At 36.7% G+C, this 63,525-nt stretch overlaps 4 protein-coding genes and 1 long non-coding RNA gene across 7 annotated transcripts; 1 reads left to right on the forward strand and 4 right to left on the reverse strand.

Annotated features, from left to right (window-relative positions):
* LOC109719930 lies at positions 4,123-6,986 on the reverse strand. The gene is made up of 3 exons (XR_002218830.1): positions 6,190-6,986; positions 6,029-6,076; positions 4,123-4,263 (listed from the first exon to the last, which is right to left on the reverse strand). It is a non-coding gene; the product is annotated as an uncharacterized LOC109719930 (long non-coding RNA).
* Positions 4,188-10,736, forward strand: LOC109719929 (BTB/POZ domain-containing protein At5g47800). Of its 2 annotated transcripts, none has more exons than XM_020246776.1 (5): positions 4,188-4,330; positions 4,539-4,608; positions 7,443-7,844; positions 9,014-9,748; positions 10,044-10,736. In XM_020246776.1, exons 1-5 carry the CDS (start codon positions 4,272-4,274, stop codon positions 10,452-10,454), a joined length of 1,677 nt encoding a protein of 558 aa, XP_020102365.1. In that variant the 5' UTR covers positions 4,188-4,271; the 3' UTR covers positions 10,455-10,736. The 2 variants fall into 2 exon arrangements, with proteins under 2 accessions (XP_020102365.1, XP_020102366.1); XM_020246777.1 differs by having other exon boundaries at positions 7,461-7,844.
* LOC109719928 (pentatricopeptide repeat-containing protein At5g15980, mitochondrial-like) lies at positions 11,489-13,855 on the reverse strand. Its single transcript, XM_020246775.1, has one exon. The coding sequence runs from the start codon at positions 13,705-13,707 to the stop codon at positions 11,779-11,781; it is 1,929 nt and encodes a 642-aa protein (XP_020102364.1). The 5' UTR covers positions 13,708-13,855; the 3' UTR covers positions 11,489-11,778.
* Positions 18,185-30,976, reverse strand: LOC109720311. 2 transcript variants are annotated; one of them, XM_020247336.1, is made up of 18 exons: positions 29,847-30,976; positions 28,703-28,933; positions 28,131-28,321; positions 27,857-28,016; positions 26,605-26,742; positions 26,322-26,511; positions 25,849-25,994; positions 25,563-25,745; positions 25,102-25,212; positions 24,690-24,809; positions 24,440-24,578; positions 23,317-23,480; positions 23,078-23,164; positions 22,172-22,500; positions 20,490-20,571; positions 20,271-20,410; positions 19,452-19,698; positions 18,185-18,971 (listed from the first exon to the last, which is right to left on the reverse strand). In XM_020247336.1, exons 1-18 carry the CDS (start codon positions 30,132-30,134, stop codon positions 18,636-18,638), a joined length of 3,282 nt encoding a protein of 1,093 aa, XP_020102925.1. In that variant the 5' UTR covers positions 30,135-30,976; the 3' UTR covers positions 18,185-18,635. The 2 variants fall into 2 exon arrangements, with proteins under 2 accessions (XP_020102925.1, XP_020102923.1); XM_020247334.1 differs by having other exon boundaries at positions 19,452-19,722.
* On the reverse strand, positions 33,597-60,004 carry LOC109720712 (probable disease resistance protein At1g61300). Its single transcript, XM_020247989.1, is given in 3 exon segments — positions 33,597-34,320; positions 57,007-57,534; positions 57,536-60,004. Coding segments are annotated over 3 exon segments (2,931 nt in total). The 5' UTR covers positions 59,378-60,004; the 3' UTR covers positions 33,597-33,759.

A 63,525-nucleotide genomic window follows, 5' to 3' on the forward strand; every position in this document is an offset into this window, starting at 1 on the left:
ACTAAGCAACGAAAGTAAAAATTAGTTTTAAAATTTAGTTTCGAAACAGTTCCAATACTATAGATTGTACCTAACTGAGACGATCGCTGAATCGGATGTTCCATCATAAAAAATAATTTAAAAATACAAAAACTTTTGTACTTTCTAATTAAAGTATAGTAGGCTAGCTCTCTCTCTCTCTCTCTCTCTCTCTCTCTATATATATATATATATGTGTGTGTGTGTGTGTGATTATTAAGGTGGTGTATCCTTATCTATTTATACACACAACAGGAACATGAGGGAATTAGAGTGGTAACAACTCTTTCAAGGTAAGTGCTGCTTTTGTAGTTCAAATTAACAAAGGCCACAAGTTTTTGCCCCCTCCTTTTTCCAACTACTCCTCAATTCAAAGAAAATTATCATGCTGCTTTCTACTTGGTAAAAGATGCTGGCTGCTATGAGTTGCCATTTGACTGAGGCAACAGAAGATCCCCACCCCTACAAACTTTAGCTCAACCCTTTTTTATTTATTTGCCCATACATGCATCCATTTCACTACCATAGCACTAGTCCACTACTCATCTCTCTCTCTCTCTCTCTCTCTCGCTCTCTCTCTCTCTCTCTCGCTCAGACTCCGCACTGCCTCTCTCTCTCTCTCTCTCTCTCTCTCTCTCTCTCTCTCTCTCTCTCTCTCTCTCTCTGGGGTTTGCATAGAGTAATAAAGAATCATATCAAAAGGGAATCCTTAGAAACATATGTGGGATTGAGGGATATCTTCTACTTTGTCTGCATGCCTCCATATATATATATATATATATACATAGTTTCTTTTGCTTGAGGTTGGTTATTTGTTCAAGTATACAATAAAAAGAATACACACCTTCACCTTATACCTCTCATTCTTCTTGTTCTCTTAAGGTGGCCAAAGGACTCTCTCTCTTCCTCTCTCTCTCTCTCTCTCTCTCCTCTCTCTCTCTCTCTCTCTCTCTCTCGAAGAAACGATCGTATCAGAACGAAAGAATTCCTTTCGACGACAACACGATCTATATATCCTCCAACTTCAATCTCTTAATTTGAGGTAAGAATTCTCCTCCTCTCTCTTTTGCTTTGAAGATCAATCTCTCTCTCTCTCTCTCTCTCTCTCTCTCTCTCTCTCTCTCTCTCTCTTGCTTTGAGGTGAGAATTCTCTTTCCATCTCATATTCATTGATCAATAAATCGACATACGATACGTAAAATCCATGCAAAATGTTTAGATAAGTTTCAAAAACCTTCACTAGATATCCAAGGGTAACTAAGAAGGGACATTTAAGGTTTGTAACTGATTCTTTTGCATTTGATCAAGGATAGTGGTGGTGTTGGAGCCGAATACTTCTGTGTTCATGATCTCTTTCTTAGCCATCTTCTCAGCTCTTGCACTTTGCGAATAATCTCGACGGTACACTCTCGATCGATCATGTCCCTATTTTCGATCCATCTTGTCGAAACCTTCGTTTCGTTCATCGACTTTTCGTTTTCTCGTCGTCGAGGAAAATTCGATGCAATTAACCCACCACAATAAATTTGGCATTGTGTCAATCCCTGACCTCAACCACACTCAACATCTTGGGGGACCATTTGATCAAGTTGCTAGGACCATTAATTTTGGTATTCACAAAATAATAGAAAAAGTTTTTTGTGACCTTCTATAGACGGAAAACGGATTGAAAAATATTTGTTATTTGTGGATTAAATATTTTGTAGATAAGGATTTTTTAGATTTCCTCTTTCTAAATTTGGTGTGGTCTCTAAATTATTTCAAGTCATAAACATACTAAAAGTAGAGTATGTTTCTTCTACATTTTCTCTACATATTTATCACATTCTTCTTGTGAATTCTTATGCTTAGTGTTTATCCTAAGCGTCAACAATGAAATTGTTGATTATTTTTTTGTACAAAGTTATATTTCTAACTAACCAAATATGCTTGTTACATGATCAAAAAGCGGTTCTTTATGTAAACACTTCTCCATTACACAACAACTTTAGTCTCTATAATTCCTTTTCCCTCTACTATATTTGGTTGTAATCATGATTAAAATACATCACACCGCAAATCTCCCAACTACAAAAGCATGTCGAAAAGCTAACAACTCTCAATTCTCCACTTATTCGAACCGAGTCGGCGCGTGCGCACATTAGCATGTGCATTGAGCTCAAAATATAGTATATAGTGTGTAGCATATAGTATATAGTAATGTGATATAATGAAACATATATATATATATATATATATGATGGATGGTGCCCTTTTTTGTGTAATTAAAGTGTAGAGTAAACTAATCTAACCTAATGATTTGTATAATGGATGATACCCCTTTTTGTGTAGTTAAGGGAGATGGTGGGGACCCACGAGGGGGAGGAGATGATGATGGATACATGTTGTTGCTTTTGGTGTTGGATGTGAGAGGGTGAGGTATGCACCATTCCATTTGAAAATTTGTACATTGTTGTAGTAGTAAGAGTGGTTGTAGGATTGACCAATGTTTTCCTCCTTTGGGACCCTACAATTATTTATTTGCCCCTAGACTTTCTATGTGCTCTCTCTCTCTCTCTCTCTCTCTCTCTCTCTCTCTATATATATATATATATATAGCATGAGATCATAAGATGGTAGAGTGATTCAAGGGCCGTTTGGTTGCATACAATTACAAGTACATCAGAATTCTAACGGTATACGAATGTAATACAGCGGTTGGATTGATGCACTTGAATTCACTATTGCAATTGAAATTGCACGAGCATTGCAGTTCGAACTACACCCAAAATGCTTGCAATTTCAACTACACAATTAGCAAATATCATTTAGTAGAAGAAATATAGCTACAATGCACAAAACCGAATGAAATGGGTGTAGCTATAAATACAGTATTTCAAACAAACTGCATATATCTCAAACTACACTGTATTTATAATTACATCTAATCAGATAACCACCCTTTGCTCTACTCTTCTACTTCTTCTTTTTTTAAATGATTATAGCTGGGGTTTGGTAAATGATGGGCTTTCCCAGGACATTTGTAGTTGCATGGGGACCCATGTGTTTTCCATTATTGCCCTACCTTTTTTGGCTCCTCCTTTTTAAGAGGGGATAAGTAGTGCACTAACCACAACAAGATCTTTGGGGAAATCCTGAAAAAACCCCTCCCCCTACAAATCCATATTTGTGGATTGTGTTTCCTTAAAAAGTTGCAAATTCTAGGGTTAATCTAGGTTGCCTCTGCCACTTATGTGGCAAACATAATGTGGTTTGTAGTGGAGGGTGTCTAGTTGGCTAAGGCACAAGTCAAATCACACCCCTCACCAAAGCTTTTGGGTGGGGAGTCCAATTAGGGTTTGAGGGGCATCTAAAATGGAGGTGGACACTCAAATGTATTTTAGCAAAAATAAAAAAAAAAGGGTAAAACAACAGTGTGGAGAACCCCTCAAATATGGACCTTTCTGAAATAGACCCCTCAACCATTTTTTTTCCCGATTTGCGGTCCCCTCGACGCCTAATTTTTCATGATTATCAAATTTACTGCCTTCCTATCAAATAAAATTAGATCAGATAATGGTTAATAAGTAATAGAATTATTAAAGTTGAGGGGTCATTCTCACAAATGGTCTATAGTTAAGGGAGATTCCACACATTTTTACCACAAAACAAAATTAAAAAAAAAAAAGAAAAAGAAAAGAAAAGTACTAATACTTTTATTGGTTTTTTGAAACTGTTAAAAAAGGTGGAGGTAGTGCCTTTCAATGGCAAACCTATAACATCACTTAAGCATTAAGAAAAAGAAAAGATATGGAAAGATCACTGTAGAAAGATAGTGGTCCTAGAAAGCAAAGCACCTCCATGTTAACTACAGTGTGAAAGGCTCCATCATGCTTTTCTCTATTATTAAAGAAACAACTGGAGAGTAATTAATCAGAGAGGTTATATCATAAAGGAATGATATATATAATGCTCAGAGCAGAGTATCATGGCTTTGTACTGCTATTAATGGGCGAAAACTGTATCATTACTTCGACATTTGAATTTCTCCAAACATGTGAGAGGATTTTGAGTTTCCAACATTTTGCTTGTGTAAGGAGCAAGTAATATATATGCCTAAGAGAATGATAGTTACTGTTTACCTTTTTCTTTTTCCTTTCCTTTTTTCTTTTCTGGTATGAAGGCTTTGCGGCATCGGAGCAGGCGAAGGCGAAGGCGTCCGTCGAACATTGGGGGTCTCATGACATTCGTGCGACGCGACAAAAGCTGCGAGAATGAAGTACATGAAACTGGGAACAAAGCCAGACATATTCTACACAGAAGAAGCAGTGAGGTGCTTTTATTGATTCAGATAAATCAGCAAGCAAAACAGTAATTAAGTTTTGGTTACTAGGAGCTAACTAGATATCTGGATGACAAGTTGCACACTTTTAGTGTGGGAAAGGAGTAAAAAGTTGAGCTGGAAAAAGGGAATTCTAGGTTGAAGTAATTGTGGTTGTGATGTCACTTACAAACTCTTAACTGAATGCCATGCCATGCAGGTCAGTTTTGTCAGATGTACCTACTGATCTCATCATACATATCAACAACACCAAGTATTTATTGCATAAGGTACTCCTCCCCCCTTCTCTATCTCTCTCTCAATCTCTTAACTACTCTGATTGCTGATATGTTGTGCATAAGGACATTCTATTAAATAGTAAATTAGAAATAATGCACCTTGTTAGGTATTCGGTGGTTACCGATCTGTTATGTCAAAGGACAGTCTATTAAAGATAGATTAGAAATAATACGCCTGGTTAGGGACCGACTCAAAGTACATATAGAACAATAACTCTAGCGTGGTATGTCAAGTTTATCGTTAATATAGACTTTACGACAGAAGGAAAAGATAGCCACTAAAATTAACTAACAAAATCACAAGCCCAAATACGCTGATAAATGACGAGGAACTTGAAGTTCCTTAAATAATTTGCCTTTCTCCTTTAAATTAAGAGTTTAGAGAATACAGAGAAAAATAGTTGTGGAGGTCTCAATACATTTTTCACTTTCTGATTTCAGTGAGACTCGATTGATTTAAATCAAAAAATTTATTGATGATTCCATTAAATTTAATAACTGTAACTAGTGTTAGTAAAAAGAGAACAGCCAACAGCTAATAAGCCAGCAAATTCATTTATTTTCATGTTTTTTAAAAGAGATACTTACAATTTCACTTACTAGGTGAACTCAAATAATAATAATAATAATAATAATAATAATCCAAGAATGTAGTAAGTAAAAAAATTGATGAGCACAAGCTTGAAACGGTCAATTCGGCACAAAGTCCGTTTCGAGCTTGTAGAAGTTGGGCCAAACAGGTACCATAGCTTAACTGTTCTTTAGGCATTCTTTAGTTAAGACCCAATTATTACCCCAAAAGAGGAATGAAATTGCTATTACTATGTACAATTTACCATTTCATTTTATAATTGTCTGATATGACCAACTTAACATGGCAAAGGATCAGCCCTAAATAGAGTGGGTGACAACTAAAAACCTCAACAAATATATAAAAGGCACAAGGAGCTTCAGTTCCTATCACAGGGAAGTTAAAGCTCTGTATAAGGGTTAAGGCATGCTCACAATCTCTGAAATCTGATGATGAAGCTTGCGTGATTAGAGCATTTGGGAAGTGTTGATTAAAAATTAGTGGAACCCACAACCCTAACTTCTGATAGCCTATAAGCTCAGAGAGTTCAGCTTTACTACTAGTTTAATCAAGGTCACAAGCCTAATGATGACACCAACCTAACAAAGCTTTATTAACTCATCCACCTGCAATGATGAGCACTAGATAGGGTTCTTACATTTGCAGTATTATATTTCCAGCTATGAAGACATTATATAATAGCAGACCACAAAAGGCAAATAAAGAAGACATTATACATATAACAATCAATAGGACATGTAATTAAGATTAACTAAAGCACACACTATTCTTTATAAGCTTTAGATATTCAAAGATGAAGAAAAGTGGATGAAAAAGTACCATCATAATATTTTTGAGCTTTTAACTGTCTTAGCCCACTCGGAGAATCTGCAGAAGGTTTGATGAAAAGAAAAGTTTAAATATGGAAAAGCTTCTACCTCAGAGAAAAATGGAAAGGTTTCTGAAGCATAGATATAGATAGAAGCACTGTTTCTTCTTACCATTTTCACTTCCCCTAGGATGTGTTTGCTTCACCAAAAGTGGAGAGCGATTAAGTGGTTTTCAGCCGTAAATGCTCACTTTCGTTGTTTGGTCTACCAAAACTTCACTTTCAGTCAAAACTCAAACACCCCAAAGTAGCGTAATTGACTTCAACTCACCCCAGGCCGAAGTCAATTATGGGGAAAAAAAAATAAGTGAGAAAAAAATAATAAAATATTAAATCATCTCTCACCATTCACTTGCTCCTAAACGAATAGCACAGGGAACTTCAGTTCCATAGCTATATGGAAAATAGCTGAAGGAAAGTAATATTCACCTAAACTCTACTTCATTTGAAAGTCTACTTCAATCTAATCTTCACATTCGGTAAAATAAATAGCCCCTCGAGCTGCACCTCTTCTAGGGAAAGGTCGAAATCTCCAAGTCTGGTCAGAATATACGAGAATTGTTAGGATTAGATCATATTGCAAATCACTAAGATTAGCCTACACTTCCCAGAAATTAGTCCAAATCGGCTCAAGTCAAAAGCACTACAAAAACCTTTAATTTACAACTCATAATGAATGATTTAGATTAATTGTAATTACTACAAGTAATAATTCGTGTTTCTTAAAAGATTCTTACGTCTGCGTCAAATAGCACCAAAATTAACAGTTTTAATGGATGATATGAGATGTTTTTCATTCAAGAATTAAAGGTGATTCAAACTAATTAAACAATTTGTTAGCAACTATTGTAAGATGTCTAGATCAAGAACAATGACTCTGATTCTCAATTGAGAAATCCTACACCTTAACATATTTGTCTCTTCTTGATTCACATATAAAAACAACACAGCACTACCATAGATCAGATTCAATAGCATGTATCTTCAAAAAAGATGCCGCTGCATTGATTTCAGCTCAAATATTTAAAAGGATTTGGGCCTGAAACCTATTGAGTACAGCAAATCATTACTTTCAGATATTTACGATCACCAAAATAAGATTCAAAACCATGATCTAATGCTTGTAAAATCTTCACATGGCCTACTAATCTAGAAAACAAGTGTTGGTTCCCATGTACTGCTTGTGGGTGTCATCTAGGGAAATTTCAAATATTCATCCAAATTAATTGAAAGTTTCAATTTGCAGGGGTTCTACAACATAAGTGCAGTGCCAAGACTAGATCACTGGGTTCTCTTTCTTTTATTATTTATTTTTCAGTTAAAGTTAGCACAAAATTTTAATTTTCAGCTCCTTTTTAACTGTAGTTTCCACTTCTTCTGAAGTGCGGCCTCCTGCAACGGTTATGCTCTGACACTGATGATGAGGGGAGTCATCCTATACCGATCGCACTTCACGAAATCCCGGGAGGGGAAGAGGCCTTTGAGCTCTGTGCCAAGTTCTGCTACGGGATTGCTATCAATGTCAGCGCGCACAACTTCGTGCAAGCCATCTCATCTGCAAGGTTTTTACGGATGACAGAGTCGGTTGCCAAGGGTAACTTGGTAATGAAGCTTGAGTCATTCTTTGATTCGTGCATTCTTCAAGGTTGGAAGGACACGATCACGACATTGGAGGCAGCATGGAAGCTATCGGGGTGGTCGGAGAATAGGATTGTGCAGCCCTGCATGGATTCAATTGTCGAGAAAATCCTAATTCACCCCTCGAAGGTACATATAGAACAAAAAAATCATCATCATTCATTTGCTTGCACAATTTTATAAGTTTTGAGAGCGAAAGAAATAAGTGAATAACAGATAAGTGAATGGAAAAAACAAGTCTGCATTTTCTTAATCTTGTAATGATCCTCTTAAATATAACTAGAGCTAGTTATACAAGACAAGGTAACGAAATTATCTGGTAATAGCAGAAAAGGCCCTCAATTATGCATAATGACAAAAGGAACTGTACTCATCTAATCCAAGGAACACCTAACGGCTAAACATTAATTAGCCTCATGACTACAAGGATGAATGAAGTATTTTAGGAAATTTAAACCATATGAGAGAGTTGGAAAGAGGGGGGAAAAAACAAAGGGTTACCTCAGAAGGTGGAGGAATAAAGGTTATCTTTTTAATAGCATTGTAGTCTCAACCTTTTGTTGGGAAAGATTTCCTGGAATGATTCCTAAATGCAAGGTCAACTATAAAGAAAACTGTTCAGGATAACAAGTACATGCAAGGGTTATTCACAATTACTGCTATTTGACATATGCTTTCTTTTTTCTGTTGAAAAACCTAATAATGTGTGTTCAAAAACAAGGCAAGGATTTAAGAGTCGTAGCACCTGATCGTGTTGAAAACTTACTGGCACAATACGGCAAAGAGTGTGTCATGCCGTGCTAATGTATGCCAGTGCCGACACGCAATAGCATATATATATATTTGGGACCAATATATTCTAATTGCTTATTATATATTTTTATCAAATCTTTTGTACTTTATTGAGGTAACTGCTTGCTAATTTCAAATAAAAGATGGTTGTGAGCCATGCCATCAGCACGGAGGCTATATAATGCCGATATCTTGTCGGGACGGTACAGCACAGCCCATGCCAATGGACACTTAAATCCTTGATACAAGGTTTACCTAACTAGAGAAAACAACAAAAAAGAAAAGAATCTTTGCATTTCATAAAATACTAAATACTCAGGCTAGAAAGCCAGTACTGTAGATTCTTCTTGCTATTTTCTTCTCTATTTTCATATAAATAATTAAAAAAACTGAAAACATGTAGTTGTTAGGCATATATGATAACGTTAACAGCTTTTTTGAACTTCCAAAAGAAAAAAAAAAAAAAAAAAAAAAGCAACTGGTTTAATTACCTATTCCTGTCCCAGGTCACATGGTCCTACACATATACCAGGCCAGGCTATAATAAAAAGCAGCATCCATCCGTACCTAAGGATTGGTGGACTGAGGACGTTGCAGAGCTCGACCTAGACCTCTTCCGATCGATAATCTCCACTGTACGATCAACAAAAACAATCCCACCACCACTCATTGGGGAAGCGCTCCATGTCTACACCTGCAAGCACCTACCAGATCCATTGGAAGCTCACAGTTCAACCCAATCCTCTGCATCTCGAGCCGAAGAAACCCTAGCCAAGCAGCGCCGCATTCTTGAATCAATTGTTGGTATGATCCCGGGCGAACCCGGCTCAGTTTCATGCAGATTCCTGCTAAGGCTACTCAAGGTGGCTAATTATGCTGGTGCTTCTGCCTCCACAAAAGCCGAGCTCATCAGGCGAGCAGGACGCCAACTAGACGAAGCAGAACCAACCGATCTGCTCATTCCATTACCTTCAGATCCTCAATCTTATGATGTTGGGGCAGCAGAGGCAGTGCTGGAAAATTTCTTGGCGCAGTTCCGGCGGCCAATGGCCCCTGAAGAGAACCGGAGATTGAATGAGGCGATGGAGAAGGTGGCAAAGACCTTCGACTCGTACTTGCAAGTCGTTGCGGGTGTTCCTGATCTACCGTTGGCAAAGTTCATCGATCTTGTGGAATCATTGCCTGAAATAGCACGGAAGGATCATGATGGGATCTATCAGGCCATTGATACTTACCTCAAGGTGATACATCCAACTTCTTAAAATGTAGCACTTTACATCCAAGCTAATCTAAAGTTTTCAACTAAGTTCTTCATCAGGATCACACTGATATAAATAAAGTAAAACCTAAAACCTAAACAACTGTAAGTTTTATTGAAGAAATATGATTAGCTAACTACCAAGCAGAAGAGAGTAGCACATACATAATGTTGCCAACAAATTACCTTGGAAGTGAAAAGTTAAAAAATAAGAGTATGTAATAGCTTACCTGATCATAGCCTCCTTATGAACCTAGCTGTTGCACTGATACTGTCAGGAGCACTCAGAGCTGGGCAAGGAAGAGAAAAAGAGCCTCTGCCGGATGATTGACTGTCGAAAACTGTCGCCAGAGATACGCGCACAAGCTGTAACCAATGATCGGATGCCCTTACGCACAATAGTGCAGCTCCTCTTCCTTGAGCATGAGAGGAGTGGCAGAGCCAGCGGCAGCCAAGGATCTCCTCTCGATCGAACTTCAGTTGATATTTTGAGCACCAGGATAGCAAAGCAAGAATCAAGAAAAGCGGAACGAGGATCGGAAGGGCATCGACCGAGAGGAGAGCCAACAGAGCATGAAAGGACAGCAAGTGTCGGAATGACAAGATCTTTATCAGTATCTAAACAGGTAAACGAGGAGATCGCAGATGACAAAAGTGGTGGAATGGGTAGAAAATCAAAAACCAAGTGAAGTATAGCTAAACAAGAGAAAAAGTGCCTATGAGAACGCCTAAATAATCTCTCTACACTAAAAATTCCAAATACTCTTTCTATCTTTCAACACTAGAAATTTTAATTTGATAATACTTGAAAAGGATTCTTTTCCTTTTTCCTTTTCTTCGATTGTTGGATAGAAATTGAAGATATGAAGAGCTTGTTTGGAATGTACATTTGTAATTAATTGAGTGGTTAATAAATGTACATCAGTATAACTCAAAAGTTGATTTCAGAGTAACTTTTCATTTTTCATTTTCTTCCAGTTGTTTCCTCCGAAAAAGAGCCTTAGCTTTGAGAATTCAACGTAAGGAATCAGTAAACTTCATGCTAGACCTGAAACTTTGCATGCAACAGTGGCAAATCCTCTAGTTGGTTGAGTCTGACTAAACTGAAGTAATGTGGAAAAAGTAAACAAACAGATAGGTAGTTGATGCCAAATGCAAACCGTAGGTACAACCACACTTTGATTCTATTAGATCATCACTGTTTCTTATGATGTTTGCATTAAAAACCTAAAATACGTTAAAAAGTGTACATAAAAGAACCTGAAAACATTTCTTTCTTAACATAAAGGTCAAAAATCAAAGGAAAATGTACCCAAATAAAATTATCTGACTAATTAAAAAACCGAACAGAGAAAGTAATAATCACAGAAGATTAAAGAAAAAGACCAGAACGAGAGAGCCAAGACCCTTAGTTTTCACTTCTTCACAGAAATTAAAAAAAATGCAGTCAGTAAAAGATATTTCTTCCTCCTTTTTTAGGAAGCAAATATATGGGCTACTGCTTAGTGCAGGGATAATAGTTTTACTGCTAGTTTGGCCTGACGAACAGTGGCATCAGCACACGAAGCAGCAGGGGGACACTTGGGAGACAAAAAATTAGGAGCATTTCCTGTGACAGGAAGCTATTGGAGGAGTTTCTGGGAAAAAGTGTTTAGGATTGTTAAATACTTTACTTTTCATGATGAAGAAATTAAGCAATATAGCCAAGCAAACACTCGTACAATAACAGAAGAGCAATGGCAGAGCATAAAATGCTCCTTATCAATCAATTTAATGATGAAAACAGTGATCGGAAGTTTTATTAAGAAAACATGAAACAACTAGAGGCAAGTGTTTAGCCAATCAATCCATAGATTAGCGATAATGAACTCTTGATGTCTGCAAGAGGGTCAATCACACACTCAAATGTGCCTCAGAATCAAATGATTATCAGGGAAGTACTTTATCAGCTTTTCATTCCAAAGGTGGACAGCTTTTTCAACAAACACAACAACATAGCGTATTGCCGATAGTCTATAGAGCTGCTGCGGTAGCTCCATCTGACTTCATTGCATAAAAGAGATCTAAGATGTCAGCATGGTTACGGATGGAACCCGGACATTTATGGAGTAAACCATGTGCCACATCATGCCTCCCCTCTTTAAAGAGACCTTCAAACAAACGCAAGAAAACTGTTCTCGATGGGAACTCTTTCACAGTCATTGCCTGAATAAAGCCCATCGCATCTTCCACCGACCCAGATTTGCAAATATAGTCAATAAATGGGTCGATAAAAGGTGGAAAACCATGGCTCTTCATCAAACCCAGAAGAGTGAAAGCTTCTTTAATACCACCTTGACGGATCAGTCGCTCAATTAAAAACTTATATGTGCTATGCCAAGGCTTTACATTTTTTTTTGTCACCATCTTCTCTAGAATCTTGCACGCTTCCTTTGCTTTGTTTTTCTGGCAAAACCCATTCACTAAAACTTCAAAGGCACAACCAACATCACCACTGCCTTTTCTTTCTAACATCTTGTTGAAACACGACAATGCTTTGTCGAGATCACCAGCCAAAGAATGCTTTTGAACTAAGATTTCCCATGTCTTTGAATCCAATTTGTACCCTGCTTGTTCAACATTATCTAAATATTGAAGGGCTTCTTCCAATCTCCCAGCATTGCAAAGTCCAATAACAACCTTTTCATGTACATAACTATCGGGCGCAAAACCGCCTTCTTCCATTGCCTTTAGAACTTTATCACACTCTCCCAGTTTGCCAACACTCTTCAACGATTTAAGGACGGTATCAAAAACCGAACCTTTTATGGAATGCCCGCCGTTTATGAAGGTCCGAACAACCGTAGAAATCAAATTCAGATCCAGATCATCACTCACAACAATTTTCTTCAACAGGAATACAAAATCGTGAACAGAAGGCTTATCCGAACCAGCCATTGCAAACTTAAACAAATCCACAGCTGCAGCCAGCATCTTCCACTTGTGAAACCTATCCGAGACTTTAATGTATGTCTCCTTCTCCAACTCATAACCCAAGTTTCTTAGCTTACGGAGAATACCCCAAAACTCGTCGATGCAATCTTCTCGTCCCAGAACCCTAGCCATTGCATTGTAGACCCTACCATCAGGTGCAAACGACGGGTTTCCCTCTACCCACCGGAAGAAGGTCGAAGCTTTCTTCGGATATTGGCCGATCCTTTCTAGCACGGCAACAACCAAACTGGATGACAAACTAACATCCAATTCATCGAGCTTCTTCCGAATGGATTCTTCCGACTCATTCTCCGATCTCAGAATCTTGCAAATTGCAGGGCACATCCTACCCACCACATTCTCATGAGAATTAAGAAAGTACATTTCCTTCAACCTCTCACAATCTTTCGCTAAACCCATCTTCTCGAAACTCTCCGATACCTTCAAGAAGGCGCCTTTCGACACCCCGAACCCTTTTCTCTTCATGATCTCAACCAAACCCCAGAACTCCTCCACCCGGCCTTCCGTCCCAACGATTTCCAGCATAAGGTTATACGACTTCGAATTCAACCTTACGGCTTCGCTCTCCGAAACCCAATCGAAGAACCTCTGAGCGGCTTTCGGGGTCCCCTCGAGGGATTTAAGCACCGAATTCACCATGTTAACATCCAGCAACAGATTGCGAGACTCCAACTCGGCCTTAATCTCATCAGAAGTGAGAGGTTTCGCGAAGATCTCCGCCACCAGGACGCGATCGCGATCGTTGCCATCGGGGGCGGGGAGCGAGGAGAACCAGCGCCGATTTGTGAAGCATAGAGAGTGAATCGGGGCGAGGAATGGAGACGATGAATGGATTAGGGTTTGGGGTTTCGGAACACTCACGTGGAGATCGGGGTGTCGGATGCACGGGGTGCGGGACGAGATCCGGGAGAGGTTGCGGAGGAGAAGCGACCTCCACGCGTTGCTCATCGTGGACGAGAGATCGGATTCAGCTTAGGGTTAGGGTTTAGGGTTTTAGGGGAGGTGACGGGTTAGGGTTTTGGAGGGGAGTGAAGCGCCATGAACGAGTTCGGCGGCTGGGTCCATGAGCTCAAGGACCCACCGAAAAAAAAAAAGAAAAAAGAAAAAAAACAGAGAGATAAAGACTTAAAGAGGGAGAGGAAAAGGGCATTTTTGGTATTTTACTATTCACGGAGTAAGTTTTTTATTTTCCACTCTTTTATTAAGAGTTTCAGTTTTCAAATAAAAAATTTAAAAAATAAAAATATTATTTTTTTATAAAATCTGAAAAAAAATGGTTTTAAAGATAAACTATTTTTTCTAAAAACAAAATAAACGAAAAATATGTTTTCAGTGAAAAAATATTTCTTTTGAATATTTTTGGTGAAACCAAACACTCCTTATGAGATGGGCTCCTAATTGTCCACTCTGTTGTGAATCTTCCTTTATAAAATATGGAGAAAACTTTAAATACCACCCATATGATTTCACACTTCTAACTTTAGTACCCTATAGTTTAAAGTGTATCAATTTAGTATCATGTAGTTTTATTTTTATCTTTTTTATAATCAAATTTATTAATTTTTTTTGTTAAATCAGTGACAAAGTTAAAACTAAAAAATACTAACGTGAATATTGTTGGCCTAGTGGCCCTAATCGTCTATTAGATTTTGATGATAACAAATAATCACGATTATTGGACTAATCTTTTTATCTTGAGTCTTGTGTTTTAGATCTCTCTATCTTCAAAAAGGATTCAAGATGGGCAATATTCTGGCACCAAGCTTCACCTCTTGAAGCTGTGTTTGCTTCTTTTGTCAAATAGACAAACTCACTCTCTCCATTCTTAATTGATTAATATTATGCTTATGATTAGAGTGAGAAACTTTGAGTTAAGTTTAAACTATTCATCTTATCACCTTATAGATCACTTAAACAAAATTCTAAATTTATGATTAGGTGAAAAGGACTTTTAAATATTCAAAAATTGCTCAAATTCTGTGTTCTGTAAAGTTGCAATTTCTGGACCCTGTTCTGGGCGCCCGAAAGTGGATCCGAATCTTTTGAGACCTTTTGGATCCTGCCTGTTTGCTGTTCGGGTGATCCAGAAACACCAAGACTATTTGACTTGACAGGTTGCGACAACAGGCGGCGCAAAATCTGGGCGCCCAGATTTTATGGAAGCAGCGGCGCACGCAATCTGGGCTGTCTGGCAAGAAAGTCAGCACGACTTTCTGAGCGCCCACAACTTTTGAAAGTTGTCCCTCGAGATCTGGGCGCCCACAACTTTCTGACGGCCCAAATCCAGAGGAAGCGGCGCGTGTCAGAAAAGCGGCTCCTCGTGTTCTGTGCGCCCACAACTTTTGACGGCCCAGAACTTACGAAGTCAAGAAAAGCTGCGCGTGTCAGAAAAGCTGTTCCTCGAGATCTGGGCGCCCACAAATTTTTGACGGCCCAAACATACAAAGTCAAGAAAAGCGGCGCACGTGGTCCGACAAGCAGCTGGCGTGCACAAACTTCTGGGCGCCCGGAAACAGTTTGTGGGCGCCCGAAAGTACAACTGACAGATCTGCCCGAGGCTATAAATAGATGGTATTGAGGCCTCACTTGGCAGCAGCTTGATAGTTCATTTTGAGCATAAAAACTTCAGTGATTTTAATACTCCTAGCTCTCAATCTTCTCTCTAAACTTGAGTGAAACTTGTAGTGAGATTTAATCTTGTAAAAAGAGAGAAAAGCAAAATCTTGAAGCTTGAAAGAAGGAGTTGATGTGAAGGCTTGGTGCTTGCCCGCAAAAGCATCATCTAGTGGAGATCCAACATTCTCGAGTGTTGAGAAGTTGGCGGGGACGTAGGCAAAGTGCCGAACCTCGAAACAAATTGATCGTGTGCTTTTCGAGTTTGCATTTCTTTTATCTGCATCGGTTTTTTAATTTGCTTGATTATTTGGATTTTTATTTTAGAAACCTAATTCACCCCCCCTCTTAGGTTGCCATTTTGATCCTCAAATATTCGATAAATCTAAATAGAGTATCTGAAGTTTTTGTATATAATTTAACAAAATATTAATAGAGAAACGGACGAAAAGATAAAAATGAAAACACAGGATACTAACTTGATACACTTTAAACCATAAGGTACTAAAGTGAAAAATTGCGAAACCACGGTGGTATATGAAGTTTAGCCTAAAATATGGCTTTGAACAAATTTAAGATAAAATTCATTTCAAGGAAATGGATTTATGGCTTGCCCAGGGCATCCCCACCATCTAGTTGTGATTGATGATTAAACTAATCTTTCTACTATGGCTAACTTGCAATTACATAGATCCAAACACTCATGCTTACAAAAAAGTCTACCGCGTCGTACTTACACCACATCATAAATAACCAGTCAATCACATTTTTTTTTAAAAAATACAATATAAATATTCTTTCTAATAGTCATGATGGTATGGATGAATCTACCAACAATAATCTAAATGGCTAAGGGGGCGTTTGGATTGACGTATTTGTAGATTCAACGTAAGTCAAGTATAGTGGTGTTTGAGTTTTCCTAAAGTGTGATTATTTTTTTGTTGTTTGTTTTGACTAACTCGTACCACCTGAAAGTTAAATTCAATCACTTCTGTTGTTTGTTTTGATGTAACTTGGTGCTGGTAAAATTAGTTTTTTGAGTTCCGTTGTTTATTTTGATGTAAGTAAGTGGATCTCATTATCTCCTAAATATAGTAGTAAATTTATCACTATAAAATTTAATCTATTATATAATTAATTTTTTTATTATTATTTAAAGATAATCCTAATTTATTATAAATAAAATAATTCTAACCCATTATAAAGGAAGTAGAGTTTAGATTTTACTGTTTAATAAATTTTTTAGAAGAGGTTGAGTGTAGTAAAAGTCGAATTCGGTGCTTTAGAGGAGCAAGTCGAAAGTAGGTGAAGTAGAGCTCTAATGTAACTTGAGTTACATTATATTTTTCACTTACATCAAAACAAATAACGAAAGTGATGGAACTTGAGTTCCATTACTCCACTTACACCAAAACAAACGGGCCCTAAATGATTGAAGACGACACATAAGCAACATAACCGGTACATTGTAGACTTTATTGCCCATCACCCTCCATCGAATCTTATGATTTTGACCCACCGATCAAAACTTCAATTGAGAACAAGGTAGGAAAATAGTATTTTACATTTTTAACCAAATTTATTGTTTAAAAAAAAAAAAATGAAACTGTAACATGCTATCATTCTGTCAAATAGAGAGATTTCAAGAGGAGATGAGACGAAAAGAGATTTAAAATGCGAAGACATTTTAGGGTTTAAGAAAGCCCACTTGCTAAATCCCTCCCAAAAGACAAAAAATTCAACATATCAACAATTCATAGGACTAATATTTTGAGCAACACTTAGCAGTACACATTACTAAAAGTACTAAATATAAGCTTCTATTTTTGTGATTCAGATTCTACTTTTGTGACTCAGAATCTCATTTATGCTCCTAATTGTTCTATGCCTTTTTTTTTTCCTTTACCATGTACATGCACTAATCTCGTGTCTTATAACTTGCATGTTTGATGAATTTACATTACATGGAGATGTTTGCTTTAAAATTCACAAATTACAAACACACACACACACAATTAAATCAATTAAATTGTTACCATCTAGTAAATCAATTAAATCCCAAAATGTACAGTAAAACTGACACAAAACAATTAAATTTAAATCTTAAGGGGGAAGTCAATCAGAAAGAAGATTTTTAGAGGGGCATTTTCAAAACGGTCTATAGGTGAGGGTTCACCATGCTTTTTTTTACCTGCTAATCTCTAACTAAGCTTATTGCTGTAAGAAATTAGTAAATACCTACCGAAACCTCCACAATTATAGGTCATTCTCAACTTCTAGTTTTTTTCTTCTTTTTTTTTTTTTTGAATTCTTATGCTTAAATACACTAAAGATTTTATCAAATTTGATAATCAACCACTAATTCGTCGAGTTTTATTTGTTAAAAATGATTGAAGTTTATATTTTTGCTAACATCTGTCGAATCATCAGCACTAACCATTAATCCTAAAAGCTCGAACTACTAAAAATATACAACCAATTCACTTAAAACATACAGACACGACACCTATGGATCTCAATTATGACCAGATCTAAGCAACCTCACGCCACTTTGAATATGACTCGGCCCAACCTTTAACCTCCCGCCATTTTAAACGTAACTTGATCCAACCTGACCTCCCACCATATGACAGGATACTGACCCTTTTAAGCAAACAAAATCATCAATGAATTTGAGAAAAACTCCAATTTTTTGTTTGAATAAAATTACTTGTTTTCAAACAATTTTAAGTTGAGGAGGCCTTAATTTTTTTTAAAAAAAAAAAGTTGAGGGACCTATCTCAGAATAGCCTGCAATTGAGGGGTTCTCTCATCAAAAGATAAAGTGATAAATGAAGAAAAGAAGCGTTCATGCACTATATCAGACCAGCAAAATACAAAAGTCTTACCGTCTGAGGGACAAGGAAAGAATCTCATTTGGCACCCACTGTTTCAATCCAATTTAGTTCATCTTTCGCGATCGCAGGGTGAGTCCCATGATCAGATGCATATAATGCAAACACTAAAACTCGCTTGCGAATCGCCGCATATCTACTTCTACACCACTCTATGAATTGTAGAAAGGATGCAAACATCTATGAAACAAACACTCCATACCTGAGCATTTCTCGCGCGGCAAAAGATGATCTCAGGAACTCACCTCTCCTGCCGTAACTCTCGTACTCTGCTCTGTTCCCATAAGAAAAGGGCGCAGAGCTGTGTACCCGGCAGCGGCGATGAAAGAATGGCATGTGCAAGAAGGCAGCTTTTCTGAGAAGCCCGATTCAGTGCTTATGAGAGTGTTTCCGGGCTTTACTAGAACCAACATCACCTCTCTCCCGGTTTCTCCTCTCGATGGTTCTGGACACGCAACAAATGGTGCCGATGGCCGCCATTGCGTAGAATGCTTTGTAGGGAGCCAAAGCCATCGAAACAAGGAAGGTGTAGTAACCTGCGAGGAGGTAGAGAAGGCTCAGACTGACTTCGCGCCCACCGCTGCCTGGTAATGCGAATGATGCATGACTGATGTTCGGCCTCGATCCGAAAAGGCTGTGGAGAATAACCCCGACACAGAGAACAGAGTCCACGAACCAGGGAAAGCTCTGTCCCATACCGATTCTCTGGGGAATAAATTGAATTGGTAAATCACATATCAAACCAACAACAAATTTTGAACTAAAAATCACAAAAAACTAAAATGTTTTGCCCAATTGCACGGCAACCTGATAAATTCAATTTTGGTCCAAGTTTTTTTTCTTTTTTTCTCCTTGTAATTTGAACTGCAGAGGTCGATTTGGCACAAAAAGATATCAACAATCCAATATTCTCAACATCCCTTCGGTGTAGAAAGTTAAATATAGCCTATAATTTTTTACTAGTTAAAATAAATCAACATAAGATAAGATGGTTGTTGAGTTTTCTGCGCTAAATTGAACTTGACGCCAAATTGCGATAAGTGGGTTCTCTCGTACCAGATTAAAATTAGTGGGTCAGATTGTAATTAGGAAAAAGTCGGGGGATTTTAATTGAATCCTAAATTTTCTACATACTGCAACGAAGAGGGAAGCAACAAGATTGGATATGTTAAAAAAAGAACATACCTGTAACCATGCCACAAGAGATGGAACAAACATGAGAGTCGCGAGAAGATGCAAGATTGCAATGCCGTGCCGGTAATTGAACATCTCTAACTGGCTATCGCTAAAGCTTTTAGAGGACGTCGGGCTACTCGTAGAGTTCTCATCCATAGGCAGGAGCGGCTGTAATCCATTGTTTGTTTTTGCTTTGGAATTCAAGGTGGAATTCTCCTCCATTTTAGGCTTGTAGAAGTCCTTTTTCTGAGCATAGCTGCGAAATGAAGCCGCCAAAGAACTGTTACAAGACCAGCATATACATTTAGACACTTCTAGTAATATATTGATAGTGACTGTAAGCAAGCGGTATTAAGAGAATGATGTTCATTCTGTACTACAACTAAAAGTGATTTATCACGCGACTCTAAAATTATGAGAAAGACATAATCAAGCATAAAACTTGGACCTATATGTCGTGAAAGTAATAATGGTTTTCTCATACCTGAGAAGGGTGTGATGAACAGTGTTTAAGTAAATACAAAATAACACGTTAGGATGAACATGAGGAAACAAATGCTAGCAGAGTTGTGGTGTAGAATACATCATGATGCCTAAGAAAGCTATCTAAATAAACTAACAAGTGCGATACCACAAAGAGCAATACTAATAATTCATTCCAAAATGGGTGTAAATCTTACACCTTCACCGTCCAATGGCCAATTTTTCCCACACTACTAGTCTTATCATTCCATTTTTTTTTTCTAATCCTTGGATGGTGAGGTGTTAAGACTTCCAGTGAATTTTTGGGTCTACAAGTAGCATTTCTCTATCACAAATAAAGAGTACCTGCACAGAGCCGAATGAGCATGGAAAGCATGAGATAAAAGCAATACACTCAGACCGAGCGCTGGATGGACAAAGAAGACAAGTGGTATCGTAACAAATGCTACAATGACGTCCGACTTGTCCCGAATTATCTGCACAATCTGTTTTAAGCAGTTCATCAATTAATATACACATCTTGTAGGATATTTGGGAGATATGTTATTGGAGCAAGAGGCTCACCTTCAATGAGTTTAATATTGATGAAACATTAAGGATCTGAAGAAGAAATGCAGAGTGAAGACTTTCTTTGCATGCTTGCCAGCTACAAAACCATTTTATGAAAAATACAAGAGTTAAGGATAAGAATTTATATATATATATATATATATATATAACTTTCTAACTAAAGATTATGAAAAGAAAGTGTTTTAGCAAAAGACAAAGCATGGAAAACCAAAGATAAGGTGACATATATTTATCAAGTAATAGAAAATGTTACATATAAATGTCTCACAGCCACAATGCAGAAAATGATGAATTAACTACTGAGAAGACTAAAAGTAAAGCATGTCATAGATTAAAGAAAGCAGGATATTGGAGAATTGAAATAGATTGCGCCTCTTATGCTTAATATTGACAATTCTAATATCCAATGCGATCAATAACCTATTAAGCATAAGAAGAGGCATGTGTGATCCTGACAGGCAGAACAATAGCCTCTCATAGAAGACTGCATGTATTTCACAAAAATTTCCTAGTTTTTCCCCTGACAGTTGTTAAACTTACTCTTGAATCATACAAATGGGATAACTACTTGATCCACTAATGCATAGCTTTAATAGTTCTCGCAATACTAATCAGTGAAGTTTCCCTGAGACCGAGATGATTAGTGGATACTAGCCAGCTTCCTAGAAGAAAACAACTTATATTCACATGTATAGATATGAAGATATGTGTGTACAACATTGAAACTTAAGTTTCCATAAACGCCTTGATGTTCTCTAAGATATTGTACATACTACTGAAATCCTAATATTTTGTGTGTACAGTGCAATGATGCATATTAATTATGCATAAAATCTTTCTGAGTACCCAAATTGACTTCATCTTAAATCTTTTATTTTCCCATTTTCTCTCCCTTCCATCTCTTGAAAATCTACAGTAACCATAAAAAAGATCATTTCATTCACCATCTTCTCCTCTATGTATTACTATCTAGTCATCTTTCCTCTAGCTTTTAACCTAATGTGCATGCGCCATGTCTTCCTTCCATCATCATTAATCTTCACACACAGCTGTTAATCATTCTCCCCACACAGCAGTCACCTCGCAATAGAAACAAGAGACTAAGATTGCAAGATGGGATAGAGTTATAGAGATACAGGATTGACGGGAGAACAGAGTATGTGAGGTTGGAGATAAGGGCATTTTGACACATTGGAACACTTAGGCGTATTACTGGATATGTTCTTATTTATTTACTACATTTTTAGGGGGAACCAATATTTTGTTCTAGGTTGCCTTACAAATCTGAGTTACACTTTTAATGCAAAATCTTCCACCTTAAATCAAATTCTTGCCATCAGGGGTGGTGATCTACGTGAATGATTAAAAATCACTATCCCCAGTCTACAGAAAAGATGGAAAATAATAGAGACAATGTGCATTCAGGTATATAAACCACCATTTAATAGCATTGAACATAGATAACTTGCATTATACAACTAAATGAAAAAGTGATTAGAGTGACATATAGAGCTTCCATATTATTGCCATACTTCCAAGAGATTACGTATATATATGAAGTATAATTTAACAAGACAAACCTTACAACAACAATACTAAAATATTTAAGAGTTCCAAGAATTGGAATAACAATTAAATTGGGAAAAGGAAACATCTATTATATATGCAGTACTCACCGCCTTTTGATGAAAACATGCACAATGGCAACTGTGTAAAAAATCAGCTTTGAACTTAATATCAATAGGATCAGACATCCATTTGCAATCAGGTAGCAGGCCAAGGAGACAGAGAGAAAGCTTGCGAAAGAAGGAAACTGCTGTGCTGTGATGATGGAAAAAGCAAGGGACAGAAGTATCGGCAAGAAATAAAGCAGCAGGAATGGCTGTGGAATTCTTAAATTGAACTCTAATGCTGACAAAATGGACGGCACAGAGGAATCAAGCTCCCATGCATAAGCTTGCCGCATTAGAGCAAAGAACATTGCAGCTATCATGAAACCGATTATCTGCAATTGAAAAAAAATAACATTCAATTCCTGGAAATTAAGATAATTCAATGCCATGCAACAATCACATCAAAGTCGAAATACATATGCAGAATTTCTAGAGACAATGTGGACAGCAAATGATTTAAGACAGGAAGCCAACATAGTCAATATGAATTATTCATATGACATGTGTAACAAGTATCGAACAAAAAAAAAAAATTATCACGCACCACATATAATGAAAAGCTAAATCTATCACTATCTAGGTTTCCAATATAGAATCATGCCATTAAAAACATACTGCAATGTAAGAAAATCAGATGTTTAAATATGGTACTTGAATTTTGAAGAAATAGCAGATGAAAAAGTTATATGATAACACAAATAGGAAAACCCAATTATGAAGCAAGTGAACAAACTTTGTTATTTCTTCAAATTCGATCGCCAAGTGATCATGTTAGAGATCTAAATGTTGGACTAATGGCAATTAAAATATCTCTGTTTCTACAGTATAAGGTATTTTTCCCATAGAGCACTAAAAGTATTAGTATAGTATTGCTACACTGAGGGAGGCTCTCTGTCCTAGTAAAATCACCTGAGGAGAATACAAAAGAAAGAATCTGCTTGCTGCAGCCGTAGAAGAAACAGAAATGCCAAGTCTGTAAGAGCAATGGGGATCTGCCTGTAGAAAAGGCACAAAGTAACCAAGTATTGCTCAGAAAATTCTGGATTAATTCATGATGTAAACTAGTGCTCCAATAAGAAAAAGCTTTCGAGTAATAAATTTATGGAAGCATGTGTATCTAATTGGACAAAATGTATAGAGATCGTTACCAACAGCAGCACAATGGTTTTCTCAGGCCCGTTATTAAAGTCCCATATTGCAGGCAAAGAATCAACAGTTATAGTCTCAGAGTAAATATTTGGTATAACATGTAGACCAGACACAGAATCCCATGCCAACGCGACAGGTGGGAAACACCTTAGTTTGCAAAGGCCTGTACGAACAAAAAATGAAAAAAATCTAACCAATCTGTATGCGTAGGAAGGTACCATATGTCAGAAAACAAAACAACAGTTTTTACAATAAGAGAACAAAAGCAAAATGGCCGAAAATAGTTTGACTTCAAATTGTCTAACACACGTGAGTCACTAGGTGATGTCCTTTCAAAATATAAGTATAGAAGATTTTATTTCCTTAATTTCGCAAACTGTTATTAGTTCACAAAAAAAGCCTGCAGCCAACAAAAAAAAAGAAAAAAAAAATCTTACCAATCTGTATGCGTAGGAAGGTACCATATGTCAGAAAACAGAATAACAGTTTTTCCAATAAGGGAACAAAAGCAAAATGGCCAAAAATAGTTTGACTTCAAATTGTACACAAGTGAGTCACTAGGTGGTGTCCTTTCAAAATATAAGTATAGAAGATTTTATTTCCTTAATTTTGTAAACTGTCATTAGTTCACAAAAAAAAACCTGCAGCCGCAGCACAAAGTTGCTTGTCCCTATGCCAAGTAGATTTCCCATTAGAACAACTAGGAAACAGCACATGAGGAGGAGAAAGACAGGAGTTTTGTGATATTTTACCCTCTTCCTTAATGTAGTCCCTCTCGAGAATTTTCTCACCGAGTGGAAGGGAATTTTTATACTATTTTATTACTGAAGGAGTACTGCACAATTCCTAATATGTAAAGGGATTTTGTTTTTTAACATTTTAGCCAACAAAATTTAAGTCATGTATTACACTTCATGATATATTATCATGAAATATGTGATGAACAGAAATTGTATTCTTCATATCCATGCGGAAACTGCTAAAATTATAAGCCCATAAAAGATATAAAGTGAAGAGAGAGAGAGAGAGAGAGAGAGAGAGAGAGTGAGAGAGAGAGTGAGAATGAGATGAACATGCAGTGACAGTCAGCAAGCAAAAGAAAATATTGCATAGAAAGCTTACGATTATGTTCTGCGTCGTCGCCAGAGGTCTTTATTCCACAGCCTGCTGTTTTTAGTGATAAAGCAACAGGCAAAAGGCCCAGGCTAATCGGGAATGACAAATTCAAAGCAAGTGGGTGATCCTCCTTTAAAAAGATTTCCTGTAAATGCATATTCTTAATAACCCTACAGCGACGTGAAAAAAATAGTATATTATCTTATCACAACGAAAGAAATGTTCAACTCATTTCCATTTAGCACTACTTACTAACCTCTGGAACATAGCTGGAGCGCAGAAGAACAGCAAAAGAAAATTCTCTCTCCCCTTCCTTTGGATTGAAGAATTGTCCAACTGCCATAGAAGCTGCTGGGGGAGGCCGACCTGAGACAGTCTGGATACCAAAAGTTCAGAAAATGCATCTACTCCTAAAGCGCTTATATCAAATTCACTAAAGCATGCAATTAATATATATTCTCTTCCATCATAAATAATCCCAGCTATATACTTAAAAAAAGAACTTCATCAGTTATAACAACATAGTTCCCTGGTTACTAGTCACAATATCCACGGCATAAAATATGATACATCTAAAAGAAGTCAAACAAAATGTTTTGAATATAGCAGGTAAAAGCGAAAGATCAAAGAACATTGTGAAGCAAAGAAAGCTGAAAAGAAGACTATACCGGGCGAGGGGCAACAGCTATCGTCAAGAACCGAAAACCACTCATTTCTTCTGGACCCAATAGAAGAAAGGCAGATGGTGGTGGTTGTTCAGTTTGACTTCCTGGTTCGACCTGTTCAATAAGATTAAGAAAATAAAAAAATAAAAAAATAAGCATTACACTCAAAATTCTGCTTACTTTTAAAAAAAAAAAAAATTCAAATTCTACGTGATCGGATGCACTAGCAGATAGTGGATTACTAGCGGTCATTACTTTTATTGTGGCAACAGAAAAAAAAAAAAAAAAAAAAAATGGTAGCTTTTTTGTTTCTTCTTTGTTGAACATTCAGTTTATAACCTAACAACAATAACGGAATGAAGTCAGTCCTTTTTTTCCCCTAGAAAAGAAGAGAAATGCAAGCGATACCAAACAACGCCTCACATATTGATTATCTCAAGGGAAACAAAGAAACAAAAACTTACCTGCCTTGGGGCAGGTCCTGCAGGAATCTGGACCATTTTTGATGTCACCTCAATAATTCTTTTACTGGCTGGTGCTTCATTTACGAGTGATGAATTACTCTTCTCAGGCCAAAGGTGAATTCTTACTCCAGAACATGGAGCAAGATTTGTTACAAATACAAAGTGTCCTCTGCCATTTGAGCCCTGATTTTTAAGAGCAAGATTGTTACATTCTACCAAGTTATAATGCCATAACTAAGCTATTTACTACATAAAGCAAGACACTGTAACAGCAAATGTTACTTACCAGTTTCTTTATATCCAACCACCGCCTTCTACCATCCATAGCTAGAACAGTAACAGAGTTTGACTGAATGTAAAGATCTTTCTCGGGGCCATTATCAGCCCAGTGCACAGATGATGGACAAGAAAAAGAGCCCTGCTTTTGAGATTCTGCGAGCAAAACGCATTTCATTGATATTTTTTTCATACACAACATAATCATCCTTGGCAGGTGCAATAAAAACGAAAGAATGGAAAATATATATATATATAGAAAATCCAATAACAACAAAATAAAGACAATCAATTTTTATAATAATTTACAACATTCCATAGCAAAAAAAAAAAGAAAATTATAACTTTTCCAGACTAGCCTGAGGATACTTAGTTTTCAAGCAATATGCTAGCATTGGTTTTTAATTTGTGAGAAGAAAAGGTTATTATGACATACTTGATAGTATGATTACAGAAATGTAAAGAAGACAACATAAACTGTACCAGCGGTATCCTTCCTATCCTCTATGGGAACATTTGATGAAGGCGAAGATGGTCCCGCATGCCCCGTCCAACTAAGAGCCTGAGGTATTGCACTTTGAAGCATTCTTGTAAACACAAAAAGCCTTTTCTGTGTGCTTGAAAATGGTTGCCCGGTTGTAGGATCTATCATGCTAAGTATACTGTGTGACATCTACAAAAGGTATTGATATGAGTATGAAGTGAACAAAAGTAGAGGCAATAGTATGCAAAAGAGACCTCCACTGAGATTCTTATTATATTTTACCTGTACAACAAGTTGGTTACACCAGAGAATAGTTTGGTGTTCCATTGATAGCCAAACATTCTTCATGCCAGAGCTGCCTATCGTAAAACCATGACTGGAGGGCACAATGCCATCTAAAGAAGCCAACTTTGACCGAACCTGAAACATAAGGCATTGAAGGCCGTCAAATTACCTAAAACATCACTACTGATGAAATTAAACTGACATAAACTCATCTTTTATTATCTAAGAATCAAAAAAAAGCACCCAATAACATATGCACCAGTTAGCAGTCAAAAAATATTTAAATAAGAGAAAGCATCCGAATGACATAGTTTTTAATATGTAAGCAATATAATGCCAGAAAGCCTAACACATCCATTGCTTCCAACGTGGATCAAATGTTGATACATCTAACCATGTTTCCAAATAAAAATTATCTCTTAAACCAATTCCTGAAATTAATTAGTCACATACAGCAGCAAGCAGTTCAGAGAGAGTTACCGACATACCATACAAATTATTCCTTTCTCACTTATTAGTAGAGTTTGAGATATCAATCCAAAATGCATTTGGTCACCCGTAAAAGTTTAAAAACTAGAAATCATGTGCAGATATATTATTTTGGTACCTTTTCTTTCTAAGTGTACCAACATTAGCAAATTGACATACTTACAGCTTTTGTTGTGAGTATTTATGATGTCCAAAGTCATATCAAAGACATGGAAGCAACAAAAGCTGATGTCCAGAACAATGTAATCTAATTTAGAAACTAGAGAAACTGAAACTGTTAAATCTATCATTACGTTTCCTTTATGACAGTGAAGAGGATGTTTGCAGGGCCACATGCACCACCATTTTATAGGGAAGAATCATTTACAAAAACTAAAATATAAGGTAAATAATTTTGTCACCAAAACCTTACTACCGTATTTTGTAATGCACGCTGCAAGAAGTTCCACAAATCAGAAAAGATTGAACAAAATAGAAAAAAAGAAAAAAGAAAAAAGCAAGCAATGTGTAAACAGGCCAGAGCAAATTCTTTTTTAATAGCATTTAAAAATACAGGGGGCAGGGCAGAGTGAATCATATATATTCCTGAATATAGATTTTCATACTAGATGCACCTATAAATATCAAGATACTCACAGATAGTATCAGTATATGAGAGGACATTATGCAAGTATGAATTATCGAATCTGTAGCGAAATTACAGGAATGTAGGAAGGAAGTAAATTTTCTTCTTTGTTTTGCATAGAGTATAAAGGGGAACCTGATAATCGTGAATGCCACCTGATACAGAGACAACAATGACATTTGAGAGCTTCGGACTTGATGTTTGAGAGCTATGCTTCTCATACCCCTGTCTCCATTCTCCGTTCACTTTGGAAAAAAAATGACCCAAAGATGGTTGCAGTGCAACAGGAGGAGATCTGAACAAATGATCAATAATTAACAAATATACTCTGCGTGTGCACGCACTCGCCGCGCGCGTGCGCACGCGCGCGCGCGAGAGAGAGAGAGAGAGAGAGAGAGAGAGGACATACTGGTGCGGGCTAGAGAGAGTTATTATGGTTTCAACTGCTGACTTCCGCAAGTGTGGATGGACAATAGCAGCTCTGGCCACAAATCCACCCATAGAATGACCAACTAGTATTACACTGGTAGGCAAGCTTACAGAGGTTTCAACACCATCTTTTAACTGGGCTTTGCGAGATTCTTGGTACTGATCTAAGATCTACAAACCATATCAACCCAACCAAAAGAAAGAAACAAATTACACCTGTAATTTGTAGGATGAGAAAACTACTGGAAATAGTGCGACTGAGTGGAAAAAAAGAAAGAACAAAGCTATACCCATGCTTTGTATGATCAGAAAACTCTAAGCATTGAAAATAATAAGTGTGAGTGGAAAATGTACATATAAAGTCGCACTGAAAGAGTCAACATAGAAACAAGTCAGAAGCAGGTTTCTGTCATAGGGCCATAAGTTTTCTGTTTAAATGGGCAATGATAAAGGGCTTCTCTTTTTGACTGAATAGAATTAATAGAACAAAGATGGATGATAGATTAAAGGTCTAGCGAACATTGGCTAACTTGGTTAGTATTAAATGGTTACCCGGTGGATGGCATACACGACATATTCCGTGTGCTCTTCAAGTATCTGACCATCCATTGCAGAATGCTCACCCTCCAGATCCACGGCAAACCAGTCCAACTCACGGCTGTACTGAGCTGGAATTGTGAAATCCGCCAAATCATTTGGGTAAATGGATGCTTCCTGATAAAAGGTAGCTTCAAGTGGTCCTCCTTGGTATGCTCGAAAAGATTCAGCAGCCAACGATCGGACCTGGAAAAATAAATGAATAGAAAAAAGAAATGAAGAGAAAACACACACTGTAAGATCCAGCAAGTGGCAAACATATCTACGTATGGCAAATATAAGGCCCAAGTAAGGACTCGAAGTCACAGAATCAAAGCATAGAGAAAAATGATAAAAGTTCCAAATATGCTCAACTACTCCAAAGCATCAAGTGAAAGCACAAACACTGAACAAAGCTTGCTCATGCAAATAGACATGTTTTGCCTTTGACAAAAAGCAAAAAGGAAGCGGACCTAAAGAGCAGGAGATCGTAGTGCTAGCCCTTTCAAAGACTAAAGGTTGAACTCACATGTAATAGGTTGGCAAGCCCTTTGCTTCAACACAAGTTCAAGTACAACTTCATTTGATTAAAAGTGAAATCAAATGCAAAGGCAAGAACGAACAGCATCACATTGGATTATTTTGGGTCTTAGAATAATCCCTAACTGAAGGGTCTTAGCAAAAATGATAGTTTCTGGCTATCTGTTCATCACTTTTGTTTCGCTTCAAGCTGGAAGTCCTCCATGAATAAATTAAACTAAACTAATGTATCAATTCTTAATTAATGTTCATCTGACTCCAATCCAAAAAAGAGGAGAGTCAACTTACATTCCACCGAATGAAATAATAGAATAATGGCCAGACAACTAAACAGAAATTATCATAAAATAATAAATGTATTAATACACAACAAATTGAGTCTGCTGTACCACTAAATGCCGGCCAGTATCCGTTTGTTCATGAAAATAAACATATAATATCATTTTTGAAACCCTTTTGAACAAATAAGCAACAAGCTGAGAACAATATAGGCAAGATTATCGAACTTTTTACATGGGTACATGTCAAAATTTGCAAATTCAAGTCCATATCATGAGCATTCAATTAATAAAGTCCTTGCCTGTTTGTAGCTGCCCCCATTTCCTGGTATAAAAAGAACAGGAACCCCACTGATCTTCTTGATATGTTCAGCAAAATCGATCTGCTTCCACCCTTCATGGTACAAGAACAACCCATACTTATCCGACGACACATTTGCCGGAGTTGCGATTGGTATATACGTTGGATACATATAAGTCATTATGCACCCATTTGGGATCGGTTTCATCAATCCATACAAGGCAGTGAGTGCGATCCAAACGAAGAAGATAACGAGGACTCCCACTTTACACTTCGCCCTAAACCCCATTCAAAACCCTAAAACTTGCCCAATTTAGCCAAAAATCAGAGGATATAGTTCTCAATTCCAAACTGATTCAGAGACTATATTGTTCACAAATCAAAACTAGGGAGAACTTCAAAAGATATACACAAGATCAAGTCGAATTCAGATCCAAACAAGCTTCTGAGAAAAGTCATTAGGGGGCGAAATGGATCGATATTGAGCTTGCTGTGCAGCAAATAACCTTCGCTGACCAGGAAAAAAAGCGAGATCCAAATAAAGAGACGATGACGAACTCCACTCTAATGCTTCACCCTAAATCGCATCAAAAGCCCTTCAAACACAGTTATATAGCACAAAAATTGGAGTTGTAGTCCTCAATTCCAAACAAATTCAGACGTTAATTCGCTCAAAAGTCTCAGATCCAACGAAGAGATATAACACGATCGAAGCGAGTACGGATCCAAAACAGATTCCGGGAGAAGCGATTTGGGGTCGAAACGGGCCGATCTCGAGCTCGTTCCGCAGCGAATAACGTCTCCCGATCAGTAGAAGTGCAGGATCCAACTGAAGAAGACGACGATCAGTCCCACACTAACATTCACCCTAAAATCTCATCCAAAACCCTAGAAAAACAGCTTGATAGCACCGAAATCGGAGGTTATAGTCCACGATACCAAGACAGCTTCTGGGAGAAGCAATTTGGGGGCGAAACAGTTCGATCTTGAGCTCGTTCTGCGGCGGAGAACGTCGTGCGATCGATGGGAGAGCTCCGAGGAGGCGATTTTGGAGGGATTGGGAGTGGAAATGGCGGAGAATTCGAAGGGGTAGTGGGGGAGGAGATGGGGGGAACAAGGAAATGGAGAGAGAGAGAGAGAGAGGGGTTTTATTAGGTTGGCACTGTAAATCAAAAGTGCCTTACTATATTGAATAGCAAATAAGATGGACCCGGTCCACCACGTCATCGTAGACCGTCCAATCATATAGCAGGAGAATATGTACGGAGAGCCTCAACTATATGATATTTTAAATAGCCCTCTCAACTTTATTTTTTTGAAATTGGCACTTTTCATTTTTCTCTACTTGGAGTTAAGTTTGAGTTACATAAATTGAGAGTTTTACCAAATTTATAAGCAATTCAATCAAATTTCATACATTTAGTTATATTTTAATTTCTAAATTAAAATAATTATCGTCTGATAAATCACAGAACTAATAAAGTTACTAAATTTTTAACCTAACTAAATAGAACTATTTAAATAGGCCATACTTTAGGGGGGTCTCAGTATATTTTTACCACCTTCAAATTATCACAACTTTAAAAACTTATTTTTTTGAAAATTTTTAAAAAACATTATGTGCTCCACTCGGGAGTGGTGATTTCCGGTCCACGATGACGTGGCGCACGAGGTTCAGGAAAATTTTCCCCTAGGCCTATCATGTGAGGTTTACCGGCAGTAGCCGGTGGTTAGGACGAGCTTTCCCGTTGCAAATTCAGAAATTCTGTGTGTGCACGAATCGTAAAGCTGAATCGACGGTTGAGATTACTCTAGATTACCAAATGGTGGTAACGTCCGTACGGTATCTTCACCGGGAATGGCCGGTGGAGAAGTGTGAGAACTTTTGTATTATTATCCACAAACTTTTGAATATTCACAGGAAGATCCGACAAAAAGCACATTGTCAGTGTAGCCTACTGGAGCGGATTAGCATCATTGCACTTAATTACCCAAAAAATATAAAATTTTATGAAATTTTTAGAAATACGAAATTATGTGACTACAAAAAAAAATTCCACAGCTTTATTTTTAAACTGTTTGAATATATACCATTATAAATTCACAGAATTTATAATAATTAAAATTTCAAAATTTTAAAATAAAAATTTAAGATTCAAATTTTAAATTTTAAAATTAAAAATTTAAAAAAAGTAAAAATTATTTGATAACCACATAGTGGTTAACTATAATTTTTTGAACAGCGCAACAATAAAGTAAATTGAGTAAATCATATTGGTAGTAAAAAATAATTTTTTAAATTATAGAATGACAAAATAAAAATAAACTAAATTATAGGGGAGCAAATTAGAATTTATCTTTTCTTTTTCAGTAAGTCAAAAATGTAGAGACCCTTTAAAAGAAAATTTCTACATATACACCCCAAAAAAGTTGTAGATCTTATACCCCTCATTTTAGAATTCACAAAAACTCAGATAGATTTTTTAAAAAATGATACGACAAATTCAAAATAATGGTCTTAGATGAAAAAGATTATAAAATGTATATTCCACTTTAAGGTGTACCAATAGCATTGCTCAAAATTAGATAGAAATGTCGTTTTGAAATGGCTCTCCTCAACTCTTTTTAATTTTTATTAAGATCCCATTTTATATTTTCTGGAATTAAGTAATGTTAGTCCAAAAATTTAAGAAGTTATCAAATCCATTGATAAAACTAGACCACTTTCAAAATTATTGTACATCAAAACTAGAATCACTAACCAAATATAATCCCAGAGTGAGGCTACTATGCTATCGGAAGCATGGAGTCTTCCGTGCTTCCAGCTCGTTTTCGATGTTGCGACTTTCAAATCGTCGATCGGCTTCGTTAAACTTGATCTAGAGTATTTGGAGTACCTAGAAAATAAATTTTATTATTTTTCGATATCATTTTCCTAGTGATCGAATGGCTCAAAATCAACAAATTTCAATGGCCGTAGTGAGCCGTTTGCAAGTTTAACGGTGCTGAAATATCCAAATCATGTGAAATTTTGATAGAAAATTCTTTATACTATATAAAACAAGATCAATATCTTTGATTTAAAATTTTAATGTCATATTATTACATTTTGTAAAATTTTTATTTTCAGCCGTTGATTTTGAGCCCCTTCGTTCACTAAAAAAATGATATCGTAAAATCATAAAATTTATTTTCTATGTACTTCAAATACTCTAAATCAAGTTTAACGGAGCCGATGGACGATTCGAAAGTCGCAACATCGAAAACGAGCTAGAAGCACGGAAGGCTCCGTGCTTCCGATAGCATAGTAGCCTCACTCCATAATCCCAAGCTTGTAATTATAGATAGTACAATAGATTTGTTGGTTGGAACATTGTTATAATACATAGGATATATTTAAAACCAATTTTAAGAGTCCAATTAGAAATGATATTATTAATTAACACTGAAATGATGCTTAAAAATGTCCTCAAACTTTTAAAATGTGCGATATTTTGATTCTCAAATTTAATTTATTGCAATTTCTTGCTCAATCTTTCTACATCATTGCAAGTGCCACAACTCAATTTAACTTATTAAACAGTGATGTGTCGCTGATGTAGTACTAGCTTAGTAGCATTATAATCCATAAATGATATTTATTAAGATGCGATATCACTGTCACATTAATGAAATATCAATTTCCAGTATGTGAACCTAAAGTTGAAAACTAAATTGAAGAAGCTTTTTCTACATATCATGATGAGAGATGTACTATATAATACAGTTATTATTCAATAATAAATGATTATTTTTAAGTCAACACAGAAACTTTTACAGCTTCAACTTGGACATGTAGAAAGAAATTTAGAGCATTTTTCATAGTAAATAAAACGCGACAAGTTCGACGTTGTGATTAAATTTCTTTTCACTTGTCACTCCAGTGGCATTTGATCTCCAAAGATCAGTGAAAGATAAGCCGAAAACTGCAATGCGGTGCGCATCATCGGCTGTCGACGTGCGAAAAAGGAGCTTGCAGATGACATGAACGGGTTCGTATCCAAATCCGGCTCGAAAGTCTCAAGACTGTTCTCAAACACTTTGAAAAAGGATTGGAAGGTCCGTCGCGCAGTGTCATTATCCCCCAATTCTAACTGATCTGACCATCCTTTTTCCGCGCGAATTTGTCGTAATCTGCTGACCCTGCTGGCCTCTAACTGGAAGGGAAGTTCCTGCAGCAATGGGCAGCCATACACATCCAAGTATTCCAAGGAAGGGAAGGCCAACTTCTGAGCACAAAATCTCTCCAACCTTGGCAGGTGATGCAGCTGCACTATCCTCAGCCTGGAAAATGCATGCATTAAATCATTAGCATCTTCTGCGTGACCGATCACTTCCACCAAATTGCAGCAAAATGATAGATCGAGTTGTTCGAGGTACGGGATCTTCAGTATCCAAGAAATGTTGACTAAGTTTCTGTTCTCGACAATAATGACCTGACGAAGCTTCGTAAGCTGCACCGTCAAGTGGACCTTCTTCAGCCTGTAGAGGCGCCAGAAAGTGAGGAACTCTAGCCTCGGAGGTGACTTGCCAGCAGACCGACCGACTTGTTCGCTTCTGATCGACAACTCTTCTAACTCGAAACAGCTTTTGACATTCAAAACTATGGTGCTGCTATGCAAATTGAGGCAGAGGGAGCACTCCCCTTTCAATCGGTATATGCCGAGAAGGTATAAGTACACATCAGAGCACTCGGAAAGCATCTGAAGAGATCCGACTGTTCGTACAGAAATCCCGAGTGATTTCAGGCCTTTACCCAAGTAGTGCAATTCTTCCAGACTGAACTCGCTCTTTTCGTTCGACGTCTGACGAAGATCATACTTTGTTTCCGTGCTCTTATGAATCTCCATCTCAAAGCCCGAATACTTGCTCTTAAACAAGTTCAGAAACTGTAGCATGGATAGTTTGGATATCACTCCACGCGGAATAGTTTTGAGGTGATCGGTGTAACTCAGATTCAAGAATCTTAATTCCGTCAGAAATCCTAATTCCAGAGGGAGTGAGACTATATCTGAATTTCTAAGACTGAGATACTGCAATTTGACTAGCGAACCTATTTCTCGTGGAAGCTCTCTGATGCAAGTCCAACTTAAATCCAAGAATGTCAGCGCGCGCATGGTTCGGAAAAATCCGGGCGAGATGGCCTTCAAATGAAAGTTTTGCTGGAGAGTCAAGAGCAAAAGATTAGGACAATTCGGAGATTGCGGCAGCTCTTTTATACAATTACACATCAGTGAAATTCGCGAAGCTCTTGTCCATATGCCTGCATCACTGTTCTGCACTTTCTCCAGGCCAACTCCTGGCTGCACAATCCATTCCAGCTTCTTCTCTTCGGATAGCGAGGCCACGCAGAGAGCCATGTCGCGGATAACGTCGTGAACTCGTACTTCTTTATCGCTCGCGTCGCCGTCTTCCAACAAGCATGCTTTCTTCAATCGTTCGATGCGGGAGAATCCCTCATTGTATGCATCTTCGATCGTCGAGCGCATCGGTTGTAACCCCAACGCCATCCAGAAATCCACGAGCTCGACTTTCCAGATGGAATAGCCTTCAGGCCACAGGGCGCAAGTCAAGAAGCATCTTTTCGTCTGCTCGTCTTCCAAACTGTCATAGCTAAATCTTATTGTGCTAAGCACAGGGTGAGCATCCTTCATACATGAATTTCCCGAAAGACGCGTGTTCTCGAGAGACGCGATAGCGTTCTCCCATTCTTGCAACGTCCTCTTTGTAGACATCGAACGGCCTACGGAAATGAGCGCGAGCGGCAATCCACTACACCTCCTGCAGACTTTCCTTGCTAAGGATTGTATTCGAGCATCCGAGTTTACGGTGTCTTCGCTAACACTGTTTTTGAACAGCTCCCACGCGTTGTCGGGTTCCAAGCACTCCAATTTGATCTTGGTATGAACTCCCATGTTGCCGCATACCTCTTCGAACCGTGTCGTCAACACTATCTTTTGATTCCTCGCGCCATTAGGCTGTGGAATTCCGACTCCTGCGAGGTCTATCGGCTCCCACAGATCATCCAGCAGCAGTAAAAACTTCTTGTTCTTTAAGAAGTTGAAGATCGCAGAAGTATGCGACGTCGTTATGCTCGAATCCTGCTTCAAGTAGAGGCCAATCTTCTCAGCTATGTCCAGTTGAAGGTTCTCTAACTTGCAACCTTTTGACGCCGCGATACAAACGACATGATCATAGCGGAAGCTTTCAAAATCAGCAAGAAGGTGATTGTTGATGGTTTTCAGCATAGTGGTCTTTCCTATTCCTCCCATTCCCCATACGCCGACCGCTCCGACTTCGTCGTCTTTGAGGTGACGAAGTATCTTCTCTAGATTAGATTGCATTCCGATAACGGCAGATGCAATAGGCATCTCCTCGATTGGAGGCGGAGGCAACTCAACGGCGATTTCTTCAAAAGCGCCTCCTTGATCAAACAACTCCATCACTCGTTTAAGCTTCTTCGCAGCTCTTCGACTGATCCTATGTTTGCCAATAATGTCAAGAGAGAACTCCCCGCAGCATCGGCATCTTTCATCGTAAGCGTGTTTTACCGCTTCCACTTCACCTTCGATGGTTTCGACACTTTGTAACCATTCTTTCGCTTCGTGCTTGCATGTTTTATGTCTTCTTTCTGCGATGTCGATTTGCGCTTTTATATCATCTCTTCTAGCTTGCAACCTTTTCGTGAAGATCGTTAGCTTCTTGACGTTCCCTCCGACCTTTACGGGATACCCCAAGTGCAACACCAAGGGATTCCATAACTGAGACAAAACCACGGTGACGATTGATCCGAAAAAAGGAAGCAAAGCCATTGCTACAATCAAAGGAAAAAAGAATTAGCACGGTACAAGCCGAGTTACTTTATTTGTCGAGAGATGATCTCACTTTAACATTGAAAATAAACCGCATCGGTTCCAATCAAAATAGAACAAAAAGTAGAGTTGAAGTAATGAAATCATCAAAGGTTCCGATATGGCATGAATAAAGTGCACAGAGATGTGTGAATCGGATTACCTTTACTCGATCGTTGTGTAAGATCTATTCTTCAAACATGCATGCTCACTACTAAAGGAAAAGAAGGAAAACAACATAGATCAGTTGAAAGGTCATTGCGTGCAGACGATGGAATTACAAGATCCTCGAATTTCATGTTCTAATTTGCTGATGAAGTTTTTCATTTGGTTTTGAGGCGAATCATTTTCTTCGTCTCTGCGCGTTTCTGCACATGTTTAATACACTAGACCAAGCTCCACAAGTCAAGATATGTCCTTGTCCATTGCTTTCGTCCAAGCTGTATGATGGATGCAGCTTTTACCAAATAAAGTGTTTTCTCTCCATGTTGCAAACTGTATGATCGACCGTCCCTAGAGCAAGTGACAAAGGGTTTGGTGGTTGGTACATGAGGTCTCAAGTTCGAATCCTTGCTGATTCATATTTTTAGCTAAGTTTATTTTCAAATGAAATAAACGAAGTTGGTAGCGTGCTACCTATCTCTCAAAAAAAATTGTTTTCTAGCACATCTATACATTTTTACTAAGTGCGTATCGATAATATAGCTTTACAAATGGCACAGAATTACATCAAAGATATTATTGGTATTACTGAGTAGGAGCGTGAGTATCTTGTATTACTGATGACGAGTAATCTTGCACGTTTATGTAAAATTATAAGTTTACTCCTCCAACGCCTCTCCCAAACTATTTGTATATGTCATTTTTAAACATTATTTACAAATTTTGAATTGCCAAATTGTAAATTTAAGTTTCTAATTTTAAAATTTAAATTTTAGATTTTAGATTTTAAATTTTAAATTTTAGATTTTAAAATTTAAAATTTTAATTTTAGATTTTAAATTTTAAAATTTAAATCACATTTCAAAATTTTAAAATTTAAATGTTAAAATTTAAATTTTAAATTTTAAAATTTAAATTTTTAAATTTTAGATTTATATTTTAAATTTTATATTTTGCCAAATATAACATAAAGGCAATTATGGAAATAGACTATATTTTAGTGTTAAGATTACTGAATTTTATAAAATGAACCAAACATAATAATTTTATTTATTATAATCGAGTCTGGCTACTATACTTTTACGAGTATAGAGCCTCTTGTACTCATAAGTTTTTTGCCGTTTGATCTAACCTTTAATCATTTTTATCCGTTAGATTATACTATTCAACCAACAACCCACTCAACCCTAGGGGGCCAACTATAAACCTAACCGTAACCACTCTTATCCTAACCGCACATTTTTTATCTGAACGGTCAAAAAGTTATGAGTATAAAGGGCTCTATACTCATATGAGTATAGTAGCCACAACCATAGTTAGTTAATTCGCGAATTATTCGCGAATTTTTGAAATACCGAATAAAACTCCCGTTTTCGTATTTTTCCCAAAAATTCGGAATAATTCGCGTTTTTTTGGGTAAGAGGAATTATTCGCGAATTAAACTGGATTCGCGAATAATTCGGCCCAAAAAATCGGCCCAGAATCAGGTTTGCCTCGCCCCAAAACCCACTCTGCCTCAGGGCCCTCACGGCCTCACCCTGTCGCCCAAAAGGCCGAAAAAAAAAAAAAAAACAAAAACAAAAACAAAAACCTTTTGAAAAGAATCGCTCCCCTCCCACGAGTTCCCAAAAAAGGGTTTGCCCTAACTTCTCACACCTGACCCCTGCGGCGGTGCGGCCTGCCACCGACCCCTGCGGCGGTCGCCCTCTTCCCTTCCGGCCGGTCGTCGAACGCCATCGCGGAAGCCCTCCTCTTCAGAAATCGAAGACCGAAGATCGGGTCCTTCACTCTTCAGAAATCGAAACCCTCCTCGTCGCCTCTTCCTCTTCCGCTTCCGCTTCCGCTATCAACGCTAGATCAGTAAATCGGGTGGTTCTTACAACAGGTACGCGATTTGAGTTTTTCGGTGGTTCTTCAAAGCAAAGTTGCAGCGTTTAGTCCATCTGATGGATACTTTTTTATACACAATGGTGAGTGCTTAATTGAATGTGTCCATTCTTCTGTTATGCACAAAGAAGACCCAAACATAGTGTAAATAATAATCTTAATTAACTTAGGGACCAGGAACTCTTGATATTATACTAGTCAATTTATATCTTGTCGTCACTTGCAAAGGAAAATTTTGTTGTGGTCTTTCATGGACAATTGACTCAGTGGGTTTCTACTTAATTTTTGAAACATAACTTTTTAGTATTAGAAATGCAGCAATTTTCACTATATAATGAGAAGATCTGGAGAATAAGAGTTTGAAAGTTTAACTGTAGAATCCTTCTCTTTCTCTAAACTCCGGGTTTCCTATATTAGTCTGCGTTAAGTTTTGTTAATTGTTGTTACATTCATTAATTTGCTTATTGTTGTATGAGAGTGAAGATGTCTAGCTTTTATGTATGTTTATATGTGAATTGTGTGTTGTATCTTTATGTTTATTCAAGCTTTTATGTATCTTATATAATTAATAGTGAACTTTATGTATCTTTTATTTATTTACTGTTTAGACTTTAGAATTTAGATATGCTAGCATGCAGTTTGGAATATGCAAAGTGCAATTTCATTTGTATTAGTTTTAACTATGCTTGTATGTGAACCGTTTATATTTCTACCATTATAAATATGGACTATCTTGATCTCTATTTGCTTAATTATTTCTTTATTTTGAGGCATAATATAGTTTACTATTTTTTTTTACTTAGTTTAATTTTGTAGCTCTTTATTCTTATATTCTTAAAAAATATGAATATTTATGCTAATAGCATAAATCTTGAGAGAAAAAAAAAACTTAATTTAGTAGCCGAATTTTTGATCCCGAATTTTTAATCGGTGAACGTATAATATCCGTATAAATCACGTATCTGAATAATTGGCGAATCCGTTTTTTAGCCCTTTTTTTCAACGAATTTAAAAATTAGAAGACGAATTTTATCCGAATTATACCCGTACCGAATTTTTGCCGAATCCGAATTAACTAACTATGGCCACAACCATTATAATCTAGCATTATATTACTATATTAAACCAAATGTTATAATATAATATCGGTACCAATTTGATTCAGAAATTTCATATACCTAATTATGTTAAAATATCCAGTAATACTATACAACGCGAACCAAACACGCCCAACTATCTAGCTTCCATTTCTTACTCTAGACTCATCAACTTGAATATATGTTATATGTATCATTAGAACTAAGTGGGAAGGAGAAGGAAATGAGCAAAAATATATAATTTTTGTTTTTATCTACGAGTGATAACACATCGCGCAGATTGCACTAGTTTGGTTGAAATATAAGTTCTGGTTAACTACGTTCCGAAAAAATAAAAAGAAAAAGAATATCTGTGTATGCTTCTATTCCAACCCCTTCTGGTCTAATAACATGCTCCCTAAAAGTTGAAATAGAAAGGAATCAAATCAAGGATGGGGCTTGAGTATTAAGAAATTATCAACCACCCATATAATAACCGACCGTCCCTAAAGCAAGTAGCAAAGGGCTTGGTGGTTGGTATCCGAGGTCCCAGGTTCGAATCCTAGTTGATTCACATTTTCAGCTAAGTTTATTTCTAAATAAAATAAACGAAGCGGATAGCGTGCTATCTATCTCTCTCAAAAAAAAAAAAAAACCACCCATATAATAGGGGACAAAAAAAAAAAATTAGAGTTGAGATCCATGTATAATACATAGCGTATAACACTTCTATTTATTTATTTTTTTTTTAGAGATAGGTAGTATGCTACCCACTTCGTTTATTTTATTTAGAAATAAATTTAGTAAAATATGAACCAAGTAGGATTCGAACTTGGAATCTCGGATACCAACCACTAAGCCCTTTGCCACTTGTACTAGGGACGGTCGGTAACATCTCTTTTTGTTTAAACACCATTTCTATATATAATCAACAATATTATCCTGATTAGACTCTTATTTATACCCTTGACATAATATAATTGATATGAAATATATCCTATGTATTGTAACTGTTATAAAGAAGACTTTTTTTTCGCTTGATATTTGTGCGCTAATTTGGACCCGATCGAGTCAGCAGTTTTTGTTAACAAAAAAAAAAAAAAAAAAAAATTTCCTAAAGAGCGGTTTCTCGAGGAGGACGCAATTCCATTTTGCAACGTCTCTTTGTAGACAGTCGACGGCCTACGGAATCATGAGATAGCGAGCGGCAAATCACTACACCTCCTGAAGGACTTTTCTGATTGTTCGAGCATCCGAGTTTACGGTGTCTCGCTTAACACTGTTTTTTGACAGCTCACGATATACCATTCGTTATGTCGCGGTTCAAGCACTCCATTTGATTTGGTATGAATCCATATAGTTGCCGCATACCTCTTCGAAACGTGTCGATCACCACTATTTTTGACTTCCTCGCAGCTTATGGCTTGTGGATTCGACTTCCCTGCGAGGTATATCGGCCTCCCACAGTCATCGAGCAGCAGTAAAACTCTTGTTCTTTAAGACAGTTTGAAGAGATCGCAAGAGAGTATGCGACGTTCGGTTATGCTTCGAATCTGGTTCAAGTAAGAAGGCCAATTTTCTCAGCTAGTCAGCTTGAGGTTCCTACTTGCAACCTTTTGGACGCGCGGTATCAAACGACATGATCATAGCGGTAAGCTTCAAAATCGCGAGAAGGTGATTGTGTTGATTGGCTTTTGCAGCATAGTTGGTCTTTCTATTCCTCACATTTCCCATACGCCGACCGTCTCGACTTCGTCGATCTATTGAGGTGCGAAGGTATCATTCTCTAGATTAGATTTGCTTCGATAACGGCAGATGCAATAGCATCTCCTCGATTGGAGGCGGAGCAACTAACGGCGATTCTTCAGAAAGCGCCTCCCTTGATCAACAACTCCATCACTCGTTTAGTTATCTTCGACATCTTCGACATGATCCTCATGTTTGCAATAATGTCAAGAGAGAAACCCGCAGCATCGGCCATCTTTTCATCGTAAGCGTTTTTACGCTTCCACTTACCTTCCGAATAGCTTTTCGACACTTTTGACCATTCTTTCGCTTCGACTGCTTGACATGGTGGTTAGTGTGTCTTTTTCTGCGATGTCGTATTTGACGACTTTTATATCATCTCTTCTTAGCTTGCAACCTTTTCGTGAGGATGTTAGCTCTTTGCGACGTTCCACTCCTTACTTTACGGGATACGCCAAGTGAACCAAGGTATTCCATACTGAGACAAACCACGGTGACGATTGATCCGATAAAAAGAAGCCAAAGCCACTTGCTCAATCAAAGAAAAAAGAATAGCTGGTAAAGCGAGTTACTTTAGTTTGTAGAGAGATGATCTCACTTTACATTGAAAATAACGCATCAGGTTCGACTACAAATAGGAACAAAAGTAGGAGTTGAGTAATGAAATCTCAAACGGTTCCGATATTGCATCATATAAAGTGCCGAGATGCTTAGGAATTGTGTGATCGGATTACCTTTACTGCGATCGTTGAGTGTAAGCGTTAGTTCTTCAATGCATGCAATGACTCATCTAAGGAAGAAGGAACAAAACTAGATTTCAGTTGAAAGAGCGTCATTGCGTGCAGACGATGGAATTACAAGATCCGTTCGAATTTTATTGCTAATTGCTGATGAAGTTTCTCATTTGGTTTTGAGGACGAATACATTTTATTCGTCATCTGCATGCGTTTACTGCACGATGTTTAATACACTAGACCAGCTCCACAGAGTCAAGATATGGTCTCTTGTCCATTGTTCGTCCAAGCTTGTATGATGGATGCAGTTTTACCAAATAAAGTGTTTTTCTTCTCATGGTTGCAAACTGTCTATGCTCGACCGCTCCCCTAGAGAAGCAGATGAACGGGTTTGGGTGGTTGTACATGAGGTTCAGTTCGAATCCTTGCTGATTATATTTTTGCTTAGTGTTATTTTTCAAATGAAGATAACGAAGTTCGGTTGTCTGCTCACGATATCTCTCAAAAAAATTGTTTTTAGCACATTACATTACATTTTTACTAAGTGGTATCCGGATATATTTAGACTTTCAAATGGCAGCAGAAATTTACATCAAGAGATATTATTGCGTATTAACTGATAGCGAGCGTGAAGTATTTGTATTACTGATGACGAGTAATCTTGCGTTTATGTAAAATATAAGTTTACCTCTCGAACGACATTCCCAAACTATTGTTGATATTCATTTTTAAACATTATTTACAACATTTTGAGATTGCCAATTGTAATTTTTAAGTTTCTATTTTAAATTATAAATTTAGATTTTAGTATTATTATTTTAAATTTAGATTTTAAAATTAAAATTTTAATTTTAATTTTAAATTTTAAAATTTAAATCACATTTCAAAATTTTAAATTTAAATGTTAAAATTTAAATTGTAATTTAAAATTTAAATTTTTAAATTTTGATTTATTATTTTTAAAATTTTTAATTAAATTTTTTGCCAAATATAACATAAGGCAATTCATGAAATAGACTATATATTTTAGGTGTAAGATTACTGAATTTATAAATGAACAAACATAATAACTTTTATTTATTATAATATCGAAGTCTGGACTACTATACTTTTAGAGTATAGAGCCTCTTGTACTCCATAAGGGTTTTTTTGCGTGTTGATCTAACTTAACATTTTATTCGTCTAAGATTATTACTATTCAAACAACAACCTCAACCTAGGGGCCACTATAAACCTAACTCGTACACTACTTGTATCCTACCGCCACATTTTTTATCTGAGTAAGGTCAAAAGTTGTATGAGTTAAAGGGCTCTAGTATCATATGGTATAGTTAGCCCAAACCATAGTTAGTTAATTCGCGATTATTCGCGATTTTGGAAATACCGAAAAATAAACTTCCGTTTTCGTATTTTTCCCAAAATTCGAGCAGATATTGCGGTTTTTTTCTTCGGGTAAGAGGGATTATTCGACGAATTAAATGGATTCGATGCGAATAATTCGGCCAAAAAATCGGCCCAGATCAAGGTTTGCCTGCGCTCCCAACAACCCCACTCTGCCTCAGGCCTGCACGACTCACCCTGTGCCCAAAAGGCCGAAAAAAAAAAAAAACAAAAACAAAAACAAAAACTTGTTGAAAGATCGACCCCTCCACGAGTTCCAAATAGGCGTTTGCCCTACTTCTCACACTCATGACCCTGCGGCGGTAGCGCACGCCGACCCCTGCGGCGGTCGCTCATTTCCCTTCCGGCGAGTTTCGTCGAACGCCATGCGAGTACCCTCTTTACAGAAATCGAAGACGAAGATCGGGTCCCTTCACTCTCGAGAAATCGAAACCCTCCTCGTCGCTCTCTTCTCTTCCGCTTCCGCTTCGCTTCCGCTATCAATGTCTGATCAGGTAATCGGGTGGTCATTACAAACATTTAGCGCGATTTGAGTTTCGGTGTTCTTCAAAGCAAAGTTGCAGCGTTTAGTCCATCTGATGTACTTTTTATATACACAATGTGTGACTGCTTAATTTGAATGTGTCCATTCTTCTGGTTAATGCAACAAAGAAGACCGCAAACATTAGTGATAAATTAATAATCTTAATTAATCTTAGGGACAGGAACTGCTGTATTATACCTAAGTCAGATTTATATCTTGATACGTCACTGCAAAGGAAAATTTTGTTGTGTTCTTTCAAGGACAATTGACTCGTGGGGTTTCTACTTCAATTTTTGAAACAGTAACTTTTTAGTATTAGAATGCAGCATTTTCGAAATATAATTGAGAGTCTGGAGATATAAGAGTTGAAAATGTTTAACTGTAAGAATCCTTTCTCTTTCTGCTAAACTCGGGTTTCATATATTAGTCTCTGCGTTAAGATGTTGTTAATGTTTGTTACATTCATTATTTGCTTGATTTTGTATGAAGAGTGAAGATTCTTAGCTTTTATGTATGTTATATTCCTGTGTGTTGTATGCTTTATGTTTATCAGCTTTATGTACTCTTATAATATTATAAGTGGAACTTTATGTATTCTTTTATTTATTTACTGTTTAGACTTTAAGAATTTTAGTATGCTAGCATAGCAGTTTTGGAATATTGCAAAAGTGCAATTCATTTGTTATTAGTTTGTAACTATTGCTTGTATGTGAACGTTTTTATATTTCTACCATTATTTTGATTCTCAAAATTTAATTTATTGCAATTTCTTGCTCAATCTTTCTACATCATTGCAAGTGCGACGACTCAATTTAACTTATTAAACAGTGATGTGTCGCTGATGTAGTACTAGTTTAGTAGCATTATAATCCATAAATGATATTTATTAAGATGCGATATCACTGTCACATTACTGAAATATCAATTTCCATTCTGTCAACCTAAAGTTGAAAACTAAATTGAAGAAGCTTTTTCTACGTATCATGATGAGAGATGTACTATATAATACAGTTTTTATTCAATAATAAATGATTATTTTTAAGTCAACGCAGAAACTTTTACAGCTTCAACTTGGACATGTAGAAAGAAATTTAGAGCATTTTTCATAGTAAATAAAACGCAACAAGTTCGACATTGTGATTAAATTTCTTTTCACTTGTCACTCCAGTGGCATTTGATCTCCAAAGATCAGTGCAAGATAAGCCGAAAACTGCAGTGCGGTGCGCATCATCGGCTCTCGACGTGCGAAAAAGGAGCTTGCAGATGACATGAACGGGTTCGTATCCAAATCCGGCTCGAAAGTCTCAAGACTGTTCTCAAACACTTTGAAAAAGGATTGGAACGTCCGTCGCGCAGTGTCATTATCCCCCAATTCTAACTGATCTGACCATCCTTTTTCCGCGCGAATTTGTCGTAATCTGCTGACCCTGCTGGCCTCTAACTGGAAGGGAAGTTCCTGCAGCAATGGGCAGCCATACACATCCAAGTATTCCAAGGAAGGGAAGGCCAACTTCTGAGCACAAAATCTCTCCAACCTTGGCAGGTGATGCAGCTGCACTATCCTCAGCCTGGAAAATGCATGCATTAAATCATTAGCATCTTCTGCGTGACCGATCACTTCCACCAAATTGTAGCAAAATGATAGATCGAGTTGTTCGAGGTACGGGATCTTCAGTATCCAAGAAATGTTGACTAAGTTGAAGTTCTCGACAATAATGACCTGACGAAGCTTCGTAAGCTGCACCGTCAAGTGGACCTTCTTCAGCCTGTAGAGGCGCCAGAAAGTGAGGAACTCTAGCCTCGAAGGTGACTTGCCAGCAGACCGACCGACTTGTTCGCTTCTGATCGACAACTCTTCTAACTCGAAACAGCTTTTGACATTCAAAACTATGGTGCTGCTATGCAAATTGAGGCAGAGGGAGCACTCCCCTTTCAATCGGTATATGCCGAGAAGGTATAAGTACACATCAGAGCACTCGGAAAGCATCTGAAGAGATCCGACTGTTCGTACAGAAATCCCGAGTGATTTCAGGCCTTTACCCAAGTAGTGCAATTCTTCCAGACTGAACTCGCTCTTTTCGTTCGACGTCTGACGAAGATCATACTTTGTTTCCGTGCTCTTATGAATCTCCATCTCAAAGCCCGAATACTTGCTCTTAAACAAGTTCAGAAACTGTAGCATGGATAGTTTGGATATCACTCCACGCGGAATCGTTTTGAGGTGATCGGTGTAACTCAGATTCAAGAATCTTAATTCCGTCAGAAATCCTAATTCCAGAGGGAGTGAGACTATATCTGAATTTCTAAGACTGAGATACTGCAATTTGACTAGCGAACCGATTTCTCGTGGAAGCTCTCTGATGCAAGTCCAACTTAAATCCAAGAATGTCAGCGCGCGCATGGTTCGGAAAAATCCGGGCGAGATGGCCTTCAAATGAAAGTTTTGCTGGAGAGTCAAGAGCAAAAGATTAGGACAATTCGGAGATTGCGGCAGCTCTTTTATACAATTACACATCAGTGAAATTCGCGAAGCTCTTGTCCATATGCCTGCATCACTGTTCTGCACTTTCTCCAGGCCAACTCCTGGCTGCACAATCCATTCCAGCTTCTTCTCTTCGGATAGCGAGGCCACGCAGAGAGCCATGTCGCGGATAACGTCGTGAACTCGTACTTCTTTATCGCTCGCGTCGCCGTCTTCCAACAAGCATGCTTTCTTCAATCGTTCGATGCGGGAGAATCCCTCATTGTATGCATCTTCGATCGTCGAGCGCATCGGTTGTAACCCCAACGCCATCCAGAAATCCACGAGCTCGACTTTCCAGATGGAATAGCCTTCAGGCCACAGGGCGCAAGTCAAGAAGCATCTTTTCGTCTGCTCGTCTTCCAAACTGTCATAGCTAAATCTTATTGTGCTAAGCACAGGGTGAGCATCCTTCATACATGAATTTCCCGAAAGACGCGTGTTCTCGAGAGACGCGATAGCGTTCTCCCATTCTTGCAACGTCCTCTTTGTAGACATCGAACGGCCTACGGAAATGAGCGCGAGCGGCAATCCACTACACCTCCTGCAGACTTTCCTTGCTAAGGATTGTATTCGAGCATCCGAGTTTACGGTGTCTTCGCTAACACTGTTTTTGAACAGCTCCCACGCGTTGTCGGGTTCCAAGCACTCCAATTTGATCTTGGTATGAACTCCCATGTTGCCGCATACCTCTTCGAACCGTGTCGTCAACACTATCTTTTGATTCCTCGCGCCATTAGGCTGTGGAATTCCGACTCCTGCGAGGTCTATCGGCTCCCACAGATCATCCAGCAGCAGTAAAAACTTCTTGTTCTTTAAGAAGTTGAAGATCGCAGAAGTATGCGACGTCGTTATGCTCGAATCCTGCTTCAAGTAGAGGCCAATCTTCTCAGCTATGTCCAGTTGAAGGTTCTCTAACTTGCAACCTTTTGACGCCGCGATACAAACGACATGATCATAGCGGAAGCTTTCAAAATCAGCAAGAAGGTGATTGTTGATGGTTTTCAGCAGAGTGGTCTTTCCTACTCCTCCCATTCCCCATACGCCGACCGCTCCGACTTCGTCGTCTTTGAGGTGACGAAGTATCTTCTCTAGATTAGATTGCATTCCGATAACGGCAGATGCAATAGGCATCTCCTCGATCGGAGGCGGAGGCAACTCAACGGCGATTTCTTCAAAAGCGCCTCCTTGATCAAACAACTCCATCACTCGTTTAAGCTTCTTCGCAGCTCTTCGACTGATCCTATGTTTGCCAATAATGTCAAGAGAGAACTCCCCGCAGCATCGGCATCTTTCATCGTAAGCGTGTTTTACCGCTTCCACTTCACCTTCGATGGCTTCGACCCTTTGTAACCATTCTTTCGCTTCGTGCTTGCATGTTTTATGTCTTCTTTCTGCGATGTCGATTTGGGCTTTTATATCATCTCTTCTAGCTTGCAACCTTTTCGTGAAGATTGTTAGCTTCTTGACGTTCCCTTCGACCTTTACGGGATACCCCAAGTGCAACACCAAGGGATTCCATAACTGAGATAAAACCACGCTGACGATTGATCCAAAAAAAGGAAGCAAAGCCATTGCTGCAATCAAAGGAAAAAAGAATTAGCACGGTACAAGCCAAGTTACTTTATTTGTCGAGAGATGATCTCACTTTAACATTGAAAATAAACCGCATCGGTTCCAATCAAAATAGAACAAAAAGTAGAGTTGAAGTAATGAAATCATCGAAGGAACCGATACGGCATGAATAAAGTGCACAGAGATCTGTGAATCGGATTACCTTTACTCGATCGTTGTGTAAGATCTATTCTTCAAACATGCATGCTCACTACTAAACGAAAAGAAGGAAAACAACATAGATCAGCTCTCGAACATGAAATTGATCAAAAGCCGAAAGTTGAAAGTTCATTGCGTGCAGACGATGGAATCACAAGATCCTCGAATTTCATGTTCTAATTTGCTGATGAAGTTTTTCATTTGGTTTTGAGATGAATCATTTTCTTCATCTTTGCGCGTTTCTGTACATGTTTAGTACACTAGTCCAAGCTCCACAAGTCAAGATATGTCCTTGTCCATTGCTTCCGTCCAAGCTATATGATTGATGCAGCTTTTACCAAATAAAGTTTTTCTCTCCATGTTGCAAACTAGTCCTATTTACTTCTCTCTGACCATCAATGTATCTAGTATCAGTTTTAACTCGTTTTTTATTATCTAATTCTATGTTTCATATAATTTATTACTTCATTTTCCTCCTTTCTTAGAAGTTTCATGTTATAGTTTCATAATCATATGTACTCACATACACCTCCCCTACAAATGTTAGTTTAGTTGAAAACTTAACCTCAACCCAAAAATCAGGTGAATTAAGTAAAATGTAACTGTGCAATGTAACTCAGTACACACTTGTGTGTACATATTAAACGCAAAGCATATGTATTTTAGCTCGTTGAATTGGCATGGCGATTCTGCTAAATTTAACAGTTTTTACCTGCTTTTTAGCTGATCGAATTGTAGGCTTCTTTAACATCGACGAACCGTAAGCACGATCCCCAATTTCATTGACTAAACACTAACTCAACAACAAAAAAAAGGGGGGACCGATCATCACTAGAGCAAGTGGCAAAGAGCTTGGTGGTTGGTATCCGAAATCCAAGTTCAAATCTTAGTTGATTCATATTTCCAGCTAAGTTTATTTCTAAATGAAATAAACGAAACGGATAGCGTGTTACCTATCTCTCAAAAAAAAAAAAAAAAAAACAACAAAAAGGGGGTGGGAATGTAATATTAAAAAGTTTACTTCAAATTGTTTTTATAGCACATATATACATTTTTACCCCAAAAAAAAGATTGGTGCAGGACAACACTTTCTAGCTCCCATTTCTTACTCTAGACACATCATCTTTAATATATATGTATCATTAGAATGGGAAGGAGAAGGAAATGAGCAAGAATATATAGTTTTTGTTTTTATCTACGAGTGATAACACACGGCGCAAATTGCACTAGTTTGGTTAAAATATGAGTTCTGGTTAGGTGTGTTTGGTTCCAAATCGGAATCGGTATCGAAATCGGAAAGAGAATAAGCTGAAAACGTAATCAAAATGATTACCTCATTCTGTTTAGTTTACCACCTAAATTGGAATCGAAATGAGCTATTCTTGTTGTCGGTGCTTGATTTAGATAGATAACAGAAAAGTAATTAAATTAATATGTCAATTTTATCTTTATAATATATTAGTTTAAATTCAAATTGAAAATTAAATATTAAAAATTTATGTCAAAATTTTAAAATAATATCAAAATTTTCAATATATTTTTTAAAAAAATTAAAATTTGAAATTGAACGGATAATTCTAAATATAAAACTAAAATTTGATTTATTCAAATTCAAACTTAAAATTATAATTTAAATTTCAATTTGAATCCAAAAAGTTAATTTAAATTTTAAATAAAAATTTGAATAAAACTTTAGATTTTAAATTAAATTTAAATTCAAATTTATAAATTAGATTCAAAATGCTTGATTGAGTTTTAATTTTTAATTTAAGTTCATAAAATTTAAATTTATAAATATAATTTTTAAACATAAACTTATATTTTAATTCAAAAATAAGCTTAAAAAAATTAAATTTAATCTGAACAAAATCATTCCGCCCGAATTCAATTTCCAAACCAGCCTAGATAAGTGGGGGGATTTCCACTCATCCGGAAATCGAATCGGAATGAAATTTTACATACCAAATACGGACAAAACAGATTCATCCATTCCGATTCCGATTCAAAAGTGAAAAAAGAGCGAACTCTTTGACTATTTTTATTCATTAGATTATACTATTCAGTCAATAACTCACTCTCAATTCCAGAGAGCCCACATCTTTCTATCCGTACTTTTTTTTTTTTTACTCAAGGGCTGAAAAATAAAAATTGGCTATCCCCGAATTAATCGCCGAAGGAAAAAAAAAAAACGACTTAACTCGGGCGCACGCGGCATGGTGTGTTTGGATTGCCGGAAAACTGATCCGAAAATTTTCTTTTGCTCGAAAACTAGTTTTCGGATATTTGGTTGTCTGTAAAACAAAAAATTTGAAAAAAACTTTTACAGATTTTGAGAAAAGATTGGGTTTTTGAGCGGAAAACGAAAACCCATAGCCAAAAAAGGCACGGCTCTTGGGAGAGGATACACGCGGTCCACGAGGTCACTTCACCTCGTGTGCTCCTCTCCCTCTTCTATCATATATTACTAGTGAAATACTCGCGCAATGCTGCGGATATAAAAATATTTTTATAATAAATGTTATTTTTTTAATATATTTATATAGTTTTATAAGTTTAATTATTAATTAAATAAAAGTTAGAAAAAATTAATTTAATCGTTAAATCTATTTAAATAAAAGTCATTAAAATGGATATATGCACAAAGTAAATTTATACAATAATTTATTTTATAAATATTTATATGAAAATAATTTGAGATAAATCTATCAAAATAATTTTAAAAAATCAATAAATAGAAGAAAAATAAAATTGTAAAAAAAAATTATTTAATAACATTAATTATATATACACAGAAATACACTATATTTCTAAAATTTAAATGCTCTATTTTTTTTATACAGCGATACTTTACGCGATTTAAATTGCATCTATTAGGTTATATTTTATTACGCAATTTATTATGCGTATTATTAATAAAATTAATTAACTATATTATATATTATGAGTTATTAATAAAATTAATTAATTAATTTCAAAGAGTTTAGAGATTTAAAATTTTAAATTGAAAATATATTATAAATTAAATTTAAATTTAAAAAATAAATATAAAATTTGAATTTAAAATTAAAAAATTGAAAGTATCAAAATTTTAAATTTTGATATCAATATATATATATATATATATATAGGAGAGAGAGTAAAGGGGGGTTTGGGGGACACGTGTCACCGCTTGGTCTCCCAAACCTTCTTTAATGTAAGAAAAAATATATTATATATATTAATTAATATATATATATATATATATTTATTTTATTTATAAATATATTATTAATATAATATTTATTTATTTATAATATTATTTATAAATATAAAAAAATTTCTTATAGTATTAAATATATACTATTATATATTATATTTATTCCTATTTTATAATATATGTTAAATATATTTTATTTACAAATATTAATTATAATAATAATATTGAACTATGCTGGAATACTATTAATAGCACCAATGACATGGTGCTATCCCTTAGAAATTTACTTATAGTATTAAATATATACTATTATATATTATATTTATTCCTATTTTATAATATATGTTAAATCTATTTTATTTACAAATATTAATTATAATAATAATATTGAACTATGCTGGAATACTATTAATAGCACCAATGACTTGGTGCTATTAAATTTTCTACCCTTAGATTAAAAAATGTGCGGTTAGAATGATGTGAGCCTTCTAGGGTTAAGTGGACGGTTGGTTGAATAGTATAATCGAACGGATGAAAATGATAAAAGAAGTAAATCTAACGGTAAAAAACTTGATAGCACCAAATGCTTCGTGCTATCGATAGTATCCCAGCCGGACTTTAATAATATTTATATACTATTATAATTATTATATATCAATAATCAATAATATATAATATGTGAAAAAGACAAAATATCTATTATTATAATTTTTTTTATTTTTTTTTTTCCTTTCATCCAAATAACCATAACGATTTTTTTTTCTTTTCTACAAATCAAACACTAGCGAACGTAAAACTTTTTTTCCACAAAAAAATTTTTCCATCGAAAATTATTTTTTAGAATTTTACATTGAACCAAATAGCCTCTGCATTTGGTTGGAGGGATATCCCAGAACAAAGCGGGATATCCCCTTTATCCCCCCAAACACAATGCAGGCTTAACGGGTTATTCGGGAGTAACCCGTTAAGGCCAGTTCTCCCTTGCATGGAGAATGACTCTTTTTTTTTTTTTCCTATTATGCCCTTTTATTTTCTTTATACTTTATTTTAATTAATTTCAAATAAATCAAATGAATGCTCAAATTTTATGCTACTAAATTAATGTTTCTAAGGTGGTTTGTAAACATATTAAATTTGTGAAATAATTTGCTCTTCTATATTTAAAATTATATATTTATATTTAATTTTAATTAGTTTCAAATATATATATATTTTTTGAGAGATAGGTAGCATACTATCCGCTTCGTTTATTTCATTTAGAAATAAACTTAGCTGAAAATGTGAATCAACTAGGATTCGAACTTTGATCTGGGGTACCAACCACCAAGCCCTTTGCCACTTGCTTTAGAGACGGTCGGTAGTTTCAAATATAAAATTGGAAGTATATTTTTACTGTTATATTCAAAATTATATTATTATATATTAATTATATTTCTATTCATATATATTGAATTATATTTTATTATTATATTCAAGGGTATAATTGTCATTTTACTTAATTTTTATCAATTCAATACCTTATTTCAATATAAACATCCAAACACAATATAGAGATATCCTCTAGAACAAACAAATAACATCCAAATGTAATTTAGAACTTGTTCTAGTTTATTCTAGAATATTCTCTGTTCTCGATAACAACAAAAAGTTATTTTTTAAAATTTAGTTCTCGAACAAAACGCAGGATTTAGGTTTTTTTTTTTTTTTTTTTTTTGAGATGGGGGTACAAGCAAGTTACTTTATTTGTCTGAGAGATGATCTCACTTTAACATTAAAAATAAACCGCACGTGGTTCAATCAAAATAGAAAAAGCTAGAGTTTGAAGTAAGAAATCATCGAAGACCGATACGGCAATGATAAGTGCACAGAGATCTCGTGAATCGGATTACTATTACTCGATCTTGTGTTCAAGATCTATCTTCAAACATGCATGCTTACTACTTAAACGATAAAGAGGAAAACAAATAGATTGAGTCTTCGAAACATAATGATCAAAAAGTCCGACAAGTTGAAATTCATTGCGTGCGACGATTGAATACAAGGATCCTGAATTTCATGTTGCTATAATTGCGTGATGAAGTTTTATTTTGTTTTGAGGTATTGAATCATTTTTTTATCTATTGCGCGTTCTGTACATGTTTAGTGACACTAAGGCTCAAGCTCCACAAGTGCAAGACTATGTCCTTGTCCATTGCTTACAGTCAAGCTAGTTATGATTGATGCAGCTTTTACGCAAATAAAGTTTTTCTCTCATGATTGCAAACTAGTCCTATTTTACTTCTCTTGCGACCATCAATGTATCTGAGTATCAGTTTTACTCGTTTTGTTATTTCTTAATGTCTATGTTCATATAATTTCAGTCTATTCATTTTCCTCCTTTCTAAGAATTTCATGTTATAGTTTCATAATCTCAGAATGTACTCACATAACTCCGCCTAAAATGTTAGTTATTAGTTGAAATACTTAACCTCAACCACAAAAATCAATCGGCAATAAGTAAAATTTAACTGGCGCAATGTAATGAATAATGCTCAGTACACACTTGTGTGTACATATTAAACGCAAAGAATATGTATTTTGCTCGTTGAAAATTGGCATGGCGATTCATGCGTAAATGTTTAACAGTTTTTACCTGCTTTTTGTTAGGGCTGATCGAGATTGTAGGCTTGCGTTTAACATCGACGAACGTAAGCACGATGCCCCAATTTCAATTGATAAACACTAACTCATGCAACAAAAAAAGTGGGGACGATATCATAGAGCAAGTGGCAAAGAGCTTCGGTGGTTGGCTATCCGAAATCCTGAGTTCAACTCTTAGTTGAATTCATATTTCCAGCTAAGTTTTATTTCTAATGACAATAACGAACGGATAGCCCCGTGTTACCTATCTCTTCAAAAAAAAAAAAAAAAAACAACAAAAAGGGACGGTGGATTGTAATATTAAAAAGTTTACTTCAAATTGATTTCTTATAGCAAGATATATATTTACCGCCAAAAAAAAAGATTGGTGCAGGACAGAACACATTTCTATCTCATTTTATTATCTCTTAGAACATCATCTTTATATTATAGTACATTTAGAATGGGAAGGAGAAGAAATGAGCAAGAATATATAGTTTTTGTTTCTATCTCACGAGTGATAACACACGGCCGCAAATTGCACTAGTTGGTGGTTAAATATGAGTTCTGAGTTAGGGTTGTTTGTGTTCCAATCGGAATCGCGTATCGAAATCGGAAGAGAATAAGCTGAAAAGTAATCAAAGATTTCAATTTTTTGAGTTTACCACCTAAAATTGGCAATCGAAATGGAGCTATTCTTGTTGTCGGTGCTTGAGCTTAGATAGATACAGAAAAGTAATAGTAATTTAATATGTCATTTCTATTTTATAAATATATTATGTTTAATTTCAAATTGAAAATTAATTATTAAAAATTTATGTATAAAGTTTTAAAATATACAAAATTTATCAATATATCTTTTAAAAAAATTTAAAATTTGTAATTGGAACGGCATAATTCTAATATAAACTAAAATTTTATTTCATATCAAATTCAAACTTAAAATTATAATTTAAATATTCAATTTGAATTCCAAAAATGTTAATTTTAATATTTTATAATAAAAATTTGAATAAAACTTTAGATTTTAATGATTAAATTTAAATTCAAATTTATAAATTAGATTCAAAATGCTTGATTGAGTTATTTAATTTTTAATTTAAGTTCTTAATTTAAATTATAAATATAATTTTTAACATAAACTTATACTTTTAATTCAAAAATAAGCTTTAAAAAATTAAATATTAATCGAACAAAATCTATCCGCCGAAGTTCAATTCAACCAGCTAGATAAGTGGCGGGGATTCCAATCATCCGAAATCGAATCGGATAATTTTACATACCAAATACGGAAGACAAACAGATTAATCCAGTTCAGATTCCGATTCAAAAGATGAAAAAATAGAGCGAACTCTTTGAACTTTTTATTCATTAGTACTTATACTATTTCAGTCATAACTCACTCATCAATTCCAGAGAGCCCAACATTTCTATCCGTTACTTTTTTTTTTTTTACCAAGGCCTGAAAATAAAAAATTGCTATCCCCGAGATTAATCGACGAAGGAGAAAAATAAAAAATTAACCGGTTCGCGCAGCTGGCGTATGGGTGTGTTTGGATCGGAAACTGATCCGAAATTTCTTTTGCTCTGAAAACTAGTTTTGCGATATTTGGTTGTCTTGTAAAACAAAAAGATTTTTGAAAAAATTTTTACAGATTTGTGTAGAAAAGATTTTGGGTTTGAGCAGGAAACGAAAACCATAGCAAAAAAGGCACGGCTCTTGGGACGAGGTACACGCGGTCACGGGCGTACTTCACCTGTGTGCTACCTTCCCTTTCTCTATCATATAATTACTAGTGAAATACTGCGCAATGCTGGGATATAAAATATTTTATAATAAATGTTATTTTTTATATATTTATATAGTTTTATAGTTTAATTATTAATTAAATAAAGTTATGAAAATTAATTTAAACGTTAAAATCTATTTAAATAAAGTCATTAAATGGATATATGTCACAAAGTAATTTATACAAATTTATTTTATAAATATTTATATGAAAATAATTGATGATAAATCTATCAAATAATTTTAAAATCAATAAATAAGAAGAAAATAAAATTTAAAAAAATTATTTAATAACAATTAATTATATCTACACAGAAATACACTATTATTTAAAATTTAAATGCTCTATTTTTTTTTATACAGCGATACTTTACGCGATTTAAATTGCATCTATTAGGTTATTTTTTATTACGACAATTTATTATGCGATTATTAATAAATTAATTAACTATATTATATATTATGAGTATTAATAAAATTAATTAATTAATTTCAAAGTTTAGAGATTTAAATTTTAAATTTGAAAATATATTATAATTAAATTTAAATTTTTTAAAATAAATATAAATTTGAATTTAAAATTTAAAATTGAAAGTATAAAATTTTAAATTTTGATATCAATATATATATATATATATATATAGGGAGAGAGAGTAAAGGGGGTTTGGGGGACACGTGTCACGCTTGGTATCCAAACCTTCTTTATGTAGAAAAAATATATTATATATATTAATTATATATAATATATATTATATTTATTTTATTTATAAATATATTATTATATATATTTTATTTATTATAAATATTATTTATAAAATATAAAAAATTTACTTATAATAATGACCTGACGAAGCTTCGTAAGCTGCACCGTCAAGTGGACCTTCTTCAGCCTGTAGAGGCGCCAGAAAGTGAGGAACTCTAGCCTCGGAGGTGACTTGCCAGCAGACCGACCGACTTGTTCGCTTCTGATCGACAACTCTTCTAACTCGAAACAGCTTTTGACATTCAAAACTATGGTGCTGCTATGCAAATTGAGGCAGAGGGAGCACTCCCCTTTCAATCGGTATATGCCGAGAAGGTATAAGTACACATCAGAGCACTCGGAAAGCATCTGAAGAGATCCGACTGTTCGTACAGAAATCCCGAGTGATTTCAGGCCTTTACCCAAGTAGTGCAATTCTTCCAGACTGAACTCGCTCTTTTCGTTCGACGTCTGACGAAGATCATACTTTGTTTCCGTGCTCTTATGAATCTCCATCTCAAAGCCCGAATACTTGCTCTTAAACAAGTTCAGAAACTGTAGCATGGATAGTTTGGATATCACTCCACGCGGAATCGTTTTGAGGTGATCGGTGTAACTCAGATTCAAAGAATCTTAATTCCGTCAGAAATCCTAATTCCAGAGGGAGTGAGACTATATCTGAATTTCTAAGACTGAGATACTGCAATTTGACTAGCGAACCGATTTCTCGTGGAAGCTCTCTGATGCAAGTCCAACTTAAATCCAAGAATGTCAGCGCGCGCATGGTTCGGAAAAATCCGGGCGAGATGGCCTTCAAATGAAAGTTTTGCTGGAGAGTCAAGAGCAAAAGATTAGGACAATTCGGAGATTGCGGCAGCTCTTTTATACAATTACACATCAGTGAAATTCGCGAAGCTCTTGTCCATCTGCCTGCATCACTGTTCTGCACTTTCTCCAGGCCAATTCCTGGCTGTACAATCCACTCCAGGTTCTTCTCTTCTGATAGCGAGGCCACGCAGAGCGCCATGTCGCGGATAATGTCGTGAACTCGTACTTCTTTATCGCTCACGTCGCCGTCTTCTAACAAGCATGCTTTCTTCAATCGTTCGATGCGGGAGAATCCCTCATTGTATGCATCTTCGATCGTCGCGCGCATCGGTTGTAACCCCAACGCCATCCAGAAATCCACGAGCTCGACTTTCCAGGTGGAATAGCCTTCAGGCCCCAGGGCGCAAGTCAAGAAGCATCTTTTCATCTGCTCGTCTTCCAAACTGTCGTAGCTAAATCTTAATGTGCTAAGCACAGGGTGAACACCCTTCATACATGAATTTTCCGAAAGACGTGTATTCTCGAGAGACGCGATAGCGTTCTCCCATTCTTGCAACGTCCTCTTCGTAGACATCGAACAGCCTACGGAAATGAGCGCGAGCGGCAATCCACTACACCTCTTGCAGACTTTCCTTGCTAAGGATTGTATTCGAGCATCCGAGTTCACGGTGTCTTCGCTAACACTGTTTTTGAACAGCTCCCACGCGTTGTCGGGTTCCAAGCACTCCAATTTGATCTTGGTATGAACTCCCATGTTGCCGCACACCTCTTCGAACCGTGTCGTCAACACTATCTTTTGATTCCTCGGGCCGTTAGGTTGTGGAATTCCGACTCCTGCGAGGTCTATCGGCTCCCACAGATCATCCAACAGCAGCAAAAACTTCTTGTTCTTTAAGAAGTTGAAGATCGCAGAAGTATATGACGTTATTCTCGAATCCTGCTTCAAGTAGAGGCCAATCTTCTCAGCTATGTCCAGTTGAACGCTCTCTAACTTGCAACCTTTTGGCGCCGCGATACAAACAACATGATCATAGCAGAAGCTTTCAAAATCAGCAAGAAGGTGATTGTTGATGGTTTTCAGCAAAGTGGTCTTTCCTACTCCTCCCATTCCCCATATGCCCACCACTCCAACTTTGTCGTCTTTGAGGTGGCGAAGTATCTTCTCTAGATTAGATTGCATTCCAATAACCGCAGATGCAACAGGCTTCTCCTCGATCGGAGGCGGAGGCAACTCAACGGCGATTTCTTCAAAAGCGCCTCGATCATACAACTCCATCACTTGTTTAAGCTTCTTCGCAGCTCTTCGACTGATCCTATGTTTGCCAATAATGTCAAGAGAGAACTCCCCACAGCATCGGCATCTTTTATCGTAGGCGTATTTTACAGCTTTCACTTCACCTTCGATGGCTTCAACCCTTTGTAACCATTCTTTCGCTTCGTGTTTGCATGCTTTATGTTTTCTTTCCGCGATGTCGATTTGCGCTTTTATATCATCCCTTCTAGCTTGCAACCTTTTCATGAAGATCGTTAGCTTCTTGACGTTCCCTCCGACCTTTACGGGATACCCCAAATGCAACACCAAGGGATTCCATAACTGAGATAAAACCACAGTGACAATTGATCCGAAAAAAGGAAGCAAAGCCATTGCTACAATCAAAGGAAAAAAGAATTAGCACTGCACGACGGAATGAGAATTACAGCAGAAGTGAAGGCGCAAGCCGAATTCCTTTATTTATCGAGAGACGATCTCACTTTAGCATTGAAAATAAACCTCGCCGGTTCCAATCAAAATAGAACAAAAAGTAAAGTACAGGTAAAGAAATCATCAAAGGTTCCCATATGGCATGAATAAAGTGCATAGAGGAGTGTGAATTGGATTACCTTAATTTACTCATTGTGTAAGATCTATTCTTCAAACATGCATGCTCACTACTAAAGAAAAAGAAGAAAAACAACATAGATCAGCTCTTGAACTTGAAATTGATCAAAACCCGAAAGTTGAAAGTTCATTGCGTGCAGACGATGGAATCGCAAGATCCTCGAATTTCATGTTCTAATTTGGTAAGAAAGAAGGATTGTACAAGGAACCACCTCTTGCTGATGAAGTTTTCATTTGGTTTTGAGATGAATCATTTTCTTCGTCTCTGCGTGTGTCTGCACATGTTTAATACACTGGACCAAGCTCCACAAGTCAAGATATGTCCTTGTCCATTGCTTTTCTCAAAACTGAAGAACGCTTAAGATAACAAAAAGGACTGGTTCAAAGTCCAACCTATATGATGTATGCAGCTTACCTATGATGGATGCAGCTTACCAAATATAAGTTTTTCTCTCCATGTTGCAAACTAGTCCTATTTACTTCTCTCTGACCATCTTTGTTTCTAGTATTAGTTTTAACTCGCCTTGTTATTATCTAATTCTATGTTTCATATAATTTATTACTTCATTTTCCTCCTTTCTTAGAAGTTTCATGTTATAGTTTCATCGGCATATAGTTGAAAACTTCAACTCAACTCAAAAGTCAGGTGAATTGAGTAAAATGTAACTGTGATGCATAAATTAGTAAAAATGTAACTCACTACACACTTGTACATATTAAACGGAACGCATATATATTTTAGCTTGTTGAATTGGCGTGGCGATTCTGACAAGTTTATTGGCGATTCTGACAAGTTCATTGGCGATTCTGCTAAATTCAACAGCTTTCACCTGCTTTTTAGCTGATCGAATTGTAGGCTTCTTTAACATCGACTAACCGTAAACACGACCCCTAATTTCATTGACCAAACACTAACTCAACAACAAAAGGGGGAAAAAAAAATGGTAATATTAAAAAGTTTACTTCAAATTGTTTTTATAGTACATCTATACATTTTTACCCAAAAAACAAAGATTGCTGCAGAATAACACTAATTAGCTAGCTTCCATTTCTTACTCTAGACACATCAACTTGAATATATGTATCATTAGAACTAAATGGGAAGGAGAACGAAATGAGCAAAAATATATAATTTTTATTTTTTATCTACGAGTGATAACGCATCACGCAAATTGCACTAGTTTGGTTAAAATATGAGTTCTGGTTAACTACGTTCCGACAGAAAAATGAAAAAGAACATCTCTGTATGCTTCTGTCCCAACTCCTTCTGGTCTAATAACATGCACCCTAAAAGCTGAAATAGAAAAGAAGCAAATCAGGAATGGAGCTTCAATGAAACATGGTGCTTGCTTTCATCATCCAAGCAAAAAAAGTAAGTAGAAAAGAAAAAAATAACCAATATTAAGAAATTATCGACCTCCCAAAAAATAGGGGACAAAAAATAATTAGAGTTGAGACACAATTACGGGTGGAAATGATCTGAGCTCGAGTGAGCTGACCTCAGCTCATGTTTGATTTGAATTAATTTAGAGCCTAAATTCAGCTTGAAATTAATTCGAGCCGAGCTTAATTTCGCGTCGAGCGAGCTCGAGCCCTAAATGAGCCGCTTGAAATTCTTAACATCATGCAATCTATAACTGACAAGGGCGACAGCGACCGAGGAGATTGGCAACAGCGGCGTCAAGGCTGCAGCGGTGGCGATTGGGAGCGAGGTGGATATGGAACTTGGCGTGCTCCTGCTTGAGGGGTGAGAAAGAGAGAGAGAGAGAGAGAGAGAGAGAGATTAGAAATTTAATAATTAGAATATAGGCTAAATTACAGAAAATCTCTTGTCAATGCCTGCTTTTTTCCCTTTTCTTTTCTGTCATTTAAAAATTTATATTTTACCCCCTTAAAAAAATAAAAAATATTCACTTTGACCCCCGCCCTCAGTAAATGTTCACTTTGGCCCCTGCCCTCAGTATTCCGTTAGGGTTCCATTTATATCCTATTATTATATATTTTTTATGTCCAAAATACCCTCAGCATTGCCGCCTCCTTCCTCGCCGCCCACGCTGCCTCGCCCTCCTCCGCCGCCTCGCCCTCGCCCTCGCCCGCCTCTCCATCCACGCCCACACACACGTTCTCGCGCTCCTTCGCCGTCTTGCCCTCGCCCTCGCCCACCTCTCCGTCCATACCCATCTCGATTTTCTCCCTACCGTCGCCGAAATAGAGGGGCGACGAGGGTGCAGGAGTAGCAGGGGAGCAAGTGAAGGAAATAAAGTCTGACGAAGATCATACTTTGTTTCCGTGCTCTTATGAATCTCCATCTCAAAGCCCGAATACTTGCTCTTAAACAAGTTCAGAACCTGTAGCATGGATAGTTTGGATATCACTCCACGCGGAATCGTTTTGAGGTGATCGGTGTAACTCAGATTCAAGAATCTTAATTCCGTCAGAAATCCTAATTCCGGAGGGAGTGAAATTATATCTGAATTTCTAAGACTGAGATACCGCAATTTGACTAGCGAACCGATTTCTCGTGGAAGCTCTCTGAAGCAAGTCCAACTTAAATCCAAGAATGTCAGCGCGCGCATGGTTCGGAAAAATCCGGGCGAGATGGCCTTCAAATGAAAGTTTTGCTAGAGAGTCAAGAGCAAAAGATTAGGACAATTCGGAGATTGCGGCAGCTCTTTTATACAATTACACATCAGTGAAATTCGCGAAGCTCTTGTCCAGCTGCCTGCATCACTGTTCTGCAGTTTCTCCAGGCCAACTCCTGGCTGCACAATCCATTCCAGCTTCTTCTCTTCGGATAGCAAGGCCACGCAGAGAGCCATGTGTTAGATGTATGCCGTAGAAGCCAACCAGGCCGACATATATATTCTTTCTAGGATATAAATTTGTATTTAACTTTTAAATATTATGAATAACTTTGGGTTTTTATTTCCATTCATGTTGTGTATGCATCCATGAATCGTCCAAAGAATTAATAAGATGATGACAAATATTCTCAAGAGTTGAGAATTTGAGACATGTGTCATTGGTGGTTAATTCCTAAATACCCCTGATCAATGGATCATCACGGGGACGGTGATTGATCCGGTGAGATTGGCACATAGGTCGCTTCCCTTTTTGAGTAGACGAGTCTCGAGTCAACAGTGTGGGGACACTGAAGTGAATATGCAGGTAGTTGTTAGAGAACAAGGGTACCGAGCGTGACCAACACGAGAAGTCACTTGGATGTCTACTCACTCGTCAGTGACTTACTCAATATTGCAGTAGCGTGACTGGTCATTTGACCTACAGTGTCTCGGCTATTCACAATGAGGTTACTGTAGTTTGACAGTACAAACACTTGGTCCCTAGCGATTCGGGTCCTTGCGGTGCATGTTGGCTGCAGTAGGTTTATTGTAGGAATATGGTGCGCACTCAGATGGAATCTATCTCTCTTGGTAGATTAGGGTGTTAGTCTTATGTAATTTATGAAACCGAGTTTAGAAGACCTTGGCCAGGGCAGAGTTAATAGCGGAAAAGGGTTTCCGATATTAAAAACTCGAGTCGAATAAATTTGACATATGACAGACGATGAGGTTTGACGAGTTATTCCATAACCTCCGTCTAGTCGGGACTCATGATAGAAGGATTGTATGACACGGTAACTGCACCAAGAGATTCAGTATTTCATTCTACTGGAATGCCACTACATGCTGCTAGGCGTCACTGGTGGATTGTGAGACTCATGAGAATTATCTAGATGATCGATAATTCTCATTGGGCTAAGTTAGAATTGTTCCGATCCACTGAAAGGAGTTTCAGTGATATTATTGATAGTGATCAAAATATATCTCACTACCAGATAAAATAGAACCTATGGGGTCACACACATAAGAGGTTGTGATTGATCGGATAGCTAGATCGCGATTATTGAATCG

Source organism: Ananas comosus, linkage group 14 (assembly GCF_001540865.1).
Source record: "Ananas comosus cultivar F153 linkage group 14, ASM154086v1, whole genome shotgun sequence".
Lineage (NCBI taxonomy): Eukaryota > Viridiplantae > Streptophyta > Magnoliopsida > Poales > Bromeliaceae > Ananas > Ananas comosus.

Excerpts from the sequence above, each read along its gene's own strand:
- LOC109719929 (XM_020246776.1), top strand. The coding sequence starts at position 4,272 with ATGAAGTACATGAAACTGGGAACAAAGCCAGACATATTCTACACAGAA. Across the intron at positions 4,609-7,442 it reads CCAAGTATTTATTGCATAAG|TTTCCACTTCTTCTGAAGTG; the intron begins GTACTCCTCCCC and ends TTTTAACTGTAG. Across the intron at positions 7,845-9,013 it reads TCCTAATTCACCCCTCGAAG|GTCACATGGTCCTACACATA; the intron begins GTACATATAGAA and ends TTCCTGTCCCAG.
- LOC109719928 (XM_020246775.1), bottom strand. The coding sequence starts at position 13,707 with ATGAGCAACGCGTGGAGGTCGCTTCTCCTCCGCAACCTCTCCCGGATC.
- LOC109720311 (XM_020247334.1), bottom strand. The coding sequence starts at position 30,134 with ATGGGGTTTAGGGCGAAGTGTAAAGTGGGAGTCCTCGTTATCTTCTTC. Across the intron at positions 28,322-28,702 it reads TCGTGTATGCCATCCACCGG|ATCTTAGATCAGTACCAAGA; the intron begins GTAACCATTTAA and ends TATGGTTTGTAG. Across the intron at positions 23,165-23,316 it reads AAACCATTGTGCTGCTGTTG|GCAGATCCCCATTGCTCTTA; the intron begins GTAACGATCTCT and ends CCTTTTCTACAG.